Raw genomic sequence first — 56,029 nt, forward strand, 5'->3', positions numbered from 1 at the left:
GTTTTGATACCCTTTTCTCAATTACATTTGAAAAGTTTCTTTGTTAAATAAGTTCACATTCACAGTTTCCATGGATTAGGATGTGGATGTATCTTTCAGGGCCACCCTCCAACCCACTATAGGATCCTTAAGGTCTTTGAAGTGTTGCCATGCAGTTATATAAATGGTGGACATCTCAAGACTTCTTTGAAGTCAAAAGTAAATCTGAATCTGAATTACTTTATATATAGAAACAGAAAGAGTAGCAAGTTTGGGATGTAATGGAAAAGGAAAATCCCATGAGTTAACAAAGCTCTTTGAAATGCTAATCACTGGGATAACTTTTCCTTTTCAGGCATGTTGGATTTGAACTCCAAATGAAGACAAATCTAGGAATGCTGTGTTGGTGAAGGCTCCACTTCTACCCTAAAAGAGCAATGGGTCTGGAGCAGCACTTGGGGATGCTTTAAAAGTTCCCCGGTCTTCATGCAGATCAGGAGCCCTGCCACAGTTTACAAAGAAGGATGTAAACCAAGACAGAATAGTCACCCACTGGAGAAGGCTGCCCTTTCCCAACTCACACCATCGTATTTGCTATAGCCTATCTCTGGGTCTTGGAGATATTTGCTAAATGAACAGAAGAGAACTTGACTGTGCTTTGGTTTGTGGACTAAAAGGAATCTCTTCATGCCTTGTAGGAAACAGTTTGAATGAATATAAATATAAGATGGCCCTCAGTAGCAAATATTCCTGTCAAACCACCTTAAGAGGGGACCAGATCCAAGAATATTTATAATTAAAAGTTAGCAATATTATCCTCTATGATGTCACAAAAGAAGTAATGCTGCTTGAACTGGGCTGTAAAGGTTGAGTACATATATGTGTTTTACACAAGTACTTGGGAAAAACCATTCTGACCACAGAGGACAACATCTGCAAAGATTCAGATTAAGGAAAAAGCTTAATACCAGCATAAATGGTTTTATTTTAAAGTGGCTGATGTACATCTAGAGTATGTGGCAGAAAAGGGTGAATGAAAAAACTAGAAGTAACTCAGGGAAAAATTGTTCATTGCCTTGTAATTCTTAATATAAAATTTGTTTTTTACAATTTCTAATGGTTCCTCATTATCCAAAGATGAGCAGGAAGTGAACTAATTTTATATGTTATTGTTGTTATTATTGTTGCTATTGTTATTCAGTTATTGTTATTGTTGTTCAGTTGCTAAATCATGTCCAATTCTTATTGACCCCATGAACTGCAGCACGTCAGGCTCCTCTGTCCATGGGATTTCCCAGGCAAGAATACTGGAGTGGGTTGCCATTTTCTTCTCATATATATATATATATATATATATATATATATATAAACTCTGTGATCATGTAGAAGTCAGATTCAAAGAGTTGAGAATAAAGGCAGGAAGAGAGTGAAGAGGCCTTTGCAGTTATCCAAGTGAGAGGTGCTAAATGCTTGGATTAGGGGAGCTGCAAGGAGTTTAGAGATGAGGAAGTGGGTGTGGGTGCTATTTGAGAAGTAAACTGACATGACCTTGATGATTATTAAGGTCTATGTGCTTCATTAGCACTCTGGTGCCAGTTGCCACAAGGAATGTATTTATTCTATCAGCTCACGTGGAAACTAGTGGCCAAAGTTACCTCCAGTGATCCTTGCTCCCTGATATCTGGGACCTTATGTAGCCCCTGTACACACTGAGTCCAGGCTGGCTGCATGACTTACTGTAGTAAACAGAAGAGCAGACGTTATCATCATGCCAGTTCTTAGGCGAAAGCTGGCAACTCTTTGGCAGTTGACACTTCTGTGATTTTGGAAGCCCCGAGGCACAGTGTAAGCTGCCCAGCTTCCCTCAGGGCCACAGAGAGAGATCACATGTGTGGGCCATGGTCACTCCTGAGAATGTCTGAAGAAGAGATGAGCCCGGGCCTCTGAGATTTCAGTTGAGCCTCAGCTTCCAGTCAACCCCACTAATTAAGTGAGTAAATTGAGGGATTCCAGTGCAGTTGAGCCCCCTTTCACCACATGGAGCAGAGGTATCATGAGATAATTAAACAGTAAGTTTTGAGGTGGTTTGTTGTGCAGCAAAACACAATGACACTAAAGCCCATGAAGAGAATCCTGTTGAAGACTTGTGATATATTAGCAAGAATGAATGGAGAAGGCAAGGGCAACCCACTCCAGTACTCTTGCCTGGAAAATCCCATGGACGGAGGAGCCTGGAGGGCTGCAGTCCATGGGGTCGCTGAGGGTCAGACACGACTGAGCGACTTCACTTTCACTTTTCACTTTCATGCATTGGAGAAGGAAGTGGCAACCCACTCCAGTGTTCTTGCCTGGAGAATCCCAAAGACGGGGGAGCCTGGTGGGCTGCTGTCTATGGGGTTACACAGAGTCAGACACGACTGAAGTGATTTAGCAGTAGCAGCAAGAATGAAATGTGTTTTTCCTCTCTCTGATTTCTGATTGTCTCTAAGAGCTGGACCTGAAACATCTGTCTGTTTCACCAAACTTCATTTCACATGTGGTCTGAGTGCTCCTGCCTTAGCACAAAAGATTAGCTGGTGATGCTCAGGTGTGATCAGAGAAGGCAATGGCACCCTACTCCAGTACTCTTGCCTGGAGAATCCCAGGGACTGAGGAGCCTGGTGGGCAGCAGTCCATGGGGTTGCTAAGAGTCGGACACGACTGATCGACTTCACTTTCACTTTTCACTTTCATGCACTGGAGAAGGAAATGGCAACCCACTTCAGTGTTCTTGCCTGGAGAATCCCGGGGACGGGGAGCCTGATGGGCTGCGTCTATGGGGTCACACAGAGTTGGGCACGACTGAAGTGACTTAGCAGCAGCAGCAGCAGCAGCAGCTCAGGTGTGATGAGAGCCTTGGGCCCCACAGAACAGGAGCAGGTGGTTGGTTGCTCATGTTGGGGCCCTACAGTAAACAGGGAGATGTGAGCTTTCCTTGTTCAATTTGATTTTTATATTCCACTCATTCTTCTCACTCCATGTGACTTTAAAAAATGAGGGACTATTTAAGAGGTCAGATCTGTATCTCTATAACTAATACAACAGAATATTCTCAATTTCAAGTCCATTTGAGAACCCAAAGAAACTGAAAAGTTTGGTGCATATTTGCTTGGTTGTATATGACTTTCATAAAGACACAGATATTTTTTAAGGAATCTCATTTCCATGTTTGCATTTTCCCCAGGTTTATAAGAATAGATTTTCCAAATTATGTGCCTCTGCATCCAAGAATTGATTACCTGTGTGGAAAGTGCTTTATCTCCTTACCTCCTAAGGTGAGGAAGAACCCAGGGAATGTGGAATCACAGGTCAGTTTCAAGCAGCATTCTATATTGAAGTGCTGTACAAATGTAATCAGTTTCTATATGTTCTTTGGTATGAAAAATACACGAAGCACTGTGTTGCAGCAACACACAGTACAGACAAATTTTGTCCTTGCTTTTTCTCTGTGCTTTTTGTTTCTACCAATTCAGAGTTAGCTAAAACACAGGGTCTTCACTGATAGTATTAGAAATTTCTTCCACTGATCTTTATGGCAATAATGCTGAAGATCCAGTTTGGGAAGTTTACCAGCAGCTCTTTTCTTGCTGGTTTAATTCCATCAACGCTACTGTACAATGAACTACAGGTTCACCTCACTCACTTCTGTGCTCTACCTTCCAGTTCTATGCACATGCATATAGCAAAACGGATTCAACCATTTGCAATCTGATGGACAAACAGATTCATTACTGCCTTGTGAATGATCTTTGAAAAAGAAATCTTTCACATGAATGTCTCTTAAGTAGTTTTGGTCTGAGGGGTTTGTATGCAAACCAGTATTGTTTTTATAATATGTATTATCTTTCCTAAACATAATGACACTAACAGATTTTTTAAAATATAAATTTATTGAAGAGAGAGAGCACAATAACAACGTAATTCAGAAGGCTGGACAGAGGCTGGATATTAATTACTGATGTGTATGGTGGAGCTGCTGCTGCTGCTAAGTTGCTTTAGTTGTGTCTGACTCTGTGTGACCCCATAGACAGCAGCCCACCAGGCTCCACTGTCCTTGGGATTCTCCAGGGGAGAAACCTGAAAACACAAGCTATAAGATAAAGAGGCCCAGAAGCAAATTAATTCATGTTGACAAACCCCAGAAAGACCCCAGAATTAGCAGCCTCTGCCAGAGCAGCCTGGCGGGCTACCATCCATAGTGTCTATAGCGTAGAGTTGGATACACCTGAAGTGACTAATCAGCAGCAAAGCACCAATGTGGTATTAAGTTAAAATGTTAGTCACTCAGTCGTGTCCAGCTCTTTGTGACCCCATAGACTATAGCCCACCAGGATCCTCTGCCCATGGAATTATCCAGGCAAGCATATGGGTATTCCCTCCTCCAGGGGATCTTCCTGACCCAGGGATTGAACATGGCTCTCCTGCATTGTAGGCAGATTCTTTACCATCTGAGCCATCAGAGAAGCCCAATATGGTATTAAACTGGTGGGTTATTTGGAAATATGCAAAATGAGTACAGGATCAGATAATTGATCAGCTTCAAACACCTGGAAATTACTAAGTAAGAAACTCAGATCCTAGAGTTCCCTTATTTATTCATTATCACAATTACAATATAAACTGGGGGAGAGACCAAGTTTAGTAGTGAATTTCCCCTATCAATGCTTCTTCCAGATATCACAGCGATTTTTAAAAATGCAAACAGCCACATAGTAAAGAAATGACTTACAGATGTCCGTGTAGTGGGAAGTTTGAACTAAAGCAAAACCAAAATTTCCAACGAGTTAAATGAGACAGAATTGACTGTTCTGTTATAAAACATGCAGACTTCCATGCCAGATGTGTGAGACAGCATATCCCCATATTACATTCATGCACATAAGGAAATACCATAAAGACTAGCTCTTAGGATGTAGCAATAGTGAGGGGTAAATATTACCCAGGTATAACCACCTTATTTTAGATAGATTTGAAAACTATCTAGTTTACTTGGAATCACAGGGAAAGAGGAGGCTAGGAATTGGAATTAATGATATGGCCAGTATACTGGTGGCAGTGGAGATTAGTGATGTTTAGGAACAGTCCAGTTAGTTGAGGAAGCTACAGTGACTGGAATGCCTGTTTATCTATGTCTGCATTTCCCCCTGATTACCAAAAACACTGTCATCCATTGAATTTCCCTTTTCCTCCAGACAATGGCTCTTCGTCAATGCCAGTCCCAGAGCAGCAGCAGGCAGGGGTTTGGGTATGGGGTGCAGAGGGCTGAGGGGCACTGTGTGGAGGCACAGAGGTATGTGGCTGAGTCTTCAGGCTGGGATCCTCTGAGGTACATGGAGCTGTAGCCCTCCTTAGTATTCAGAGTGACTCTCATTCGTCCTTGCTTCTTTTCATCCCCATTTACACTTATTACAAACAAGTTCTTGGGGGTCTTTGCAGGTTCCCATCTGTACCAGTGTAAAGCATAGAAAGAGCTGGAAGGGAAACTGCAGGTGAAATTGGTGCTCTCTCCTTCCTGAACCCACAGCAAGGGAGGACGCTGTTCCACAGTCAAGAGGCTGCTCACTCCTGTTCAGAAAGACAAGGTCACACATAGAAACTGATTTCTCTACAGTGTTCATTGCCTTCACACATTCCCAAATATTAGAATCTTGAGGTGCCTGACTGCATCTCCCTCCTTCCCGAACACCACCCCAGACTGTTCAGAATGTCTTCAGCAGCCCCAGGACTTACGGCCAAGATGAAGCCACAGGATCAGCCATAAGGCTGGCAAAGTGTTCCTCTCCATTTATCCTGATCAAGTATCCTCAGGAGAGGAACGTTCTGCAGCCTAAATCTGTGAAACATGCTGCTTCAGAAAATAGGTTTATGTAACTGGTTGCCCAACCAATCAGAGACAAGACCACATACATGTGCTAGAAACACACCAACCATTTCTGCCCTAGAATCAGTTTCCTGTGGTTCAAAATGAGGGATCAAACACTGCTTTCTTGAGACCAACTTCACAAACACTGAGATGAGCTCACTATACAAAGAGAACTGACAACCTTTCAGAAGTGGGCTGCTTATCATGGACTGCTACTATTCACCTTCAGAGAGTGGGATGGCAATATGTGACATGAATCCTGCTTTGGTTAAGAATCTTTATATGTATTCTAAACAAAATTTTTAAAACTTTCAAATTCCCCAAATAGAAATGTTCACCAAGATAATGTGCTGAATTTTCTTTTGCTTCATGTACATTATTCTAATATGAAAGTCACACAATACAGTTACTATTATTCCTAATTTACAAATAACAAATAGCTCAAAGAGTTTGGGTGATTAACTCAAGGTGGAATATCAGGGAAGTGGCATAGTAAGAATTAGAACACTTATCTATCTGGTATGGAGCATATTATGTTTGGAATTTGTCATGCCCCTACGTTAATGATATTCTGTAAATGTTTTCAGTGTCAGAGGTTATATGTTTTAAAAATGATAGGAGTCTACTTGTTGATTTTCTTTCTTTTTTTTAAAGAATTTTCTTGATGTCAATCATTTTTAAAGACTTTATTGAATTTGTTACAATATTGCTTCTGGGTTTTTTTAATTTTGGGGGGTGGGTGGGGACAAGGCATGTGGGATCTTAGCTCCCTGATCAAGAATCAAACCAGCACAGCACCCACTGCACTGGGTAAGCACTTCAAGGACAATACAATACTGTATTAAGATAGAGAGCTACTCTTGGGATGAGGAAAGGCCTGTGCTCTAAGTAACGTATGGAGGGAGGGCTCCACTCTGACACTTACTCTGTAACACCAGGCAAGGTATTGAACCTCTCTCATGTTCAATTTCCATTTCTGTGAATAGTCAGTATCCTTCTGCTGGGCACTGGGCTCACATTGGCATTAATCATCTCATTCACTTCTCCTAAGAACCCTGCATGGTAGAGTCTATCAATATCTACCTTGCAGATATGAAGAAACTGATGCATAAAAATAATTAAGTGATACTCCCAAGATCACTCAACTAATGAGTGGTAGGTCTGGAAACATAATCCAAGTCTTCCATCTCAAGCACTGTTACACTGCCTCCCTAAAGTAGTGTGGACCCAACTTGAAGGGTTAGGATAGGAGCTGAGTGAGAACACACCTGAAAACCGCCTCACACAGCACTGCCCCAGTGTGGGCTCTCAGTCAGCTACAGGCAACGCACAGAACGCTGAGGACTGGGAGCCAGACTCTCAAATTGCAAATGTGTCTATCCACAAGATAGAGCTTAGTATTTTTTGAGGTATATTTGGCAGTTTAAATCGTAGATTGCATGTATTTTCATAAGTTTCCATGGTCTATCATGTTCTTACTGTTCAGGGAAAATCAGTTCATTAGGGTGTTATATTGAGAGATTGAGATGCTGTTGTTGGAGTGAGTATACCAAGCAGTGTTTGCTATGATTGCTTAGTTTTTCCCCCAGTTTTGGGTCTTGCTCCCATTCTCAGAATATTTCTATACTATACTACAAGAAAGGACAAAGCAGTAGAAACTATTTCACTTACCAGAAGAAGAAGGGAAAAAGAAAACAACCCTTTGTGCAATAATTCTGAGCTTCCTTTCCAAGGTAGCCTATTACTTGCCAGACAAAATCATCGCATGTAAGACGTTACAAGAAAACATGAAGATACTTTTTGGTCAACCCAATATTTGTCATTTGAAGTCAATCATTTTCACATCTGGCCAGTAATCTTGCCTGGAAAATCCCATGGATGGAGGAGCCTGGTAGGCTGTAGTCCATGGGGTCGCTAAGAGTTGGACACGACTGAGCGATTTCACTTTCTCTTTTCACTTTCATGCATTGGAGAAGGAAATGGCAACCCACTCCAGTATTCTTTCCTGGAGAATCCCGGGGACGGGGGAGCCTGATGGGCTGCTGTTTATGGGGTCGCACAGAGTCGGACACGACTGAAGCGACTTAGCAGCAGCAGCAGCAAGCAGCAGCAGCAGCAGCAGCAGCAAGCAGCAGCAGCAGCAGGCAAAGATTAAAAACCAGCCAGTTGTCCCAAATCTTCTCTCTCCTATGATTTCTGCATTGAGACGTTTACTGACTTTGGTTGAACAATGGCAGCCCCTATTGTGACTAGCGTGCATGCATACATGCTTAGCCTCTCAGTCTGAAATCTTTGGACTGTAGCCACTCAGGCTCTTCAGTCCAAGGGATTCTCCAAGCACATAGTACAAATGACTGGGTTTGCCCGCAGTTTAACCCATGACCACTAGAGGGCAGCAAGGTGCCCAGTGTCAGCCTCACAAAATATTTAGCAGGACACCAGGTGGCAGTGCTTCAGCTTTCATTCTTGCTACGCAGTCGCTGGAGCCTGATTCCCTGGGAATGCAAATAGTAACATTAAGATAAAACATTCACAAAGGTGTGGCATTTGAGTTTTCAGAGGTGCACCATGTAAATGTTTTGAGGGATAGCATCACAGCAGAGAGGGCAAAGCCAAGGGGCACAGGTCTTGATATACAATATGCTTGGAGTCTTTAAGGAGTGATATCTCTTCTTTTTCTGTAGCCTCTGTTTTTCCAGGCACACTACAACTAACAGACTTGCTAAAGCATTTAGCACTTAACTGGATAGTGGATGATTTCCTCATCTACTGATCCTGGGGCAATTTGTACCTAGGTTTACCATCTTCTTTCCTAGTTGCCTTTAGTTTCCAGTTTAAACTTGTATAATGTCACCATCACTGAGACATCCAGCCGCCCTGTCTTAGATCCAAGTGCTTCTCCATACCCAAACTTTCTCTTAAGGAGCCCTCTAAGATGGTACACTCTGGAAGACAATAAAAGTTTGGGACACTTTTCACAGTTAGAAAAGTTATGTCTCACTTCTCAAAGATTAAAAGAAATGGAACAATAAAACCTGTCTCATAGGGTTTTAACACTTAAATTAGATAATGGATTGTAAATTCATCCCATGCCTTACTATATTATAGTAAGCTCAATAAATATCAACTTTCTTTATTCTACTAAAGAATACCTTTCCTTCAAAGTCCACTTCTGTGACCTACTTCCCTCCCCCCCTCCGACACACATCAGTTCAGTAATGGAAGCTTCCAGGATATTTACTTAATCACTTCCTTTCCTGGAGACAGTCATTCTTTTTCCTTATCCTTTTGGTGTCATATACATCTAGCTACATTGGTACACTCAGGCTGAAAGCACACAGATGGAACAGATGAGGTTTGATCTTGGTTTCTGTAAAAACAGTAAAATCAAGGTCATATTGCATGTTTACTACCTATTGGATATAATATTCCTGATTTGGATCTCCAAGATTTTGCTATTCTTATCAGCTATTTTCTCTTCTTATTGATTTATGCATTTTTAATATATCCTGCTTTTGAGTCCTTTTTCAGGACTGTGTATTGCATACATAGCCTTCCAGTCAGGCTTTGACTTTTCCCTCTCTTTGCAGTGATTTTTAACAAACAAAAACAATTTTAAAATATACTTGCATGCTCATAAGAAGCTCTTGAAACTTTTATGTGTTTCTTTTCTTTAGAAATGTTTACCTTTTGTGACTGTTATTACCTGTGATAAGTCAGGTATCATTATTAATGATGTTTCCCAGAATATAGCATATCAATTTCCCGTGAGTATTAGTTAAGAGTTTTACCCACTAAAATAGACACTTGGTTTTGTCTTCAATGCTTTGCAAACTTCTGCCAAAACCACAGAGGTGGACTGGTAGAATTCCTTATTCATCTTTCTTACTTTCCATATAGCGTTGTTCCTGAATAAGGAGCTTGTTTTATATGAAGTTAAGTACAACAGTGAGTGGAGATTCTTGCTATGAGCAGAGATTACAGGATAGGTAATGCAGGAGGTAGTTATAAATACGTTACAACCTTGTAGCCATTTGCAGTAACAAAAAATATGATAGTTATGAAATTACTTTCATTTTATATGAATATATTTATGTATACATTAACCATTTTTAACTTCCATCTCCAGTTTTCCTGCCTGTAGTAGCATAAAATGTGCTACAGCAAGTTAATTTTTATCTCTTTGTATCTCAGTAGTCAAGTTAAAGAATTCAATGGATCCTCTGATTCAGCTATCAGAGGAAAGAGCATCACCCCTAAATGGATAAATGAACTTGGTATTCTCTTTGAGGGAGATAGGTTGCTTTGGTTGATTGAAGAAATAATTACATCATGTTAACAGGAAGCATAATTTTCCTGTTGTCCTTATTAAAAAGTAGTGTTGTTCAAGGAGGTACTGATGATTACTTAGTTAACAAGGAGGGAAGTTAACTAGTTAAGGTATTATGGTAGCTTTGTACTGTTTCACCTTAACTATCTGGAAATCTATTTCCTTGAATTTGCTTCCCTTTTTTTGTTCTGGGTTAGGGTTGGCCATGAAAGAGATTTGTGTAAGTTTTGGAAGGTACTTGTGATGAAGTAGCCATATTTTTATGTTCCGTGGGTTGGTGCAGAGCTCCAGGGACTGGCAATACATAATGTTGCTGAAGATCTGATAGTTCAACTTATTATTGACTCATAACTCCTCTACCTCCCATCAGATCTCTTACTCATGTTCTCTTTGTATTGGACCAAGTATGCATGTAGCATGATGGCAAATGGCATCCACTTCTCCTGAAGGCCCACCACCACTGTGCAACTGAAGGAGGTAAGAGACGGACAAGTTTTAGTGTGTCTTGTGGGTTCCGTTGTCCTCATACACTTCCATACATGTCACAGTTTCTCAAGGCTTATGTCCACATCCAACTTTCCTCCACAAATGTTACTCTAGTTGACTTACAGTGAATTAAACTCAACACCAAATACAAATATAACAGTTTTTATGGACTCTTCCACCAGCTCTACCTGTTGCCCATGTTCTAATCCTTATAACTTATCTCTTACTCTACATCACTGGTGGTTCTCTTTCTCTAATTGTGCCCCGACACAAAATCTGAGAGGAGAGGACTTAAGGAAATTATTTTCATGACAATTTCAGCTTCTAGACCCAGATTTGTGATGTGAGGATCTTAGGGTGAAACTGCCATTTTATATTCTTCTGGGGCAAGTTTTCAAATTTAGACAACTTTACACATGCTCTAGATGGTTGACTTAAAAGTCAAAAATTCAAGATGAGAATATAGGAGTAGAAAGTTACCCTGGACACCTGCTTCCAAATGACATGGAAGGAGCTTTCTTTTAGTATTAAATCTTCTGATCCAGACCACAGATGAAACAAGCACAGGACTATCATCTCTTGTCTGGGGTCTGCAGGTGTGTATTTTGGCGGTAGTCCTGCAGTGGGGGTGGGAGGGGGTAAGGTTGTGGGGGAGGGGGTTCTTCTGTCTTATCCAGGTCAGGAGTTTTTGTTCAGCTTTTCCTATCACTTCAACCACTGTGAGATCCCAGAGAGCACAGAAGTACTTTGCAGAGTCTTCCAGCTTTAAGGCTGAGATAATGAGGTTGATGGCTTTACGTGATCTCTGAAAATTTATGGAGTAGCAGCCATCCCTTGCATTCAGGCTATAAGAATTCTGACTGATAAGGTAAATCATTCTCTCCACTGACAAGCAGCTTGTACCAAAAAATGTTATAACTGTTCCAACTTGTCTCATACTGACAGTTCATGGCGGCTGATTCCCCAGCTTGACTGGATATGTCTGGCTGGTCTTGAGTAACTTTCTGGGCCACACCAGATCCTGTGGAAAAAATCAGAAAACAGAGATGAAGCAGTGAATAAAATAGTGTAGGAATTAGACTCATTTAGGTCTCCAAAAAGAAAAACCAAACTGAAATCCTAAGATGCTTGCTTTTCCCCAACCCCCCTTTCCTCCCCAAGTCCCTGTGAAGCACCGCGTGCCTGTGTGCCGTCCTTTCACCCTGAACACTCGCATCCAGGCTTGGAAGCATCCCTACCAGAGAAGGTGAAGGCCAGGAGCACCCAGAGCAGACTGGAGAGTGGCATGAGGCATGGAATCCCCTGCTCAAATGTGCCTAGTTCTGCCTCAAGCTGAGAGTTCAGTGTCTTTGAATGCCTGGCAGCACATATACATAGTAACTGGTTCCTGTGTGACTCCTTCAAACAGGAAGTGGGGTTTGTCATGTTCATAGGTAACGTGGTCTGTGCACAGATGGGGGAAAAAAGTGTGATTCACCACAAACCCTTACTTTGTCTATTTTTCTTTCACCATAATTAAGTTACACTGAGTCTGAAAAAAGGGCTTCCCTGATAACTTAGTTGGTAAAGAATCTGCCTGCAATGCTGGAGACCCTGCTTCAGTTTGAGCCTGAAAGCGGACTTTGCAAAAGCAGCTATTAGTAAAGATTTGAGCTGAGAGGTATTGAAGAACAAACAAGTTGACATTCATTGATGATTATTCAACAGAATAATTTTGCCATAACATCTAAAGTTGGATTTGTTTTTTTAATTTTTAATGGAGTATAGCTAAGACTCGGACACGACTCAGCGACTTCACTTTCACTTTTCACTTTCATGCATTGGAGAAGGAAATGGCAACCCACTCCAGTGTTCTTGCCTGGAGAATCCCAGGGACGGGGGAGCCTGGTGAGCTGCCATCTATGGGGTCGCACAGAGTTGGACATGACTGAAGCGACTTAGCAGTAGCAGCAGCAGTTGATTTACAATGTTGTGTTATGGCAAAATGAAATGTCCATGGACAGAGGAATGGATAAACATGTGGCACATATGTACAATGAAATTGTTGTTGCTCTTTAGTTGCCAGTCCTGTTAGACTCTGTGACCCCATGGACTCTAGCCCATTAGGCTCCTTTGTTCATGGAATTTCTCAAGCAAAATTACTGGAGTGGGGTGCCCTTTCTTCTCCCAGGGGCTATACCTGACCCAGGGATTGAACCCACATCTCCTTCTTGACAAGCAGATTCTTTACCACAGAGCTAGCAGGAAAAACCCACAATGAAAGCACTCAGCCATGAAAAAGAACAATATAATGCCATCTGCAGCAACATGAACAGACGTAAAATAAGATGTAGTATAAGCTATGAACCCTTCTTGTAATCTACTTACTTACTAGTCATTCATTTAGCCTATGCTTACATTTCTCCATCCAAAATCTAAATACTCTATTTAAAAATTCACAGACTTTGGCCTTGGAGAAAGGCAGTCTTATCCAAAATTTTTAATGAAATTTTTTCTGGGTTTTAGAGCTCTAAAATATTGTTAAAATACAGATGATAACCTGATACCTCAGCTTTATATGCACTCTTTTTTATGCATAGCTCTGTGAAATTTTGTCACAAGTGTAGATTTTTGTACCACCACTAAAATCATGATACAGAATTGTTCCATCTCTCTGAAGATAACCATTTTCACACCCTCCCCATCCCTGCAACTGGTGATGACCCCTAGCAGATGCTGATCTTTTCATCTCTATATTTTGTCTTTATGAGAACTCTATATAAGTAAACTCATACGTTATGTATATAATCATAAAAATATGTTAAGTGTAATCATCTACCATGTAGTCTTCTGAGAATGACTTTTTTTTCACTCAGCATGAGATCCATCTAGGCTATTGAGTGTATTAATACTCGGTTTCTATTAATCACAAGAGACCATCTCTAACTTATGATGAATCAACCTAGGATTTTTGACTTTCTGGTATACAGAAAGCTATGTATGCATTCACTAGAAGCCATACTTTGATTTTTGAATTTTTATCTTTCCCTATGCTAGCAACATGGTGTATTACACCCTCTGATGGTTCTTGGTAACAACAGTGAGCTGAGCTCTCAGTCAGACCCAGGAACAGGAGGGTAAGCAACTGATACACTTACAGCCAGTCTGTACCCGTACAATTGTTATGTGTTTCACTTTCAGTATAATATCTTTAAGGTAGGCCAGGCGAGGCTCTGACTCACAGAGCTTCACAGAGCTTAACCTACTCACAATAGGTTCAGTTCAGTTCAGTTCAGTCGCTCAGTCATGTCTGACTCTTTGCGAGCCCATGAATCTCAGCACGCCAGGCCTCCCTGTCCATCACCAACTCCCAGAGTTCACTCAAACTCACATCCATCGAGTCGATGATGCCATCCAGCCATCTCATCCTCCGTTTTCCCCTTTTCCTCCTGCCCCCAATCCCTCCCAGCATCAGAATCTTTTCCAATGAGTCAACTCTTTGCATGAGGTGGCCAAAATTCTGGAGTTTCAGCTTTAGCATCATTCCTTCCAAAGAACACCCAGGGCTGATCCCCTTTAGAATGGACTGGTTGGATTTCCTTGCAGTCCAAGGGACTCTCAAGAGTCTTCTCCAACACCACACATCAAAAGCATCAATTCTTCAGTGTTCAGTTTTCTTCACAGTCCAACACTCACATCCATACATGACCACCGGAAAAACCATAGCCTTGACTAGACGGACCTTTGTTGACAAAGTAATGTCTCTGCTTTTTGATATACTATCTAGGTTGGTCATAACTTTTCTTCAAAGGAGTAAGCGTCTTTTAATTTCATGGTTGCAGTCACCATCTGCAGTGATTTTGGAGCCCCAAAATATAAAGTCTGCCACTGTTTCCACTGTTTCCCCATCTATTTGACATGAAGTGATGGGACCAGATGCCATGATCTTGGTTTTCTGAATGTTGAGTTTTAAGCCAACTTTCTCATTCTCCTCTTTCACTTTCATCAAGAGGCTCTTTAGTTCTTTTTTGCTTTTTTCCATTAGGGTGGTGTCATCTGCACATCTGAGGTTATTGATATTTCTCCTGGCAATCTTGATTCCAGCTTGTGCTTCATTTAGCCCAGCATTTCGCATGATGTACTCTGCATATAAGTTAAATAAGCAGGGTGACAGTAGACAGCCTTGACGTACTCCTTTCCCTCGTTTTGAACCAGTCCATGTCCAGTCCAGTCCATGTAGTCTGTTGCTTCTTGACCTACATATAGATTTCTCAGGAGGGAGATCAGATGGTCTGATATTCCCATCTCTTTCAGAATTTCCCACAATTTGTTGTGATCCACACAATCAAAGGCTTTGGCATAGTCAATAAAGCAGAAAAAGATATTTTTCTGAAACTCTCTTTTTCGATGTTTCAACTGATGTTGGCAATTTGACCTCTGGTTCCTTTGCCTTTTCTAAATCCAGCTTGAACATCTGGAAGTTCATGTTTCATGTACTGTTGAAGCCTGGCTTGGAGAATTTTGAGCATTACTTTACTAGCGTGTGAGATGAGTGCAATTGTGCGGTAGTTTGAGCATTCTTTGGCGTTGCCTTTCTTTGGGATTGGAATGAAAACTGACCCTTTCCAATCCTGGGGCCACTGCTGAGTTTTCCAAATTTGCTGGCATATTGAGTGCAGCACTTTCCCAGCATCATCTTTTAGGATTTGAAAGAGCTCAACTGGAATTCCATGACCTCCACCAAGTTTTTGTAGTGATGCTTCCTAAGGCCCACTTGACTTCACATTCCAGGATGTCAGGCTCTAGGTGAGTGATCACACCATCGTGTTTGTCTGTGTCATGAAGATAATTTCTTGTATAGTTCTTCTGTGTATTCTTGCCACCTCTTCTTTACATCTTCTGCTTCTGTTAGATCCATACCATTTCTGTCCTTTATTGCACCCATCTTTGCATGAAATGTTCCCTTGGTATCTCTAATTTTCTTGAAGAGATCTCTAGTCTCTCCCATTCTATTGTTTTCCTCTATTTCTTTGCACTGATCACTAAGGAAGGCTTTCTTATCTCTCCTTGCTATTCTTTGGAACTCTGTAGGAAGCCCAGGGACCAGTAAAATGACTACCAATAAAGTTTATTCATATTGTTAAAATGAAAAATACTGGAATTTTTCAATTTTTAGAGGATGCAAACTGCACTTTTTCCCTGTTAGCTGAAATATAATTGTTTATACCACATGAATGGCAAGTTGTCATTTTCTCAAAAAATTTTGAATGCACCTTGTTTTGTGAATAGTCATTCTAGTTTCAGACATTACATTATAATAGAGATGTCCCCGTAGATACAAAAATGAATTACAAAGATATATAAAGACAACACTCTTTATGATAGCACAGCAATGGAAACAATTATTTATTAATGGAAAGGCAATTAATGACAGAATGTCTCAGAGTACTATATGGGCATTGTAAAGAATGAACTGGACCTCTTCCCAGGTGGCACAGTGGTAAATAATCTGCCTGCAGTGCTGGAGACAAAAAAGACCAGGTTTGATCCCTGGGTCAGGATGATCCCATGGAGGAGGAAATGGCAACCCACTCCAGTATTCTTGCCTGAAAAATCCGTTGGACAGAGGAGCCTGGCAAGCTACAGTTCTTGAGGCCGCACATAAAAGAAGCCTTTGGAACAGGAGAATTATTTGTACTTTTCTCACTTTTAGGTTGAGATTAACACACTAGAACCAACATTTTATTGATACAAGAAAGAACCGTGACAAATTGTTAGTGCTTCTCACTTTATTTCTGTGTTGCAATTAGGATTCTTAGTAGCCATATAATTCTTCTCAGCCACATCAACCGATGACACACTTCTTCCTTGTCCTTTTCATCTTTTCTTTATGTATCTTCTCCCCTTTTCCTTCCCTTCATTTTCCTCATCTCTTACTGCTGTCTGAGTCTCCTTCCAGATGACTCTAGATTTACTCTAGTGACTGCTCCCCTGCTGTGTCCCCCATTCTTCCCCAGAGAAACACTGCACAGGTGCAGCCCCGTCTGTCCCAGTGTGCCTCTCTCAGGATGCAGTAGTACACAGTGGTGTCTCTCAGGGTGACCTGGGGCAGAACCAAGGTGCTGCACTTTCTGTTGGAAGCTGTGTTCAGAGAGGCCATGCTGCTGTTCACGGTGAATGAACCGTGAACATGAATGACATACTGTGGACTTTGATTGGGATTTTGCTGATATGAATGTATATAGTCATTTCCACCAATGGTATAGTTATTACAAGGCAGGTTTACATCTTCTCCTTCAGCACAATCCATGGAGCTGGGCTGGGTGGTCTTAGCAGAAATCACAGTCCCTACAGGGTTAAGAAATCAAATTAACTCCAGAGCACAAATTAGTGTAATTGTATGGATCAAAGTCATAACCCTCCCACAACTGTCTGGCCCTAACCCCTACTCCAGTGTTCCTATTTATGTCTTGCAAAAATATAATTGATGTTCATTACATGACTGCAAGGAGATCAAACCAGTCATACTAAAGGAAATGAACCCTAAATATTCATTGGAAGGACTGATGCTGAAACTGAAGCTCCAATACTTTGTTTACTTTATGAAAAGACCTGACTCTTTGAAAAATATCCTGATTCTGGGAAAGATTGAAGGCAAAAGGAGAAGGGGGCGGTAGAGGATGAGATGATTAAACAGCATTATCATCTCAGTGGACATGAATTTGAACATACTCCAGGAGATAGTAGAGGACAGAGGAGCCTGGCATACTGCCATCCATGTATGTAAAAATTTGTATACAACTTAGTGACTGAACAACAACAAAATTATAGAGACTGAAGATGTGGCAAGAATCAGAGATCCATAGGCTTTGTTCCATGGGTCGTTGGCTCAATAGACCCAGAGATTTCCTACAACCTGCTTACTGCTAAAGACTCGTCCAGAATCATGGCCATGATTTAACCTGTCATGTAGAAATCTGGCCTCTTTAGCCAACCCACAGATCATTTCTCAGTTCCATCACTATAATGCTGAATACAGCACAGGGAGAGGAGTAGAGAGCAAATAACTTTGTCCTTTGCCCTCAAGTTATCCCTTGTAGACAGAGAACACTCACCCATGGTCAGAAACACAGTTACTCCAGTCACCAGCCTCATACTTCAAGGACAAGCTACAACCACAGGCTCAGAGCTCAGGCTTGTGTCTGACCCTTGGTTTAAGGAGGTTCCAGAGAACAGAGGCAACAGCTGTTAGTAAAGACTTACAACGAGTGCAGATACCACTGTTGTTGCCAGGACCTTCTCAGCCAATGATCAAGCATTTCCTTATCTAGGTCTTCCTCCCCGGTTTTAGTCATGTCCCCAAAAGATGGTGAAACATTCCCAGCTCACTGTGCAATCATCTATGAAGTTTAATGTCTGGTTCTGGCAAAGGAACACCAATCACAGTGATGTGTCTATGCACAACCATTTGTCTATCATTTGTTTCTTAAGAAATTGGCTGATGCTCCAAGAAGCTTGTGGAATGCAGTATTCAATCCCAGAAAAATGCACTGAGCTCTGTGTTGTAAGATGACATAAAGCCCTATCCATGTTTCAGAAAATCTTTGGGAGGTTCAAAAGTAGGATGTGGTCTGGGAGATGGAAAGATTAACATGTAGACTAAAAGCTACACATCCTGGAACTCGGAGCTCTTGTAAGTGTTCTTGGAATCATGCGTCTATCACCATCTAGGTAGACATTTTTCATGCATCTGTTCTTAATATACTAACTGATTGACATAGATGGTGTTCACCTTATCCTCCTTGAACAGTGGTCCATAATCCTCACGTCCCTTATGCCAATGCTTGTGGCTGTTGTGCAGCAAGGATGCTAAGGGAGAAGAATAGAAAGAAAGAAAGGTAAACCAAGTGGGGTTCAGGCGGAGATGAGTGTGAGTGGTAAGAAAAAGCTGGAGGTGGGGAAAAAGATTTTAAGGAATAGAAAGGTGAAGGGATAATCAGAGCAGGCAAATGGGAAAGCATTGTTTAGGGAGGTACATGGAAAAGGATTAGGCTATTGGGCTAAGATGCCCTGAATCCTTGACCACACACATTGAACAAGGGATAATAAAGTACAAGTTATCTAAAGAAGATGAAAGCATGTCATTTTTCCTTTTTTTGGCACATCATCCGGATAATCACAATGGTGTGATCACTGACCTAGAGCCAGACATCCTGGAATGTGAAATCAAGTGGGCCTTAGAGAGCATCACTACAAACAAAGCTAGTGGAGGTGATGGAATTCTAGTTGAGCTACTTCAAATCCTGAAAGATGATGCTGTGAAAATGCCACACTCAATATGCTAGCAAATTTGGAAAACTCAGCAGTGGCCACAGGACTGGAAAAGGTCAGTTTTCATTCCAATCCCAAAGAAAGGCAATGCCAAAGAATGCTCAAACTACCGCACAATTGCACTCATCTCACACGCTAGTAAAGTAATGCTCAAAATTCTCCAAGCCAGGCTTCAGCAATATGTGAACTGTGAACTTCCAGATGTTCAAGCTGGATTTAGAAAAGGCAGAGGAGCCAGAGATCAAATTGCCAACATCTGCTGGATCATGGAAAAAGCAAGAGAGTTCTAGAAAAACATCTATTTCTGCTTTATTGACTATGCCAAAGCCTTTGACTATGTGGATCACAATAAACTGTGGAAAATTCTTCAAGAGATGGGAATACCAGACCACTTGATCTGCCTCTTGAGAAATCTCTATGCAGGTCAGGAAGCAACAGTTAGAAGTGGACATGGAACAACAGACTGTTTCCAAATAGGAAAAGGAGTACATCAAGGCTGCATATTGTCAGCCTGCTTATTTAACTTATATGCAGAGTACATCATGTGAAATGCTGAGCTGGATGAAGCACAAGCTGGAATCAAGATTGCCGGGAGAAATCTCAATAACCTCAGATATGTAGATGACACCACCCTTATGGCAGAAAGTGAAGAAGAACTAAAGAGCTTCTTGATGAAAGTGAAAGAGGAGAGTGGAAAGAGTTGGCTTAAAGCTCAACATTCAGAAAACTAAGATCATGGCATCCGGTCCCTTTACTTCATGTCAAATAGATGGGGAAACAGTGGAAACAGTGGCTGACTTTATTTTTGGGGGCTCTAAAATCACTGCAGATAGTGAAAGACACTTACTCCTTGGAAGGGAAGTTATGAACAACCTAGATAGCATATTGAAAAGCAGAGACATTACTTTGCCAACAAAGGTCCATCTAGTCAAGGCTATGGTTTTGCCAGTGGTCATGTATGGATGTCAGAGTTGGACTATAAAGAAAGCTGAGCGTCGAAGAATTGATGCTTTTGAACTGTGGTGTTGGAGAAGACTCTTGAGAGTCCCTTGGACTGCAAGGAGAATCCAACCAGTCCATTCTAAAGGGGATCAATCTGGGTGTTCATTGGAAGGACTGATGTTGAAACTGAAACTCCAGTACTTTGGCCACCTGATGCAAAGAGCTGACTCATTTGAAAAGACCCTGATGCTGGGAAAGATTGGGGACAGGAGGAGAAGGGGCTGACACAGCGTGAGATGGTTGGATGCCATCACTGACTCAATGGACATGGGTTTGGGTGGACTCTGGGAGTTGGTGATGGACAGGAAGGCCTGGTGTGCTGCAGTTCATGGGTTTGCAAAGAGTCGGACATGACTGAGTGACTCAACTGAACTGAAAGAATTTTTCCATCCTTGGCTGCAAAGAATATAACCAATCTTATTTCTGTATTAACCATCTGGTGATATTCAAGTGTAGATGGTCTCTTGTGTTGTTGAAAGAGGGTATTTGCTATCACCAGTGTGTTTTCTTGGCAAAATTGTATTAGTCTTTGCCCTGCCTCATTTTGTACTCCAAGTTCAAACTTGCCTGAGATAAGTTTGCATTGTTTCCTGAGTTTGCATTCTAATCCCCTGTGATGAAAAGAGTATCTTTTTTTGGTGTTCATTCTAGAAGGTATTGCAGATTTTAATAGAACCATTCTTCATAGATTTCTTTAGGTTCCATTTTAACCATAGTGTCACCATCACTGAAACATCCATTCGTCCTGTTCTGGGTCAAGTAATTCCTCATACCCAAATCTTCTTCAAGGAGCCCTCTAAATGGTACACTCTAGAAGACAATAAAAGTTTGAGACGTTTTTCACAGTTAGGAAAGTTATGTATGTCTCATTTCCCAAAGATTACAAGCATTGGAACAATAAAATCTGTCTCATAGGGTTTTGATATTTAGATTAGATAATGAATCGGAAATGCATTCTACAGTTCCTGACATATAGTAAGTTGAGTAAACATCAACTTTCTATAGTCTGCTAAAACTTGCCTTTCCTTCAGTGTCCAGATTTGTGATCTGCTTCCCCCACCTCCGCCCCCCACCACAATATCAGTTCAGGGATGGAAGCTTCTAGGACATTTACTTAATCTCTTATTTTCCTGGAGACAGTCATTATTTTTCCTTTATCCTTTTGATATCATATACAACTAGCTACATTGATACATTGATCCATTCAGGGTGCTGAAAGGACATAGATGAAAGAGGTGAGGTTTGATTTTGGCTTTCCTAAAAATAGTAAAATCAAGGTCATCTTGCATGTTTACTACCTATTGGATATAGTATTTTTGATTTGGATCTCTAAGATTTTGCCACTCTAACTGTTTTCTCTTCTTATTGATTTATGAACTTTTAGTATATTCTGCAATTGATTCCTTTTTCAGAAATGTCTTTTTCATATATTGCCTTCCACGTTGGCATTGACTTTCCACTCTCTTAGCAGTGATTTTCAACAATGACAAAAAAAAACCCAGCAATTTAAAAATATACTTTCATGCTCATAAAAATCTCCCTTGAAAGTTTTATTTGTTTGGTTTCTTTAGAAAATTTAGAAATGATTTCCTTTTGTGACTGCTGTTGCTTGTGATGATAGTCAGGTATCACTCTTAATGATATTTCCCAGAATACAATGCATCAATTTCCCATGAGTATTAGCAAGATTTTTTTCCCACTAAAATAGACCCTTGGATTTGTCTTCAGTGCCTTGCAAACTTCTGCTAAAACCATACTGGTTGACTTGCAGAATTTCTTATTCATCTTTATGACTTTCCACATAGCAATGCTCCTGAATAAGCAGCTTGCTTTATAGGAAGTCAAGTACAATAGTGAGTGGAGGTTCTTGCTATGATAAAGAGCTTATGGAATGGGTAATGGATTGAGGTAGTTATAAATCCTAGTTACAAACATGTGGTCATTTGCAGTAACAAAAGCTATAGTAATAAAATTATTTTCATTTTATATGAATGTATTTATGCATACATTAACCATTTTTAACTTCTCTCTGTGTGATGTTGACTTTCTCTTCTATTTTTAAAAAATATATAACTCGCCCTTTCAATATTTTATTGCATGCCTAGCAATGAGCACCAAAGAATTGATGCTTTTGAACTGTGGTTGTTGAACACTTACTATTTGTTGAGTACTGTGCTGATTACTGAGAACTTCAATAAACAAAAGGAATGAAAAGATATGTTTCAGGAAAAGTGAAGTAAGGAAACAGAAAGTGAGCTCAAAGGCTGTGAAGAGGAGGAAATGAGTGAAAAAATGACTGGAGGGATATGCTGATATTTGGAAAATGCTACAGCACCTCTCATTGTACTTTCCAAGATTGAGTACAAGTATCTGTTCCTTTATCTCTGACTCAAAAATCAAAGCAATTTCCAAAGCATAAACACAGCAATATACGTTTAGGTACACATCCTATGCAGCAGGATAGATTTCTCAGTCTTTTTGATGACCCAAGAACATTATGTTAGTGATGCTGCTCACATCAAGGGCCAGAATGCCTCCCTATTACTTTCTCTGTCTTGTGCTCTAATTTCCTCTATACCTTTTCTCTTGGGGAAAATGTGTGGCTAATAAGGAGCTAGGGATGTTTCAGAATCCCACTACAATCAGTAAAAAATATTTCTACTGCTATTTGGATATTTAGAAGACTAGCATGTCTCTTTACAGAATTAAGGATTATTGCTTTTCTTGAGTCACAACATATGCCTTTTGTTCTAACAGTTGACATTTTACCCTAAAATGTGTGTCACCTTCCGCTAAGAGAATTGTGATTCATTCCACTGACTTTTCAGTTGACTCACTGTTTCAGGGCTTTCTTCTTACTGTTGCTTCCAGGAAGGCCAGATTGAACTACACATGCTGAGATTTTGGAGCTTGACATTGGCAGATTTAAAAATAAATATCACAGTGGGTCTAAGACATATTCAGACAAAGATAGGCAACTTTTAAAATCTCTTTGAGGCTTAGCTTTCTAAGAGGTACCATAGATCTCAGAATAACTCCCTAAATGGTAGCGAGGATTAAAAGGTACATTTAGGGCTTTCTAAAAGACACTGATTTTAAAGCTAAAAAGAAATAAATTTTTGATAGATTTGATAGTGTAAGAAAGGTAGTATGTTAGAATAAAACATACAAGTAAATATGAAAGTCAAAATATAATGTAAGATGTCAAAATAATTCTAGCAAACAGAAATAAAGCTAAGTTAATGGAAAAAATGGTCAAAAGATAGGAACAAGCATATGAACAAGGTTGAATGACAGAGTGCCAATATACAGAGAAAAAGTTGCTCAAAAGCACTAGGGATCAGTAAGATGTCTATAGATAAAGTACATTTGGATTGTTAAAATGAAAAAGCCTGGTAATTCTCAATTTTTAGAGGGTGCAAAGTACACCTTCTCACTCCCTGTTGGTTGAAGTATAATTGTTTATACGATTTGAATGGAAAGTTGTCACTTTATCAAAAAAAATTTAAATGCACCTTGTTTTGAAAATAGCCATTCCAGTTCAGAAATTTCATTACAATAGACATGTCCTCTTATATACAAAAGTCAATCTACAAAGTTTTATAAAGACAACACTCTTTAGGATAGCACAGTAATAGAAATAAGTACTTATTAAGGTAAACATAATTAATAATAGAACGTTTCAGAGTACTACACAGGCATTATAAAGAATGAATTGGACCACTTCCCAGGTGGCACAGTGGTAAAGAATCCTCCTGCAATGCAGGAGACAAAGGAGACCAGATTTGATTCCTGGATCAGGAAGATCTTCTGGAGAAGGAAATGGCAACCCACTCCAGTATTCTTCCCTGGAAAATCCCAAAGACAGAGGAGCCTGGCAGGCTACAGTTCTTGAGGTCTCAAAGAGTCGGACATGAAAGAAAACTTTGGAACAGGAGAATTATTTGTTATTTTTCTCACTTTTAGGTTGAGACTAACACACTGGAACCAACATTTTATTGACATGAGAAAGAACCATGAAAAATTGCTAATGCTTCTCATTTTATTTCTATGTTGCAATTACGATTCTTAGTATTCCCATAATTCCCCAAATTCTTTTCAGCCACATCAACCAATGATGCACTTCTTCCTTGTCCTTTTCTTCTTTTCTTTATCCATCTTCCTCCCTTCTCCTTCCCTTCATTTTCCTCATCTCTTACTGCTCTCTGACTCTCCTTCTAGACGAGTCTAGATTTGCTCTCATGACTGCTCCCCGACTGTGACCCCCCTTCTTCCCACAAGAGAGATACTGCACAGGTGCAGCCCCGTCTGTCCCAGTGTGCCTCTCTCAGGACGCAGTAGTACACAGCGGTGTCTCTCAGGGTGACCTGGGGCAGGACCAAGGTGCTGGACTTTCTGTCTGAAGCGATGGTCAGAGAAGCCGTGCTGCTGTTCACTGTGCCTCGTAAGCCATGAATGACATACTGTGGACTCTGATTGGGATTATGCTGATACCAATATATATACTCATTTCTACCAATGGTAGAGTGGTTACAAGGCAGGGTTACATCCTGTCCTTCAGGATAATCCATGGAGCTGGGCTGGGTGGTCTTAGCATCAGTCACAGTCCCTGGGGGGTTAAGAAATCAAATTAGTTCCAGAGTACAAATAAGCGTAATTCTATGGATCAAGTGCATAACCCTCTCATAACTGTCTGGCTCTAAGCCCTACTCTTGTGTTTCTATTTATGTCCTGGAAAAATATTATTGGTGTTCAATATTGGACTTCAAGAAGATCAAACCAGTTATCCGAAAGGAAATGAACACTAAATATTCACTGGAAGGACTGATGCTGAAACTGGAGCTCCAATAATTTGTACACCTAATGAGAAGAGCTGACTCATTGAAAAATACCCTGATGCTGGGAAAAATTGAAGACAAAAGGAGAAGGGGGCGTTAGAGGATGAGGTGGTTAAACAGTGTCACCATCTCAATGGACATTAATTTGAGCATATTCCAGGAGATAATAGAGGACAGAGGAGCCTGGCACACTGCTGTCCATTTGATCATAAAAGTTGGATACAACTTAGTGACTGAAAAATAACAAAATTATGGAGACCAAAGATATGTGACAAGAATCAGAGATCCATAGGCTTTGTTCCATGGGTCCTTGGCTCAATAAACCCAGAGATTTCCTACAACCTGCTTACTGCTAAGGACTCTTCTGGAATCATAGCCAAGGTTTAATATGTCATGTAGAAGTTTGTGTCCCTAGCAAATCCATAGATCAGTTCTCAATTCCATCACTATAATGCTGAATAAAGCACAGGGAGAGGAGTAGCGAGCAAATAACTCTTTGTGGTCCTTTGCCCTCAAGTCATCCCTTATAGACACAGAACACTTACCCAAGGTCAGAAACACTGTTACTCCAGTCACCAGCCTCATACTTCAGGGACAAACCAGGATCGTGGGCTCAGAGTTCAAGCTTGGGTCTGATCCTTGGCTTAAGGAGGCTCCAGAGAACAGAGGCAACAGCTGTTAGTAAAGACTTACAACCAGTGCCGATATTGCTGTGTTGTTGCTAGGACCTTCTCAGCCAATGATCAAGCAATCCCTTATCTAGGTCTTCCTCCCGTCTTAGTCATGTCCCCAAAATATGGTGAAACATCCCCAGCTCACAGTGAAATCATCTCTGAAGTTTAATGTCTGCCTCTGGAAAAGGAATACCGATCACAATGATGTGTCTATGCACAACCATTGGTCTTTCATTCGTTTCTTAAGAAATTGGCTGATTCTCCATGAAGCTTGCAGAGCATAATATTTAATCCCAGAAAAATGTACTGAGCTCTGTGTAGTAAGATAATTAAAATTTCCATCCACATTCCAGAAAGTGTATGGAAGATTCAAAAGTAGGCAGTGATGTGCTCTGAGAGATGGAAAAATAAATAACATTGAGACTAAAAGCTACACATCCTGGAGCTTGGAGTTCTTGTAAGTGTTCTTGGAATCATGCATCTATCACCATCTAGGTAGACATTTTTCATGCATCTGTTCTTAATATACTAACTGATTGACATAGACAGAGTTCACCTCATCCTCTCTGAACAGTGGTCCATAATCCTCATGTTCCCTATGCCTATGCTTGTGGGTGCTGTATAGCAAGGATGCTAAGGCAGAGGAATAGACAGAAAGAAAGACAAAGTAGAGGGGGGTGGAGGTGGGTGTGAGTGGTATAAAAAGTCGGAGGAGGGAAAAAAAAGCGTGTAAGGAATAGAAAAGTGAAGGGCTAAATCAGAGCAGGGAAATGGGAAAGCAGTGTTTAGGGAGGTACACGGAAAGGGCTTAGGCTATTTGGTTAAGATCCCCTGAATCCTTGACCACAACATTCAACAAGGGAAAAAAAGCTCAAGTTGTCTAAAGAAGATGAAAGCATGTCATTTTTCTTTTTTTTTGGCACATCAATGAAAAACACATTTCCCTCCCTTTCTCCCAGAAACACTGTTTTCAGATGAATCAGCCCCCTCTTGTGACTGAATAGAAGAACTGCAGAGCTAAACCCGCACCAAAAGTCAGCAAGCAACTTTTTGAAAAGCTCCTCAAATTTGAAGATAAATGGACTTACCAAGTGGTGCGAGTGGTAAAGAACTCACCTGCCAATGCAGGAGACTTAAGGGACCCATGTTCAATCCCTGGATCAGGAAGATCCCCTAGAGAAGGGCCTAGCAACCCACTTCAGTATTCTTGCCTGGAGAATCCATTGGACAGGGGAGCCTGGTGGGCTACAGTCCATGACTCCCAGAGTTAGACACAACTGAAGCAACTTACCACACAGCACACACATCTTACTTCTAATACCTCTGTACTCATATTTTCTTGGTCCTAAATACCCCATGCTGCTGCTGCTAAGTAGCTTCAGTCGTGTCCGACTCTGTATGACCCCATAGACGGCAGCCCACCAGGCTCCCCTGTCCCTGGGATTCTCCAGGCAAGAATTCTGGAGTGGGTTGCCATTTCGTCCTCCAATGCATGAAAGTGAAATGTGAAAGTGAAGTTGCTCAGTCGTGTCCGACTCTTCGCGACCCCATGGACTGCAGCCCACCAGGCTCCTCCGTCCATGGGATTTTCCAGGCAAGAGTACTGGAGTGGGGTGCCATTGCCTTCTCTGCCAAATTCCCTAGGTTACTGCAATTACTAAAGTAAATTTGAAATGTAATTTGAAATACCCCATAGAAGGTTTTAATTATCGTTGACGGCTTTCAGCTCAGTTTAGTTCAGTCGCTCAGTCGTGTCCAACTCTTTGCGACCCCATGAACCGCAGCACACCAGGCCTCTGCAGTCATTCGATTTTCATTTGCTGATCTCTTTTTCATTTGTCGCTAACCTTCCTATATTTAAAATTTACTTCAAAGCCCATGTAATTCAATATTTATAAGAGTTTGATACATAGTAGGCACTCAAGAATTACATGGTTTCTGAGTGAGCCGATGAATCATTATTCATGAATTTGATGAGAAATTACATTAAACAACTGTTTAAATTACTCTGAAAACAATCTTCTAATTTTATGGGATGCATGCCAAATAAAAGACTCCGATAGTATAAACAGAGGGTTATTATTGTGAACAATCAACAGTAGACTATAAACAATAAATCCAAGTCTAGCATGGAGGAAAATTGTGCTGAAGACATAGGAGTAATGTTACACTAATCATGCTTTGTTCATTTAACAAATTTTCATAAATACTCGCTAGAAGTGTTGTTGTTCAGTCTCTAAGTCATGTGTCTGACTCTTTGCGATCCCATGAACCGCAGCACACCACAATCTCTTGTCCTTCTCTATCTCCAGGAGTGTGTTGCAGCCCATGTCCATTGTGTGGATGCTGCCATCCAATCACCCCTTCTCCTCCTGCCCTCAATCTTTCCCAGCATCAGGGTCTTTTCCAGTGAGTCAGCTCTTTACATCAGGTGGCCAAAGTATTGGAACTTCAGCTTCAGCATCAGTCTTTCTGATGAATATTCTAGGTTGATTTCCTTAAGGTTTGACTGGTTTGATCTCTTCACTGTCCAAGAAACTCACAAAGGTCTTCTGCAGCACCACAATTAGAAAGCCTCAGTTCTTCAGCACTCAGCCTTCTTTAGGGTCCAACTGTCACATCAGTATGACTACTGGAAAACCATAGCTTCAACTCTGTGGAACTTTGTTGGCAAAGTGATGTCTCTGCTTTTTAATATGCTGCCTAGGTTTGTCATAGCTTTCCTTCCAAGGAGCAAGTGTCTTAATATCATGGATGCAGTCTTCTTCTGCAGTGATTTTGGAGCCCAGGAAAATAAAATCTGTCACTGCTTCTACTTTTTCCCCATCTATTTGCATTAAGTGTTGGGACCCCAGATGCCATGATCTTAGTTTTTTGAATATTGAGTTTGTCACTGTCCTCCTTCACTTTCATCAAGAGGCTCTTTAGTTGCTCTTCTCTTTCTGCCATTAGAGTGGTATCATCTGCATATATGAATTTGTTGGTATTTCTCCTGGCAATCTTGATTCCAGCTTGTGATTCATCCAAACCAGCATTTCACATGATGTACTCTGCATATTATTTAAATAAGCAGGGTGACAGTATACAACCTTGATGTATTCCTTTTCCAATTTTGAATCAGTTTGTTGTTCCATGTCTGGTTCTAACTGTTGCTTCTTGATCTGCATACAGGTTTCTCAGGAGGCAGGTAAAGTGGTCTGGTATTCCTGTCTATTTAAGAATTTTCTGATTTGTTTTGATCCACACAGTCAAAGGCTTTAGCATAGTCAACGAAGCAGAAGTAGATGTTTTCTGGAATTCCCTTGCTTTTTCTATGATCCAGTGAATGGTCTAGTGGTTTTCCCTACTTTCTTCAGCTTAAGCCTGAATTTTGCAATAATGAGCTCATGATCTGAGCCACAGTCAGCTCCAGATCTTGTTTTTGCTGACTGTGTAGAGTTTCTCCAACTTTGACTGCAAAGAATAGAATCAATTTGATTTCTGTATTAACTCTCTGGTGATATTCATGTGTAGGGTGGGCTCTTGTGTTGTTGGAAGAGGGTGTTTTCTATGACCAGTGTGTTTTTTTGGCAAAACTCTATTAGCCCTTCCCTGCTTCATTTTGTACTCCAAGGCCAAACTTGCCTGTTACTCCAGGTATCTCTTGACTTCCTATGCTTGCATTCCAATCCCTTATGATGAAAAGGACATCTTTTTTTTTTTTTTTTTTGGTGGTATTTCTAGAAGGTCTTGTAGATCTTCATAAAACTGTTCTTCATAGATCCCTTTAGGTTCCAGTTTAAACCCATCATGTCACCATCACTGAGACATCCAGTCACCCTGTTCTGGGTCAAGTGCTTCCTCATAACCAAATCTTCTCCAAGGAACCCTCTAAATGGTACACTCAGGATGACAATAAAAGTTTAAGATGCCTTTCACAGTTAGGAAAGTTATGTCTCATTTCTCAAAGATTAAAATTTGGAACAGTAAAATCTATCTCAAAGGGTTTTGATATTTAAATTAGACAATGAATTGGAAATACATCCTACAGTGCCTGACATATAGTAAGCTCAATAAATACCAACTTTCTATATTCTACTAAAACCTCCTTTCCATTAATGTCCACGCCTGTGACCTGATTTTTCAACTCCACATCAGTTCAGTAATGGACACTTCTAGGAAAGTTATTTAATCACTTGTTTTCCTGGAGATAGTCATTATCTTTCTTTATTCTTTTGGTGTGATAGCCAGCTAGCTACATTGATGCACTCAGGGTGCTGAAAAGACACAGATGGAACAGGTGAGGTTTGACTTTGGTTTCCGTAAAAATAGTGAAATCATGGACACCTTGCATATTTACTAGCTATTGGATATAATATTTCTGAATTGGATCTCCAAGATTTTGCCATTCTTTTTAATGACTATTAATAAGTCATTCTTGTTAATGACTAAGAAGTGACTATTTTCACTTCTCTTTGATTCATGAGCCTTTAATATATTCTGCACTTGATTCCTTTTTCAGTAATGTGTATTGCATATCTAGGCTTCCAGACTGACACTGGCTTTCCACTCTCTTAGCAGCGCTTTTTGATTAAAAAGACAATTTAAAAATATGCTTTCATGCTCATTAGAAGCTTCCTTGAAAGTTTTATTTGTTTTTTTCTTTAAAAACTTTACAAATGCTTTCCTTTTTGCGCTGCTATTGCTTGTGATGAGAAGACAAGTATCGTTCTTAATGATGTTTCCCAGAATACAACATATCAATTTCCCCTGCCTATTAACACGATTTTTTTACACTAAAATAGACCCTTGAATTTGTCTTCAACACCTTGCAAACTTCTGCCAAAACCATAGAGGTCAACTAACAGAATTCCTTATTCATCTTTATGACTTTCCACATAGCATTGCTCCTAAATAAGGAGCTTGTTTTATAGGAAATCAAGTACAACAGTGAGTAGAGGTTCTTGCTATGCTAAGAGGTTATGGAATGGGTAATGGATGAGGTAGTTATAAATACCAGTTACAATCTTGTGATCATTTGCAGTAACACAACCTAGAATATTTGTGAAATTATTTTCATTGTATATGAATATATTTACATATATATTAGCCTTTTTAGCTTCCCTTTCCTCTTTGCCTGCCTCTGGTAACAGAAAATGTGCTGCTACAAGTTAATCTTATATCTCATTGTATCTCTGTAGTAAAAATACAGGGTCAATTGGAGAGTGTGATTCAGCTAGAATAGGAAAGAATGTCACCCTTAAATAGACAAATGAACTTGGTATTCTCTTTGAAGGAGAGAGCCTGTTTTGGCTGAATAAAGAATAATTGCATCATATTAACAGGAAGCTTAGTTTTCCTGTGGTCCTTGTTCAAAGTTGTGGTGTTCAAAGAGGTAATGATGAATGCTTTAGTTAACAAGGAGAGAAGTTAACTAGTTAAGCTATTATGGTGGATTTGTACTTTCTCAACTTAATCTATTTCCCAGAATTTGCTTCTCTGTATTGTTCTGGGTTATGGTTGGCCATGAAAGAGATTTGCGTAAGATTTCACTGACCTAGAGCCAGACATTCTGGAATGTGAAGTCAAGTGGGCCTTAGAAAGCATCACTACAAACAAAGCTAGTGGAGGTGATAGAATTCCAGTTGATCTATTCCAAATCCTGAAAGACGATGCTGTGAAAGTGCTGCACTCAATATGCCAGCAAATTTGGAAAACTCAGCAGTGGCCACAGGACTGGAAAAGGTCAGTTTGCATTCCAATCCCAAAGAAAAGCAATGTCAAAGAATGCTCAAACTACCACACAATTGTACTCATCTCACATGCTAGTAAAGTAACGCTCAAAATTCTCCAAGCCAGGCTTCAGCAACATGTGAACCATGAACTTCGTGATGTTCAAGCTGGTTTTAGAAAAGGCAGAGGAACCAGAGACCAAATTGCCAACATCTGCTGGATCATGGAAAAAGCAAGAGAGTTCCAGAAAAACATCTATTTCTGCTTTATTGACTATGCCAAAGCCTTTGACTGTGTGGATCACAATAAATTGTGGAAAATTCTGAAAGAGATGAGAATACCAGACCACCTGATCTGCCTCTTGAGAAATTTGTATGCAGGTCAGGAAGCAACAGTTAGAACTGGACATGGAACAACAGACTGGTTCCAAATAGGAAAAGGAGTACGTCAAGGCTGTATATTGTCACCCTGTTTATTTAACCTATATGCAGAGTACATCATAAGAAACACTGGACTGGAAGAAACACAAGCTGGAATCAAGATTGCCAGGAGAAATATCAATAACCTCAGATATGCAGATGACACCACCCTTATGGCAGAAAGTGAAGAGGAACTCAAAAGCCTCTTGATGAAAGTGAAAGTGGAGAGTGAAAAAGTGGGCTTAAAGCTCAACATTCAGAAAACGAAGATCATGGCATCTGGTCCCATCGCTTCATGGGAAATAGATGGGGAAACAGTTGAAACAGTGTCAGACTTTATTTTTCTGGGCTCCAAAATCACTGCAGATGGTTATTGCAGCCATGAAATTAAAAGACGCTTACTCCTTGGAAGGAAAGGTATGACCAACCTAGATAGCATATTCAAAAGCAGAGACATTACTTTGCCAACAAAGGTTCATCTAGTCAAGGCTATGGTTTTTTCCTGTGGTCATGTATGGATGTGAGAGTTGGACTATGAAGAAGGCTGAGCGTCGAAGAATTGATGCTTTTGAACTGTGGTGTTGGAAAAGACTCTTGAGAGTCCCTTGGACTGCAAGGAGATCCAACCAGTCCATTCTGAAGGAGATCAGTCCTGGGATTTCTTTGGAAGGACTGATGCTAAAGCTGAAACACCAGTACTTTGGCCACCTCATGCAAAGAGTTGCCTCATTGGAAAAGACTCTGATGCTGGGAGGGATTGGGGGCAGGAGGAGAAGGGGACGACAGAGGATGAGATGACTGGATTGCATCACTGACTCGATGGACATGAGTCTGGGTGAACTCCGGGAGTTGGTGCTGGACAGGGAGGCTTGGCGTGCTGCAATTCATGGGGTCGCAAAGAGTCAGACACGACTGAGAGACTGATCTGATCTGATCTGTGATGAAGTAGTCATGTTTCTAGGTTCTGCAGGTTGGTTCAGGGCTCCATAGACTATGGCAACTCATAATGTTGCTGCTGGTCTGATAGTTCAACTTATTGTTGACTCACAACTCCTCAACCTCCCGCCGGATTTCTTACTCATGTTCTCTTTGCCTTTGACCAAGTATGCTTGTACCATGACGGCAAACTTCTGAAGTTCGCCCATTACTGTGAGCCTGAAGGAGGTAAGAGAAAGACGAATGTTAGTGTGTCTTGTGGGGTCCATTGTCCTCATGTACATGTCACAGTTTGTCCATGCTTTTTCCAGTTTGTCCACAGTTTGTCCAGTTGCCACATCCTACTTCCCTTCATAAATGGTACTTTAGTTGACTTACAGTGATCTCAAGCTCAAACCAAATACAAATATAATAGCTTCTTAGACTCTTCCTCTAGCTCTAGCACTGCCTGTGAATAATCCTTATAACTCATCTCCTACTCTGCATCACTTGTGGGTCTCCTCTGAATATGCCCTGACACGATGTCTAAGAGGAAACAACTGTATGATAAGTCGCTTCAGTCGTGTCTGACTCTTTGCAACCCCATGTACTGTAGCCCTCCAACTTCCTCTGTCCAAGGGATTCTCCAGGCAAGAATATTAGAGTGGGTGGCCTTGCCTTCCTCCAGGGGATCTTCCCAAACCAGGGATTAAACCTGTCTCTAATGTCTCCTGCATTGGCAAGTGAGTTCTTTACCCCTAGTGCCCAGGAAGCCCTAAAAGGAAAGGACTAAGGAAATGATTTTCATGATGATTTCAGATTCTAGACCCAGATTTGTGATGCAAGGATCTTTAGGTGAAACTACCACTTTATATTATTGTGGAGCAAGTCTTCAAATTTAGACAACTTTACACATATTTTGTATGGTTGATTTAAAGTCAAAAATTCAAGAGGAGAATGTTATCAGTAGAGAGTTACTCTGGACACCTGTTTCCATATGTCATGGAAGGAAATTTTATTTAGAATTAAATCCTCTGATGCAGACCACAGATGAAGCAACCGCAGGACTACCATTTCTTGTCTAGGATCTAAAGGTGTGTATCTCAGCTCTGGTCCTGCAGCAGAGGGGCTCTCTCTTATTAAGCTCTGGGAGTTTTGTTCAGCTTCTCCTATTACCTTGAGCACTGTGAGTTCTAAGAGAGCACAGAAGTACTTTGCAGAATCTTCTAGTTGTAAGGTTGAAATGGTGAGGCTGGAGGATTTAAGTGACCTCTGAAAATTTATAGAGCAGTGGCTACCCACTGTAAGGAAAATCATCTCTCCACTGGCAGGTTGCTTATACCAAAAAATGTTGTAACTGCTCCAACTTGTTTCACACTGACAGTTCATGGTGACTGCCTCTCCAATCTGAGTGAATATGTCTGGTTGATCTTGAATAACTTTCTGGGCTACACCAGATCCTGTGGAAAAAATCAGAAAACAGCGGTGAAGCAGTGAATAAAATAATGTAGGAATTAGATTCATTTCAGATCACACCCCCCAAAAACAAACTGAAATCCTAAGACTCTTGCTTTTCTCTAGTCCTCCTTTCTTCCCCAAGTCCCTGTGAAGCACCATGTGCCTGTGTGCAGTCCTTTCACCCTGAACACTTGCACCCATGTTTGGAAGCATCCCTACCAGAGAAGGTGGAGGCCAGGAACACCCAGAGCAGATTGGAGAGCAGCATGAGGCATGGATTCCCCTACACAAATGTGCTCAGTTCTGCCTCAAGGTGAGAGTTCAGTGTTTTCGTGCGCCTGGCAGCACATATGCATAATACCTCAGTTCTTGTATGACTCCTTCAAACAGGAAGTGGTGTTTGTCATATTCATATGTCATGTGGTCTGTGTACAGATGAGAAAAAACGTTTGGTTCACCACAAACTTTTATTTTGTCTATTTTTCTTGCACTGGCAATTAAGTTAGGCCGATCTTGAAAAGGGGGGGGGGTGCCGAAAAAGCAGTTAGTAATAAAGGTTTGAACTGAGGGAACTGAGGAACAAACTAGGTGTCATTCACTGATACAACTTCAGGACAATTATTTTGCCATTTAAAATACCATTTGCTTTCTGTTTTTAAACTTTTTATTAGAGTATAGGCAAAATGTTTGTCTGAGGAGGCCTTACAAATAGCTGAGAAAAGAAGAGAAAGGCAAAGAAGAAAAGAAGCAATATACCCATTTGAATGCAGAGTTCCAAAAAATAGCAAAAAGAGATAAGAAAGCCCTCCTCAGTGATGAATGCAAAGAAATAGAGGAAAACAATAGAATGGGAAAGACTAGAGAACTCTTCAACAAAATTAGAGATACCAAGGTGCCGGGAGCCGGCATATTGCATATTGAGTGCATATTGCATATTGAGTGCAGCACTTTCCACAGCATCATCTTTCAGGATCTGGAATAGCTCAACTGGAATTCTATCACTGCCAGTAGCCAGCGTGAGGAACTCCGCCCATGACAAAGGTCATGAGGAAGGAGGCTCGGCATACACAAAGGCGGGATCGAGCTTCAGGAGTCCCCCTGGAAATTCTCGAGCATATACCCCCAAAACCAGAGTCTGCCTACTTTCTGCTTTGTGCTTTCACCTACACCTCTGACTTTACGGGGGGCTGTCCCCCACTACCTCTCTGAAAAAGAGTTAGCTTACAGCTCCAGTTAATAATTCCTGGGTGTGACAGTGTTTAACCTACAAACTCCTTTGGAAATCCTCTAGCCTGCCTGAATAGGTTTTTCCGGCCACATGTGATTGTTCAGAGCCTCCCAACTGTGAGAGGCAGGAGATGTTCTAAACTGTCTAAATACAGATTCCTTTGAGCAGTTAAAAGATTGATTAGAAATTGTATTGGTGAAGGGATTTTCACTTGTTGGGCCAATGTTTGCTGCTAAGTCTCCATATCCCTTACCTGCTGTGTCCCTGGCAGCGTATTGATTAATATAATTGGTGTAAGTAGTAGCTTTAATGTTTGTAACCTGGGACCCTTGAGTTAATTCTTTTTCTTGTTATAGCCCACCACACCTTTGCTCTGTAGGAATGCAACTTTATCTAATGCTTTTGGAGGGTGGCTCCTGACCAATCACCTTTAGAGAAAAATAAGTTTTCTGAAGAAAAGGTCTTAAAATGTTAACAGGCCTCAAGGCCAGAAGATGATGCAAATCACCTAAGCTTTTGCATATGATAAGTTTGCAGGAAGAAAGCCTGGTTTGCTGCAAGACTCTACCCCTTCCCCCATTATCCTCTATGCATAACTTAAGGTATAAAAACTACTTTGAAAAATAAAGTGCGGGCCTTGTTCACCGAAACTTGGTCTCCCCATGTCGTTCTTTCTCTTACCTTCTGGCTGAATTATTCAGCCTCTTTTCTCCACTGAATTTCCTCACTGAGCTATCCTTATTTCAGCCTCTTTTCTTCACTGAATTTTACTGAGCTATCCTCATTCTATTACTCTTTATATCCTTAATTAATGTTTAATTAAGCAGTTGTTTCCTGATCTTCGCCTACGCCGTCTCTCCTTCGAACACCCTGGATCAGCCGGGGCTGGTCCCCGGCACCAAGGGAACATTTCATGCAAAGATAGGCACAATAAAGGACAGAAATGGTAGACCTAACAGAAGCAGAAGATATTAAGAAGAGGTAGAAAGAATACATAGAGGAACTATACAGAAAAGATCTTCATGATGCAGAAAGCCATGATGGTGTGATCACTCACCTAGAGCCAGACATCCTGGAATGTGAAGTCAAGTGGGCCTTAGGAAGCATCACTACAAACAAAGCTAGTGGAGGTGATAGAATTCCAGTTGAGCTATTCCAAATCCTGAAAGATGATGCTGTGAAAGTGCTGCACTCAATATGCCAGCAAATTTGGAAAACTCAGCAGTGGCCACAGGACTGGAAAAGGTCAGTTTTCATTCCAATCCCAAAGAAAGGCAATGCCAAAGAATGTTCGAACTATTGCACAATTGCACTCATCTCACATGCTAGCAAAATAATGCTCCGAATTCTCCAATCCATGTTTCCACAATATGTGAGCCGTGAACTTTCAGATATTCAAAATGGATTTAGAAAAGGCAGAGGAGCCAGAGATCAAATTGCAAACATCAGCTGAAACATTGAAAAAGAAAGAGTTCCAGAAAAACATCTACTTCTGCTTTATTGACGATGCCAAAGACTTTGACTTTGTGGATCACAATAAACTGTGGTAAATTCTGAAAGAGATGGGAATGCCAGACCACCTGACCTTCCTCCTGAGAAATCTGTATGCAGGTCAATAAGCAACAGTTAGAACTGGGCATGGACTGGTTCAAATCGGGAAAGGAGTACATCAAGGCTGTCTATTGTCAGCCTGCTTATTTAACTTTTATGCAGAGTACATCATGTGAAATGCCAGGCTGGATGAAGCCACAGGATCAGTGATGAAACTGGCAAAGTGCTCCTCTCCATTTATTCTGATCAAGTATCTTCAACATAGGAAAGTTCTGCAGCCTAGGTCTGTGGAACATTCTGCTTCAGGTATGGATTTTGCATCTTGTTGCCCAGCCAATCAGAGATAAGACCACATACATGTACTAGAAATACACCATTTCTGCCCTAAAATCAACTTCCTGTGGTTCAAAATGAGGAATCAAACACTGCTTTCTTGAAACCAGCTTCACAAACATTGTAGATATCTCTTATGAGCTCACAATGCAAAGAAAGCTGGCAACCTTTCAGAATTGGGTTGCCTTGGGATGGACTGCTGTTATTCAACTTGAGAGAGATTGGGATTGCAAATGTGGCAGGAAACATACTTTGATTAGAAATCTTTTACACAAAATTTCAATAAAATTTATAAACTTTCAAATCACCAATTTATAAATGTGTGCAAATGCTATGTGTTATATTATCTTTCTGCACACTATTCTAATAGAAAAGATATGCAATAGAGATATTATTTCCAACTTAAAAACAAGAAAACTAAAGCTGAAACAGATCAAGTAACTAACTTGAGATCACATATATGATAGGTAGCATAGTAAGAATCACAATATATATCTACTTGGCTAAGTAGTCTATTCCCTGGGATTTCCTAGTGGCGCAGATGGTAAAGAGTCTCCCTGTAATATGGGAGACCCAGGTTCAATCCCTGGGTCAGGAAGATCCCCTGGAGAAGGAAATGGCAACCCACTCCAGTATTCTTGCCTGGAAATTCCCATGGACGGAGGAGCCTGGCAGACTATAGTCCATAGGTCACAAAGAGTCAGACATGACTGAGTGACTTCCTTTTCACTTTCAAGTAGTCTATAGTGTTTGGAATTTGCCATGCGACCTACATTTGTGATACTCAGTAATTGTGTAAGTGTTAACAAAGTTACATTCTAAAAATACTGGGAACCTACTTTGCAGTTATCCTTCCTAATAGCCCCAAAATGAGAAGCAACCAAAAGTGAAACATCTGGTGAGTGGATAAACAAAATGTAATTAATTAGTCAATGAATTTCTATTCATCAATAAATATGAGTGAAATACTAATGTATACTACAAGATAAATAATTTTTTTTAAATTATGTTAAGGAAAAATAGCAAAACACAAAATTACATATTTAAAGTTCCCATGTATATGAAATATTCACAAAAGGAACTTATAAAGCTGTAAATTAGATCAGTGTTTGCTGGGGGGCAAGCATGGAAATAAAGAACAACTATAATTGGGGATGAAGGATAATTTACTAAAAATTATTAAACTGGAAATTCAAAATGGATGAATTTTAGGGAATGTCACTTATACCTCAGTACAGTTGCTTAAAAATAAATAAGAATTTTGTTCTGTCTTACCTGTGTCACAGTACAGGAATAATGTTAGTTTAATTCAACATGTAGGTATTTATTTAAACAGTGATTTTGTCCACAATTTCCCTAGGACCTTTAAAAATTATAAAAGCAACATTATCTGTGAACTCAAAATGTAGTTGAAAAAATAAAATATGTCTAGGGAAAATTTACAAGTACAAGATAGTATAAATAGAGACTGTTCAGAATCTAAATCTACGTCTTGGAATCTGGTACTGCAGACTGACTACAAACCTTCTTTACAGGGAACAACTGAAATAAGCAAAGTAAACAGTATGGTTGTTGTTCAGTAGGTAAGTCAACTATTTGTGACCCCAAGGACTGCAGCATGCTAGTGTCCTCTATCCTCCACTATGCCCTGGAGTTTGCAAAAATTCATGTCTATTGAGTTAATGATGCTATCTAACCACCTCTTCTCATCTCACCTAAACACTATGGGATAGGTGCTAAACATCAGAGCAGTGCCTTCCACCAGCTTAGTCACTCAGTGAATTAAGTAAACCTGGTGAGTTACAGTCCATGGAGGATACTCTTTTCAACCTCCATGGACTGTAACTCACCAGGTTTATCTGTCCATGGGAATCCTCCAGGCAAGAATATGGGAGAGGCTTGCCATGCCCTCCTCCAGGGGATCTTCTAACCCAGAGGTCAAACCCAGGTCTCCTGCATTGCAGGTGGATTCTTTACCATCTGAGCCACCAGGGAAGCCCATGAATACTCAAACTTAAATCATGTTCCTAAATGAGAAACAGGATTGGAAGGTTTCTCAACAGCTAACCTCTGACTTACCTTCCCAAGAAAAGAAATGCAGCTACAGTTAATAAAGGAATATCTGAAAAGTCTCATTCACATCTCCTATTTAGAAGTATAAATGTATGTTTGGGGGAGGGGATGCTAGACAAACAGTAGTGTAGTGTAGTGTATTATTAGTTGCTCAATTGTGTCTAACTCTTTGCAACCCCATTGACTGTAGCCCACCAGGCTCTACTGTCCATGGGATTCTCGGTGCAAGAATACCAGAGTGGGTTACCATGCCCTCCTGCAGGAGATCTTCTGGATCCAGGGACTGAACCCATGCCTCTTATGTCTCCTTCATTGACAGGCAGGTTCTTTACCACTAGCACCACTTTGGAAGCCCTGACAAACAGAGGTCACTACAAATCAATTTCCTTTTTCTTTTCTCCAGATCACAGCAATCAGCCCACTTGAGGATTGGATTGTAAGAACATGACCACACCATTCAGAAAGCTCATTTGCTATGGACCTTATTTCTGATGAGACGACTAATTCTTTGATAAATTTACCCACATATTGGAGGGGCTGTGTCCAAACCAGGAAGTATAGGCCTCTAATAGCAGGAAGCATTCCTTCAACTAATATGGCAGAATCCTGAAATCTAAAGCTATCATAATTATCATAATTATGAAATAGAGGACAAGCCAATTGACCACTACTGCTGCTGCTGCTGCTAAGTCATTTCAGTTGTGCCCGACTCTGTGTGACCCCACAGACGGCAGCCCCCTAGGCTCCTCTGTCCCTGAGATTCTCCAGGCAAGAATACTGGAGTGGCTTGGCATTTCCTTCTCCAATGCATTAAAGTGAAAAGTGACAGTGAAGTCGCTCAGTCGTGCCGGACTCCCAGCGACCCCAAGGACAGAAGCCTACCAGGCTCCTCCATCCACTGGATCCTCCAGGCAAGAATACTGGAGTGGGGTGCCATTGCCTTCTCCAATTGACCACTAGATAAATCAAATAAATCTTCCTGAAGTGGCTTGCAAGGTAGAAATGTTGACAAATATAGATAAATTAAATGAGTCTTATTTAATATTTTAGAGTTTGGATACTGTGAACTCTAGAAATACTTTTATCTTTTGCACTACACACACAGACACATACTCACATACATCGGCTTCCCAGATGGCTCAGTGGTAAAGAATCCACCTGCAATGCAGGAGACATGAGTTTGATCACTGGGTCAGGAAGAGAAGCAAAATGCAGTGTTTATCACAGGGCACCAAGCAAGTAGCCCATGCAGCCAGGACTCAAAGTCTGGAATCCCCAGATGGCTTTGAGGAAAATGTTTTTAAAGATCAGGTGAGGGAAAGGAGTTGTGGGGTGTGTGATCAGCTTGTGGACATTCTTATTATTCGTTGGTGGTGAGGTAATCAGTTGTCAACACAATCAACCTTTTGTTTCCAACCAGTCTGTGTACTGGGGCTTCATTAATAGCTGAAACAGTAAAGCATCAACCTGCAATGCAGGAGACCTGGGTTTGATACCTGGGTCAGGAAGATCTCTGGGAGAAGAAAATGGCACCCACTCCAGTATTCTTGCCTGGAGAATTCCCTGATCAGATGGCAATCCACTCCAGTATTCTTGCCTGGATAACTGCATGGACAGAGGAGCCTGGTGACTACAGTTCATGGGGTTGAAAGCAGTCTGACACAATTGAGCAACTAACACACGCAGTCTGAGGTCTAGTGTTTGTGATCACATACAGTTAACTTCTTGCACTTGGTAGGGGTTTCAGATTCTGCAAAAGAGCTCAAAGGACTTGGCTCAGAATGTTACACACAGTCCTTGAGGGGTTTCTGAAGAAACCTTCAGAAAATAGTTTAATGGCTAAACTATTGGAGAAGACTCTTGAGAGTCCATTGGACAACAAGGAGATCAAACCAGTCAATCTTAAAGGAAATCAGTCCTGCATATTCATTGGAAGGACTGATGCTGAAGTTGAAGCTCTAATACTTTGGCCCCCTATATGAAGAACTGACTCATCGGGAAAAACCCTGATGCTGGGAAAGACTGAAGACAGGAGGAGAAGGGGATGACAGAGGATGAGATGGCTGCATGGCATCCCCGACTTGATGGACATGAGTTTGAGCAAGCTGTGGGAGTTGGTGATGGGCAGGAAGCCTGGCGTGCTGCAGACATGACTGAACTGAATTGAAAGTATTATTGTTTTGTCTTGCTTTATTGTTTTCCTTTCTTTCTGCACTTTCTAACTTCTCTGATTAAATTTATACTTTGGAACTTGGTGAAGGTCTAGGAGCTAAAGTTTTTCTACACATAAGAGGCAGAGAGAGGACATTGCAGGGGCAGATGGAGTAATCTGTTCCAGGAAGGCCTCATAAAGTCCTGCTTAATTACTTATAGATAGATAGATAATCTCCTGTGTGTGCTATGTATTGTTCAGGAATGCAGGATGCAACACTGAAGAGCAATTAAAAACAAACAAAAAAAGGCCTACATTGCAGTAGGAGGAGAAAAAATTAAAGTTTTGTTTTTTTAAAAATTAGACAATTTTAAGTAGTGATAAGCACTTTGAAGACATTACAAAACTGTGTTAAGATAGAGAGTGACTCTTGGGATGAGGAAAGGCATCAGCCCTAAGTAGGGTATGGAGGGAGGGCTCCACTCTGACACTTACTCTGCAACAGCAGGCTGGGCGCTGAACCTCTCTCGTGTTCAACTTTATTTCTGTAAGTAGCCAGTATCTTTCTGCTGGTCATTGGGCTCAGCATTGGCATTCATTATTCCATTCACTTCTTATAAGAACCCCGAATGGTAAATTCTACCAATAACCACAGTGCAGAGATGAGGAAACTGAAGCATAAAAATTCTTGTCACAATTGCAAGGTCGCACAATTAATGAATGCTAGATCTAGAAACACAATCTAAGTCTCTGGTCTTAAGCACTTTGTTCCACTGTCTTCCTAAAGTAGGGTGGACCCAATCTTGAGGGGTTCTAGTAAGAATTGCGAACACACATGCAAATCACCTAGTGCAGGGCCTTCTCTGTCACAGGCTCTCAACCAGCTGTGGTCATGCACAAAACCTTGGAGGATGGGAAGCCATGGTCTGAAATTCCAGACAGTGTATCTACAAGATAAAGCTCAATATTTTCTGAGGTTTGTTTAGCAGTTTACACAGAAGATTTCATGTGTTATCATAAATATTAGTGATCTATCATGTTTCTTACTGTTAATGGGAAATCAGTTCCCATTAACTGATATTAACCACCTTAAATATAAACTATTACATTGAGACAATGGGTAGCATAATATAACATAGAAAGAGTATACCAAGCTGTGTTTGCTACTACAGTCTATTAGTATTTTTGTAATTGACTTTTGCTCCCACTTCTCAGGATATTTCTACACTACAAGAAAGGACAACCAGTAAATGCAATTTGACTTAATAGATAAAAATCTCCCATCTTGTGCAACAATTCCAAACTTTCTATTCATGCAGCCATAGTCATCTCATGTGTTTATTTCTCATTTGGAACCAATCACTCTCACATCTGTCTGGCAAAAGCAAAACACAAAAAACAAAACAAACAAAACAAACAGCCAGTTTTCCTGAATCCTCTCCCTCTTGATTTCTGCACTGGGAAGTTTACTGTCTGGTACAGCCTTGGCAGCTCCTATTGCGATTAGGCTTCCCCACAATTTAATCCATGATCACTGGAGGGGAGCAAAGAAGCCAGAGAAAGCCTCACAAAATGTTTGAGCAGGACACCAGGTGGCAGTATATCAGCTTTCATTCTTGCTGCACGCAGTGTGCTAGAAGTCTGATTCTCAGGACAGAAAAACAGATTTCGACAAAGGATTCACAAAGGGGTTACATTTGAGTTGAAACATGAAGGGATTCAGAGGTGCATCATGTTTATATTTGGGGGATAGCATCACTGGCTCAGTGGTAAAGAATCCACCTTCCAGTGGATTCAATCCCTGGGTCTGGAAGATCCCACAGAGAAGGAAATGGCTACACACCCCAGTATTCTTGCCTGGGAAACCCCATGGGCAGAGGAGCCCTTGGTTTTCCCAGCACACTATTACTTAAGAAACTTATTAAAGCATCCAGCACTGTGAACTAGTTAGTGGATGCTTTTCTCATTTACTGATCCTGGGACAGTTGAATCTATGTTTGGCATTTTCTTTCTTAGTTTCCTTTAGCGTCCAGTTTAAACCACTAATGTCACCACGACTGAGACATCCAACCACCCAGTTCTGGAGCCAAGTGCTTCTCCGTAGTCCAGACCCTGCTTCTAAGCAGCCCTCTAAAATGCAACACACTGGCCAATAATAAAAGGTAGAGAAGATTTTCACAATTAGGAAAGATAGGGCTCATTCCCAAAGTATTTTTGTTTTTTAAGGAAACAGTAAAACCTATCTCTTAGGGTTTTGATATTTGAATTAGATAATGAATCTGAAATGCAAACTACAGTGCCTGACATCGAGTAAAGCTCAGTAAATATACCAACTTTCTTTTTTCCAGGAAATCCTACCTCTTCTTCAATGTCCAGGTCTGTGATTTGTTACTGTTTGTTCTTTTCTCCACATGGGTTCAATGATGGAAGCTTCTAGAAAATTCACTTAATCACTTAGTTTCCTGGAGACAGTCATTATTTCTCCCTGTTTCCTGGAGTCATATTCTCCTAGCCACATTGATACATTCAGAGTATGGAAAGGACCCAGATGGAATGCTGAGATAAAGTATTATTTTCCTTTCCCTAATTAATAATAATATTATTGGATATCTTATTTCTGAGTTATATCTCTAAGATTTTGTCATTCTTTATTATCTGTTTTCTTAATGATTTAAAGGAACTTCTAACATATTCTGCATTTGAGTCCTTTTTCAGAAATATTCATTGCAAATGTAGTTTAACAGTTTGTGCATTGACTTTCAAAACTCTTAGCAGAGATTTATAACAAACACAATTTAAAAATATATTTTCAGGTTCACAAGAAACTGGCTTGGATATTTAGTTTGTTTTCTTTAAACTCTTTAATTTTTTTTTTTTTTTTTTTTACCTTGGTGGCTTCTATTGCTTCTGATGTGAAGTTATCAGTTCAATTCAGTCGCTCAGTTGTGTACTACTTTTTGCGACCCCATGGACTGCAGCACACCAGGCTTCCCTGTCCATCACCAACTCCTGGAGCTTGCTTAAACTTAAGTTCATCGAGTCAGTGATGCCATCCAACCATCTTATCCTCTGTATTCCCCTTCTCCTGCCTTTAATTTTTCTCAAAATCAGAGTTTTTTTTCCAATGAGTCAGTTCTTTGCATCAGTTGGCCAAAGTATTAGAGTTTCAGCTTCAACATCAGTCCTTCCAATGAATATTCAGGACTGATTTCCTTTAGAAATGACTGGCTGGATCTCCTTGCAGTCCAAAAGCATCATAATATCAAGAAGTGTGGTGCTGGAGAAGACTTTTGAGAGTCCCTTGGACTGCAAGGAGATCAAAGTAGTCAATCCCAAAGGAAATCAACTCTGAATACTCATTGGAAGGACTGATGCTGAAGCTGAAACTCCAATACTTTAGCCACTCGTTGAGAAGAGTCAACTCATTGGAAAAGACCGAGCCTAATGCTGGGAAAGATTGAAGGCAAAAGAAGAGGGCAGCAGAGGATGAGACGATTGTATGGTACCACCAAATCAAAGGACTTGAATTTCAGCAAACTCTGGGAGTAGTGGAAGATAGAGGAGCCTGATGAGCTGCAGTCCATGGAGTCACAAACTGTCGGGAGCCACATTAGGCATTACTGACAAAATGGAGGCACGGCCCCAGCCCCCTCTCCTCATTCCACAGGCACGGACCCGGGATGAAGGAGTTAGGCCTTGTAATTCTGACTTGTTTTTTCCTCTCTTTGGCTGGGGTGACTGAAAAGGAATATTAAGTTGCTTATTGTTCTTGAGAGGAGCATGAGAAGGCACAAAGCCTTCTGCAGCTGTGCTCAGAGAATAATTCATAAAGTTAATCATTGATATTTGTTCAAGGACTTTTACAAAAGAGTGTTCCAGGATGAGCACATAGGCCGTAGCTTGAGGCCATGGGAGGGATTGATATCTGAAGCCTATTTGTGGGGAAAATGTTTATGGCAAAGGAGTTTACTGAATTTAAGGCTTAGAAATAATTAAAATAGTTAGAAGTTAAAGATTTAAGAAATGTTGTAATGTTAGCGTATTTTATTATAGCTTATAGAGGTTAGGAATTTTAGAGATACTAGTAGCTAGAAGTCTTTTTAAGAGATAGTGAGCTCAGGATGTTAGGGGCCAACAGGATTTAGAAAGATTAGAAATAAACTGAGAAATGTAGCATGAGTTACAATGTAATCACAAGTAAACTATAGGACACATAAGAGGAAGTAGATAATAGATGGTAAAGCTGATTCTGAGAGAATCACTGAAGCTGGAACTCTGTTTGAAGAGCAACAATGATTTATGGAGATAATAAATCTGGGTGAGGGGGAGCTGAAAATGTCAAACCTCTGACCTAATGTTTTTGTAAAAGTATAAAACAGAATGTTAAACTTCAAATAAATAGGCAGTCCAAGAAAACTGAGAGGCTGTCTCATTACTCGCTGACACCGTTCCTCCCTTCAGGTTGAATCCCTGGCTGCTGGAGCTAGACTCCAGCAACAGTCAGACACGACTTAGTGACTGAACAGCAACAACAACATGAGCAAGAAGCATAGCTTTCCAATCATCCTTATTCAAAAGTGGTTAAAAGAGTACAGATGGATGACAAGTTACCAAAGAGGGTACTATAGCAGCTTTGATCTATCTTAACTAACTGAAAACATCTTTCCCAGAATGTGCTTCCCCATATTGTTCTGACTTAGGGTTGGCCACCAAAGGAACTTGTCTAACATTTGGAAGATAGTTGTGATGAAGCAGCCATAGTTTTTATGTTTGGGGGTTTGGTGCAGGCCTCCAGGAACTACGGTTACTCACACGTGTTACTGATGATCTGATAGTTCATTTTATTGTTGACTCACAACTCCTTCACTTCCAACCAAATCTCCTCCTCATCTTCTCTTTGTCTTGGGCCAAGTGTGTATGTAAGCATGATGCCAAATGACACCTACTTCTCCTAAGGTCACCCACTACTGTGAAACGGAGGGAGGTGAGACATAGACAAGTTTTAGTGTTTCTTTGTGAGCTCCATTATCTTTATGGTTCTAATATGTCATTGTGAGTCACAGTTCGTTCATGCTTCAGTCTCTATCCAATATTCTTCTACAAATATTACTCCAACCAACTAACACTAAATTCAGTCTCAACACCAGATACTAATATAATAGCTTTGAATACAGTCTTATACCAGACCAACAATTGCCTGAATTCTAATCTTTATAACTAATTTCTTATTCAACAGACACCATTAGTGGTTCTGCTTCTCTGATTATACCTTAAGTGACACAACTCTAAGAAGAAAGGACTAAGGAAATGATTTTCATGATGATTCATGATAACTATACCCAGATTTGTGATGTGAGTGTATTTTAGTGAAACTGTCACTTTAAATTATTATGGAGCAAGTTTACAGCTTAAGACAACTTTACACATCTTCTGTATGATTGACTTAAAGTCAAGAATTCAAGAGGAGAATATATTAGTCAACAGTCACTCTGGACACCTGTTTCCAAATGACATCAAAGAAGCTTTTATTTAGAATTAAATCCTCTGATCCAGACTACAGATGAAAACTGCAGGACTACCATTTCTTGCCTGGGGTCTGCAGGTGTGCATTTCAGCTGGGGTCCTGCAGCAGGGGTCTCTCTTTTATTTACTTCTGGGGTTTTTGTTCAGCTTTTCCTATTACTTCAAGCACTGTGAGTCCAAGAGAAGACAGAAGTACTTTGCAGAATCTTCCAGCTCTAAGGCTGAAATGGTGAGGCTGATGGACTTATGAGCTTTCTGGAAATTTACAGAGTAGCGGCCGTCTCTCGCATTCCCATCATCTGAATACTGACGAATAAGATAAGTCATCTGTCCACTGGGAATCTGCTTGTACCAAAAAATGTAGTAGCGGAACATGTCCCAACTTGTTTCATACCGACAGTTCAGGGTGACTGCCTTTCCCACTTCACTGACTATGTCTGGCTGGTCTTGAGTAACACTCTGGGCCACACCAGATCCTGTGGAAAAAAGAAGAAAGCAGAGCTGAAATAGTGAACAAAATAATGTAGAAATTAGACCTGTTTTGGACCCAAATATTTACAAACCTAACTGAAATCCTAAGATGCTTGCTTTTCTCCAATCTCCTTTCTTCCCTAAGTCCCTGTGAAGCTCCATGTGCCTGTGTGCAGTCCTTTCACCCTGAACAAAAGCACCCATGTTTGGAAGCATCCCTACCAGAGAAGGTGAAGGCCAGGAACACCCAGAGCAGGCTGGAGAGCGGCATGAGGCATGGATTCCCTTGCACAAATGTGTTTAATTCTGCCTCAAGCTAAGATTTCAGTGTCTTTGAGTGCCTGGCAGCACATATACACAGTACCTGGTTCCTGTGTGGCTCCTCCCTCAGACAGGAAGTGGGGGTTGTCATATTCCTAGACCAGCTGGTCTGTGCTCAGATGGAAAAAAGTTTGGCTCACCACAAATTTTTACTTTGTCTACTCATGTTTCCCTGGTCATTAAATTTGTCAGATCCTGAAAAAGGGCTTGAAAAAGGCAATTAATATTAAAGATTTGAATTGAAGGGAACTAAAGGTTAAACAAGTTGACATACACTGTTAATTATTTAGTACAATTATTTGCCATCCTGTTTAAGATATAATTTTGTATAGCCTATGAAACTTTCTTGAAATCTACTGATTTGTCATTCATCTAGCTTATACTTACTTTTCTCCATCCAGAATCTATTGACTGTTTTAAAACACTCACAGATCTTAGGCCTTCTGGGAGAAAAGCAATCTTATCCAAAATAATTAATGTATCTCTTTTGTTTTTTTTCACTGAGGTCCAGGGCTGTACTTAGATTTTTCAATAAATAAAATCCCTGCAATGTGAAATGATTTTAGAAAACCAGCCCATCTGAATTTCAGAGCCTATTCAGTGATATATATTAAATGAAATTATAACCAGAATAAAATATTATTCTTTTGAAATCTGATATTTATTTCATATCTATCAAGAAATTGATATTAATACAATTTTAGCAAAATATCATAACCTTATACATCAATTTTGATATACACTCTTAGGTTTTCATACATCACTCTAGAGGAAAACAACAGAATGGGAAAGACTAGAGATATTTTCAAGAAAATCAGAGATACCAAAGGAACATTTCATGCAAAGATGGGCTTGATAAAGGACAGAAATGGTATGGACCTAACACAGGAAGAAGAAGATATTAAGAAGAGATGGCAAGAATACACAGAAGAACTGTACAAAAAGATCTTCATGATCCAGAAAATCACGATGGTGTGATCACTCATCTAGAGCCAGACATCCTGGAATGTGAAGTCAAGTGAGCCTTAGAAAGCATCACTACGAACAAAGCTAGTGGAGGTGATAGAATTCCAGTTGATCTATTTCAAATCCTGAAAGATGATGCTGTGAAAGTGTTGCACTCAATATGCCAGCAAATTTGGAAAACTCAGCAGTGGCCACAGGACTGGAAAAGGTCAGTTTTCATTCCAATCCCAAAAAAAGGCAATGCCAAAGAATGCTCGAACTATCGCACAATTGCACTCTTCTCACACCCTAGTAACGTAATGCTCAAAATTCTCCAAGCCAGGCTTCAGCAATATGTGAACCATGAACTGCCTGATGTTCAAGCTGGTTTTAGAAAAGGCAGAGGAACCAGAGACCAAATTGCCAACATCCACTGGATCATGGAAAAAGCAAGAGAGTTCCAGAAAAACATCTATTTCTGCTTTATTGACTATGCCAAAGCCTTTGACTATGTGGATCATAATAAACTGTGGGAAATTCTGAAAGAGATGGAAATACCAGATCACCTGATCTGCCTCTTGAGAAATCTGTATGCAGGTCAAGAAGCAGCAGTTAGAACTGGACATGGAACAACAGACTGGTTCCAAATAGGAAAAGGAGTACGTCAAGGCTGAATATTGTCACCCTGCTTATTTAACTTATATGCAGAGTACATCATGAGAAACACTGGACTGGAAGAAACACAAGCTGGAATCAAGATTGCCGGGAGAAATATCAATAACCTCAGATATGCAGATGACACCATCCTTACGGCAGAAAGTGAAGAGGAACTAAAAAGCCTCTTGATGAAAGTGAAAGTGGAGAGTGAAAAAGTTGGCTTAAAGCTCAACATTCAGAAAATGAAGATCATGGCATCCGGTCCCATCACTTCATGGGAAATAGATGGGGAAACAGTGGAAACAGCGTCAGACTTTATTTTTCTGGGCTCCAAAATCACTGCAGATGGTGACTGAAGCCATGAAATTAAAAGACGCTTACTCCTTGGAAGGAAAGTTATGACCAACCTAGATAGCATAATCAAAAGCCAGAGACATTACTTTGCCAACAAAGGCTCATCTAGTCAAGGCTATGGTTTTTCCTGTGGTCATGTATGGATGTGAGAGTTGGACTGTGAAGAAGGCTGAGCACCGAAGAATTGATGCTTTTGAACTGTGGTGTTGGATAAGACTCTTGAGAGTCCCTTGATCAGCCCTGGGATTTCTTTGGAAGGACTGATGCTAAAGCTGAAAGTCCAGTACTTTGGCCACCTCATGTGAAGAGTTGACTCATTGGAAAAGACTCTGATGCTGGGAGGGATTGGGGGCAAGAGGAGAAGGGGACGACAGAGGATGAGATGGCTGGATGGCATCACTGACTCGATGGACATGAGTCTCAGTGAACTCCGGGAGCTGGTGATGGACAGAGAGGCCTGGCGTGCCGGGATTAATGGGGTTGCAAAGAGTCGGACACGAGTGAGCGACTAATCTGATCTGATCTGATAAATTCTTGTTAGTTCAGTCAGTTCAGTTCATATCACCACTGAAATCATGACACAAAACTGTTTCATATCTCTAAAGAAATCCCCTTTGAATACCCTCCCCATCCCTGCAGCTCTTTATAGCCCTGCTAACTACTCATCTCCTTTTCATCTTTATATTTTGTGCCTTTGAGAATGTTGTTTAAGCAAAATCACACTATGTAAGCATCATAATAATCCAATAAGTGTAATCATATACCATGTGGCCTCTGAGATTGACTACTTTTTCATTCACCATAACATCCTGAGATCCATCTAGGCTATTTTTATTTAGTCTCTAAGTCCTGTCTGACTCTTCTGTGACCCCATATACTTTAGCCCACCAGGCTCCTCTGTCTATGGAATTTTCCAGGCATGAATACTGAAGTGAGTTGCCTTTTCCTTCTCCAGGGGATCTTCTTGACCCAGAGATCAAACCCATGTCTCCTGCTTGGCAGGTGGATTGCTTACCACTGAGCCACCAAGGAAGCCCCGTCTGGGCTATTGCAGTAATCTGCTTCTTTTAATCACTACCGACTGTTACCATCTTATAATGTTCTGATTTTGGATTTGTTTACCTTACAGTGGCAAGACAGTGATGAACTTTCAGGATAAAGTAGAAACCGTACTTTGAATTTTTAAATATGATCTTTTCCCATGCTAGTAACATGTGGTAAAACATTCCCTGGTGGTTCTGGGCAGCAGCAGTGAGCTGAGCTCCGGGCCAGCCCTGAGATCATGACAGTAAACAACTGACACATTCACTCTGTACTCCTACAACCATTCTGTTTTTTACTTTTAGTGTGTGTGTGTTAAGTTCCTACAGTTGTGTCCGACTCTTTGAGATTGTATGGACTGTAGCCCACCAGGCTCCTCTGTCCATGGGATTCTCCAGGCAAGAATACTGGAGTGTGGTGCTGTGCCCTCCTCCAGGGGATCTTCCTGATCCAGGCATTTAACCTGCATCTCTTATGTCTCTGCTTTAGCAGGCAGATTCTTTATCCATTAGAGCCACCTTGGAAGCCCCACTTTCAGTACAGTACTCAATAAATTATATGAGATTTTCAACACTTTAATATAAAATAGACTTTGTGTTAGATGATTTCACCCAGCTGTAGGTTAATGTCAGTGTTGAGCACCTTTAAGGTAGACTGGGTTCAATTCAGTGGGTTAGGTATATTAAATGCATTTTCCATTTATGCTCCTCTCAACTGAAAATGGTTTATTGAAACACAATTCTATTGCAAGTTGAGAAAAATCTATAAATATTATGTCATTGTACAGATGTATTACAGTGGATTTATTTGTCTATTCACCCACTGAAGAACATTTGCCTGGTTTCCAGTTTTTGATCATCAGAAACAGAGCTGCTATGAATATTCAAATACAGATTTTGAATGAATATAAGATTTTCATTTTTCAAGCATTAATACCCAGGAGTGTGATTGCTGAGCTGTAAGGCAAGTGAATATTTAAGTTTAGGTGAAACTGCTGAACATTTTTCCAGAATGGCTGGACCATTCACCCACCAGCAATGTATGAGTGATCCAATTTCTCTGCAGTTTTGCCAGAACTTGGCATTGTTAGCATTTTTAATTTTAGCCTGTGAGAAATGTGAAGTGTTATCTCTTTGTGGCTTAATTTGCTTTTCCCTAATTACTAATAATGCTAATCATCTCTTTATATTCTTATTTCATTACCAGATAGCTTTTTGGTAAAGTGTCTGTGTGAATCTTTTATCCAGGTTTCAACTGGATTGTTTGCTTTCTTCCTAATGAGTTCAGAGAGTTCATTATATTCAGAATACAGTCTTTTGATGAAAATATATTTACAAATATTTCCTGCAATTCTGTGGTTTATCTTTTTCCTTATCTAAACATTTTTAATTTTGATGAAATCTGGTTTTTTTATGGATTGTGCTTTTGGTGTCATGTCAATAGTCTTTTTGTCCAGACGTAGGTCATGAAGATATTCTCTTGTGCTTTTCCTAAAAGATTTGTAATGTTACATTTTATACCTGGATGTATGGTTCATTTTGAGACTGTACTCAAATTTTCATATAAGATGTGATATTTAAGTCGTTTCAATTGTTTCCCAAGAATATCCAATTGTCCTAATCTCATTTGCTTATAAAACTATGTTACTGCTCTAGAATTGAAAGAGACACGTGTACCCCGATGTTCATCACAGCACTGTTTACAATAGCTAGGACACGGAAGCAACCTAGATGTCCATCAGCAGATGAATGGATAAGAAAGTTGTGGTACATATACACAATGGAGTATTTCTCAGCCATTAAAAATAATACATTTGAATCAGTTCTAATGAGGTGGATGAAACTGGAGCCTATTATACAGAGTGAAGTAAGTCAGAAAGAAAAACACCAGTACAGTATATTAATGCATATATATGGAATTTAGAAAGATGGCAACAATGACCCTATATGTCAGACAGCAAAAGAGACACAGATATAAAGAACAGACTTTTGGACTCTGTGGAGAAGGCGAGGGAGGGATGATCTGAAAGAATAGCACTGAAACATGTATATTACTGTAAATGAAATGGATGACCAGTCCAAGTTCAATGCATGAAACAGGGCACTCAAAGCCAGTGCACTGGGAAAACCCAGAGGGATGGGATGGGGGGGAAGTGGGATGGGGGTTCAGGATGGGGGACACATGTACACCCATGGCTGATTCATGTCAATGTATGGCAAAAACCACCACAATATTGTAAAGTAATTAGCTTCCAATTAAAATAAATAAATTAATTTTTTTAAAAAACCACTTTGCTACCTCTATAGAATTGTCTTTGCATTTTGTCAAAAAATAAGCTTTCCAGACCTGTGTGGATCCACTTCTATACAATGACTCAGTAACATAAACTTGTTAATGATACACTTTCATTCCCTTAGAATGTAACAGAACCTGCAGAATAGTTCTTTTTATTTATTATATTTATAATTTGTATTTTTTCTTTTTTCCTTTGATAATTCTACCTAGGAATATATCAAGTTTATTAATTATTTTAACAAAATTAACTTTGTATTTCATGGTTATCTCCATAGATTTATATTTTACCAATTAGACATTTTATTTTTTACTTCTTTCAGTTTATGTTGGGTTTAATTTGCTTTTCTATCATCTTTTCTTGAAAGCCTTGATTGTAGTTTATCAACCTTTTTTCTTTAGTAATATAAGTATTTAAAAAGATAAATTTCCTTCTATGTATTATTTTAGCTGCATCTCATACATATTTAATGTGCTCTTACAACATTTACTTTCAAAATATCTTCTAGCATCCATTGTAATTGTTTCTTTAACCTAGGTTGTTTTAAAGTTATAGGTTTTAAATATATACGAACTATTTGGGAGTTTCTAGAGACGTCTCTTTGCACTTAATTTTCCATATCATTTCCATTTTGGTCAAAATATAAATTCTATATAATGTCAGTTTTCCTAAATATATTAAGACTTTTTATGCAGAAACAAATTGTGTGTCTGTGTGTGTATTTCATCTGCACAGCAGGGTGTGTCTGGAGCCTCGGCTGCAGATCTGGGTACAGGCTGCAGGTGCGTGGGGAGCACTCTGCTCTTGCTGCGCAGAAGTAGGTGGCTGAGTCTCCAGGCTGGGAAGCTGCGATGTGCAGTGAGAGCTGTTGGGCACTCTTATTGAGGGAAATGGTGAATCTTCCCTCTTCCATTTCATTCACAACCAAGAATGCAGGGGCTTTACCAGGGTATTGCTGGTACCACAGGAAGCAGTTAATTGTACTCTTCTCACAACTACAGTTCAGAATGGAAATCTCTCCTTCCTGGACTGTCAAAGATCGAGGGCTCTGTTTCACCTGCTGTTGGTCACTTTTTTCCTTTTGTTGTCCATTCATGCCTGCTTAAAGAGGTAAAAGCCATTAATTCCAAAAATATATCTATTTTTAAAGAATATCTGCATGAACTTGTTTGTAACCCAATTGTCTCAGTCCCCCTAATTAATGAGATATCCTAGGTTTTCTCCTCCACAACTCACAGACTAGCTGAAGCCACAGAAGTGAAAGTGATGCTCCCAGTATCTTGTCCATTGTTTCTGGCACCAGTGCTCAGTGGCAACTCAAGTTCCTCTTCTGCTCTTCTCAGCCAGCTAGAACTCTGACTTTAAGCTAAGACTTATTTTTATTATTTTAGTAGGTCCCACCCTTTCATAAGTGCTTTCCTCAAACCTATCTCTCTCAAAAGTACTACTTCTCATTCAGTGCTAGTTTAGAATCACCAAAAATCAAATTAATTGGGAATCAGAAATGCCCCCCTTACAAGCATAAAGACCAGGTTAGAATTTCTCTCATTCTATCCCCTTCTTCCTTTTCCTCACACCTCCTAGAAGGTTAAAAATCATATATCAGGAGAGTTTGATGTTTTAATAGGAATAGGATTAGTCTACAATAGGGAAGAGAGGGCCTCCCACGAATTCACAAGATTAGCATTACAGGGTATTTCTTTTTTATTACAAATACTAATTAAAGTCTATTGCAAATACACAAGGGGCATAATGTATCATTCAAGCAAAGCTTATGGAGCAGAACATAAAGATACATAGTCCTTTTGCCCGGATGGCATTTAAATTTTAACATGATCGTTCAATGTTTCCAAACTTTACATGATCCTAAGAATTAATAAAATATAATTAGATCAATTTCAATTTATATTTCTTCTAAAATATAAATCAGGCAAATAAAATGTTTCCAAGAATATGCATGGAGAAAATAAACTGAGGAGCACTGGAATAATCTGTTCTGGAGGACATTTGATCTCCAAATGGGTAAGATTGGCTAGGAAAATTCTGCAGAATGCAGACGATATGAGACCATGATCATTCAGTAAAGAAATATTTTTGGTAGTTCTCATCCTGAGTTACACCTTATCCTCACAGGCAAAATACAAAAATGTGAAGAGTCAATTTGGCTTTTGATGTCAACACATCAGGGGATAGGGACAGAAATTAAGGAGCTCATTTTTTTTTTAAGCACAAAGAAGAGTTTGTGGTCTCTGATTTGATGTCATCTCAAACACTATCAAAGAAAAACATCATCACAGTTCAAAAGAAAACAATAATAACCATTCTCACTCCTCAATCTAATCCCATCAACTCCAGCTCTCTAAGGGGATGTTTTATTATTTGTTGAATTTTTGGTGTGTTTTCTCTTTTATTTATTCACTCACTGATGCATGTCTTCAATATATATTTACTTATGCCTACCAAATGGTCATACTTGGGTCTCACTCCAGAAAGAGTAGATATAGCAATCTTCAGCCTACCCACTCCCAATATTCAAGTACATTCAGATAATAGCTACTAAAGAGAAATGTGTTTCTATATGATGCATCCAAGAAAATGATAATGGACCCACTTCTGGGCTCACTCAAAGAGTAGTTCTGATGGAGGAGCTGCTTGAACTGGAATTTACATTAACACTAGATTTCTTAGTAAAGAATGGGGTAAGGGAATTCTGGCACTGATTAACTCAGTATGATTGCAGTTTGGGATGTATCTGAGTGAAAACATTATAAATTTATATTAGAGCAATTAATGTGGCCTTAATCTCAGAGGACAAAACATATTGTTTAAAGAAATATTAATTTTCAGAACCATATTTTTCAAACTGTTAGACTAAAATATACACAGATACTATTTAGGTAGATTGATGGATACCTGCATACATACAAGATTGAGAGATGTAAACTGAAGCAAAGTTGGAGATAAACATTTGATATTTAAAGGATCCTTTCTGGCTCCTTGAAGAATCTGCATATGTGGGACAAAAGTTAATCTTCTCTGAAGCAGCGTTGCCTCTCTGTGGC

At 40.1% G+C, this 56,029-nt stretch overlaps 4 gene segments (V, D, J or C); all 4 read right to left on the reverse strand.

Moving 5' to 3' along the window:
• Positions 1–3,941: 3,941 nt before the first annotated feature.
• LOC133255297 (T cell receptor alpha variable 24-like) lies at positions 3,942–6,004 on the reverse strand. The segment is given in 2 exon segments: positions 3,942–5,583; positions 5,749–6,004. Coding segments are annotated over 2 exon segments (414 nt in total).
• A 17,944-nt stretch (positions 6,005–23,948) lies between these two features.
• On the reverse strand, positions 23,949–25,593 carry LOC133255298 (T cell receptor alpha variable 26-1-like). The segment is given in 2 exon segments: positions 23,949–24,618; positions 25,393–25,593. Coding segments are annotated over 2 exon segments (432 nt in total).
• Positions 25,594–46,862: 21,269 nt separating this feature from the next.
• LOC133255880 (T cell receptor delta variable 1-like) lies at positions 46,863–47,694 on the reverse strand. The segment is given in 2 exon segments: positions 46,863–47,361; positions 47,579–47,694. Coding segments are annotated over 2 exon segments (369 nt in total).
• A 5,922-nt stretch (positions 47,695–53,616) lies between these two features.
• On the reverse strand, positions 53,617–54,255 carry LOC133255456 (T cell receptor alpha variable 23/delta variable 6-like). The segment is given in 2 exon segments: positions 53,617–54,065; positions 54,204–54,255. Coding segments are annotated over 2 exon segments (501 nt in total).
• Positions 54,256–56,029: the final 1,774 nt, after the last annotated feature.

Source organism: Bos javanicus, chromosome 10, assembly GCF_032452875.1.
Source record: "Bos javanicus breed banteng chromosome 10, ARS-OSU_banteng_1.0, whole genome shotgun sequence".
In the NCBI taxonomy this organism is placed as follows: Eukaryota; Metazoa; Chordata; class Mammalia; order Artiodactyla; family Bovidae; genus Bos; species Bos javanicus.